Raw genomic sequence first — 60,966 nt, forward strand, 5'->3', positions numbered from 1 at the left:
ATCATTTAAAATTGTTTTGTAGCATAACGTTAACAACGAAAAATGTGTTAAGTCGTCAAATATTAAATAATATGGAAACTATCCTTAAATTCCGGTTTTTTAATTTCCCGTTATAATAAAAGGAGGGTGAATCACTACTACTGTGTTGGCCGCAAACTCGCATATTGATGCGACGGAGCAAATATATGGCGTCTGGTTGTATGGCGGGAAACATAAAAACTTAAAATGAAATTGTCTAGGAAATATCTTATGAAAATGATTTTGTTGTTGCTATTTCTTTACAAACAGCTGATTTTAGCCCGGTTAATGGCGAATCGACCACCATATGGCACATTTGGCTAATGGAAAAGTAACAAAACACGCGGGACTGATGTTATAAGGTCGGCACGCCTCTTTTTCGATGCTTATGATTGGCTTTCAATATTTCAACGACTTCTGACCGGGGAGAACCAACACAGATCAAAAACCGACCTTCCGGTGGGAATTATGACTGCGCGGAAGGTTTTGATTTTGTTCACGCATGCGCAGCGATGAGTTTAAGCCTCCTGTGAGTTCAAGCAGCAATCTGAACATACTGCGCATGCTTACGATGCGCAAAAGTTTATCGCGCAGCTTCAAAATGAGCAAATTTTTAATGCTGACTTATATTTTTGTTGTCATTTCTTTAGCAACAGCTGATTACTTGGGTAATTGCGACGAATCGGCCGTTAGATGGCACATCGAGCTAATGGAAATGTAGGAAAATACGCGGGAATGACATTACTAGGTCGGCACGCCTCTTTTTCGACGCTTCTGATTGGCCGCGGGACTGTCTCCTGATTAGCCTCCATTATTTTGACGCCAAATTTAATTCTGACTGGCGGAAACCAACACAGATCGCAACCTGGCCCCCGGTCCTACCCCCCACCCCTTGTGGCCACGAAGTCGTGAACCGATCACATATTCTAGAAGGGGTGGATTCCTAACGAAAGGATAATTTAAATTTTCATTTGATATATGCCAATACCTTTTCGTACGCCACCATCTAAATCGTTTCAATTGTTGCATCGCATCAACAGGAGCATCATTCCCAGACAAAGTGCAACGATTTAATGACAAAGACTGAAGGTTAGGGCAGAAGCTGAAGATTTCGCCAAATGTCACGTTGCTCTTGAAGTCTATTTCCCTCAGAGTCAACTGCTGAAGTCTCTCTCCGTTTCTTTTCAGGAAACACCTTAAAGGGTGCGCTGATTTAGTACCGAAAAGGGGACCGCAAATGACCTCTGCGGTTACTAGTTTTGGAAGATGCGGAAACTCTTTCATTTGTTCAACAAAATCCGTGTTGGTGTAATCAAACTAAAAAAATTAAATTGAAGTTTTCGTATACTATATCAGTTTAAAGCGAATTTCTTACTTGTATTTCTGTTAGTTTTTCAGCAAACATTTGAGCCACTCTTATATTCGCGACTGAATGTGAATCTAAATGCAGTTTGATGTTTCTTTGTTTTGGGTTTTTTGTTGTTGTGAGAGTATCCATTTTCAAGCGAAACCACCTAGGCGTACAATCGAAACTGCTGATGTGGACGTTCACGAAGTCATCCCTGCTGAAGGTGACACTCGAAATTGTAACGTTAATTTTGACATGATTCGCTTCGATGTGATCCAATTTTTTGCATTGTCGAGTGATGTCCAATATTCCTGACAAAGGGACAACAACGTCCTCTATCTTAAGGAAAGTCAAATCCTTGAGCTGACTTATTGAAGCTAATTCGCGTTTTTCAAGCGAAAGACGATCATTTTTCGAACGAGTGCAGATTGTTAATTTCTGTAGGTTCGGAGTGTTTGACTCCAAGCACCTGATGAACTGAAAAATGCAATTTAAATTTATTAATGGATTGAATTATAAGTATATTTAAAGAATGGTTTCACCTCTTGAAAGCGTGAGTTGGACAAAACATGGGAGTTTTCGCAGTATGTGATGCGCGGTAGATGACTGATGTCAAGTTCTGTTTGGAGTTTGGAGTAGATCAAGCACGGCAAAATGGCCCAAATTTTGTCTGTAAGACGGTTTTCTGGACCGTGATCACACTTTAAAGGATGCTTCGTTGGCTCCTTTGTCATTTGAATCACTTTTTGAAGCATCTTCTCCTTAACAGGCCCTGAAATTAATTAATTCATTGTTTTATTTGATTGTCGTGCCAATTAAAATATATTATTCAATAATAGAAAAGTGTAACATTCTTAAAGAGGAATGATACTGGAAAAGCCTGGAAAATTATTGTTGCCAATGCATAAATTCATCCCTTAGGATTCTGTTAAAGCCTAAATTGACCTAAGGAGCGCTGTAATTTTTTGAGAAAATTGGTTTGAAAGTTACTGTGCTTTTCAAATGGCAATGGCTGTCTCCTTACTTGAAATCCGATTTAATTTCAAAACCAAGAGTTTCCCCAATAAGTGGCATACACCGTTGAACAGATCTCGACGAGAGGAATCGGAATATACCAAGAAAATATGTTCGAGCACATTAAATTTTGGAGAAAATAGGCAAAATTTGAATTTTTATTGTAGGAAGGTCATATTTTACTATCGCAAATTGTTGAACAAATTGTTTATCGGTCAATTGTTTAAGGCATCCAACAATTTAAATAATTTTTAATTGTTGCCCAGTATCATTCCACTTTAAAAAAATAGAGGGTTAATGTCGATCGACTTCAGCAGGGGCCCAGATGTGCGATATATAATTGGTTCGCACTGCGCAGATCCAAGATGGCGTCTAAACGTGGGAAGCAAAAAGCCCTCTTTGGATTGCCGTAAGCATTTCAAGAGTTTGTTTTTACGATTCAAAAGACACAATTAGTACAAGCAATGCAACAAAATTATGCGTCTCAATATTTGACCAAATATTTGTTCTTTTCGCGCATTTTCACTTGACAATTATTTTTCGCGCCATCCCCCACCGGACGCCATATCTGCTCTTAAGCACGAATCTGGTCCCCGCTGCGGTCTCTGAATAACAAATTTTCAAAAAAAGCAACTAAAATTATGAAATTTGCTTAGTCTAATCTTTTGATATTGCTTTTTTGCATACCAATAATGATCTTAGCCAATGCCTTGTCATATTTATCGATGTTGTCAAACACGGTATTCATGGCCATGTCCAATAGGCTGGGTGCTGACACCTGAAAGAAAAAAAACATGATTCGGTTATTTAAGCAAAAGAAGCGCAGCATAGAAGAGGAAAATTTCTCAAGGCAACGAGGATGAAAGACAGATATAAAATAAAACTTTTGCTGACGTTGTTTGATCTCCAATTTCCTCCGCTTTCTTAAAAGTTACTGATGTTGATTATTACAAGAAAATAATAAATATATTAGAGCGCAACCAATTAGATTTTATTCTTATGTTTTAATAGATATAGGTCCATTTTCGCTTGTGAACATTTTACGCACGTTGCGTGAAGAAGAAACCCCGTAAATATATGTTTTAATTTTTCTATGCGCGCAAAAATCTGAAAATTGATTTCCAGACACTGGCGGGGGTTTTTCGCGATCGTTACAGTCAGTAAAAAAGTCCTTCGTGTTTTCATTCGTTTTGAAAAAATCGTGAATTTTCGATTTCCCTTGTCATCTCTTTTTAGAGAAAGCGCGAAAGCGACGTTTTAGAAAGTTTAATTTTTATCCTTTGTAATAATAATTTTGATCGGATCTGCTCGTGTTTTTTGTCTCAAACTGATCCCGCTGATAAGTTTTGGACCAATTTTTCGTCCCTGGGGACTGGAGATACTGCCGGCGGGATATATAATTCAAAAATTGGACCGAAATATTTCGTGAAAATTCGAAGAAGGGTTTGATTTTTAAAATACGTTCACAGGTGGACGCGCCTCATTTAGGGTCCTCTATTAATCGGTCTCGTCCCGCCCATGTAGTGGCCATTACAATATGGTAGCCGGCAGAAGCGCTCTTTTTTGCAAGGAGAGCGTGATGTGTTAACAAAATTTAGCGACCATGTTTGATGAAGTTTCTGAGCACATCAATCGATTCCTGATGGCCGAATTAGGTAAAAAGGATGTTTTCCCGACCGAAAAGTCCAGCGCGGCGTGCGAACTTTTTTCCCGCCAAAACAACATGGATGCGAGAAGTGCCAGAGCTGGTTTGAGCATTTGGAGTGAGACCGCGTCTGTAGGAATGACTTCTTTGTCAGATCCAGCCAGCACTTTATGGTCGGAAAAACGCCCATTCTACTCTACACACTTGATTCGAGCCTCAGGAATCGTTTGGTGTGCTCAGAAACCTCGTCAGATACGGACTTGAACCCCAACCCCACATTATATTACGTGATATTGTCCGATCAATCATTTTGTTGCTGCAACTTCCTCTGCTTTTCCCCAACGTTGTCACATTCATCGAGTGGGGAGAAAAATAAGGTAGTTTTGCTCAATAATTATACACATTTTCTCTTGTGTGTCCTAAAAGCTTATTTCAACGCTGACTATATACAACAAAAAAATTAACCTTTCTGGACATTTTTATAATGAAAGGTAAAAATTAGGAAATAATCGCGCCGGTTTGTTTTATATCTAAACAAAGCGAGGGAACGCTTTCATTTTCGCTTACAAGGGAAATATTATAACATGATTGCATGCATAGTTTCGCTTCAGTAACAATTAATTTCGTAGCGCGACTCCTTGTACAGAAACGGTTGGAGCTCTAAAAATTATTCTTACCATTTTTGTTGCATGTGCAGGGGAGAGAATCACATACGTGTAGAGCGAGAGAGGATGAAAACACGACTGCTGCGAGCAGTCTCGCCTTTAGCTTTTAGGGGAGAATCTTTGGTCCTCTGTTCAGTGCGCCTGACGAGAAAATAAGGATGCCGCAGGTGGTAAGCCAGCGGGGTGGCGGCCTGAAAAGGCTCACTTTTAACAATGAGAGGCAAAATCTTCCCGTTTATTATTCCTGGCGATGCTCACCCTCTATTCATATCCTTCCACGCCGTTTTATCTTCTTGCATTCCAGCGTGTTTTTCGTGATTTTTTCACAAAGCGTGCAGGTAAAGAACAACAATAACCTCTTTCACACAAAACATGTGATTGAATCCTGGTATCCAACAGCGCGGTGGCTCGAATTCTCTCCCCATATATAGTCGCATACTTTGCTTCACGCATAGCCCATCCATAAATGATTTTTTCCGCTTGGAATTTATTTATAAGAAAAAAATCTGAAATGTAAAAAATTGTTCAAAAACTGTTGTTTAATTTCACAGGTGAGAGTATCAATTTTATAATTTTCGGGGGCAAGTGATAATTTATGTTGTATTTAAAACTGTCAGTCGTGCGAAAAATTTGAAAAATGGCTCTGGGACCGATCTCAGGGTGCGGGGTACCCTGAAAAAGGTCGACAGGGTATGTCAGTTGATAGAGCTCACCTATACCTTTAATTTAAAACATCATGACTTGAAATCCGTCAAACCGTCGAATTATTAGAAAATTAAAGCCGTGTTGCACCCTCCGTGTTCTGGTAAAATGCGTTTTTTGCTAAGTTCAGACCCTTATATCTCGGCCATTAAGCGGGCCCTGTGCGCGAAATTTGTTTGTCAGGGTTGCTTAAGTGGTAAAATGTGTAGCTGTAAAACCAAAAGGCCCAAAAGCTTTTGCGCAACCCTGGATTTTACCCTCCGCGTTTGAGTCGAGACGTAAATCGTTTAAAATTTTAAAAAAAAATCGTTTACTTTTCTCTGGCACTCACGGACTTGATACTTGGTTTCTTTTTATTAGATTAAATAATGATAGATCAATCACCATAAGATTCACCTTGCTAAAAGAGACATAACACACAAACTATGTTTATTTTTAATGGTGGATAAATCAGAAAATTTAATTTCATTTTCTGAACTAACCCATTTATTATTGAACAAAGGTTTATTTTGATAAATGGAATGTTTCTCAATTGATATCGAGTAAGGCACAAACATCGGAATTCACTTTTAAAAACATATCACAGGAATTAATTCTTCTTCAAGTTCCAAACAAAAAAATCTCGGTAGGTCGAGCTGATTGCCCGGTTGGACCAGTAGTCTTTGATCAGCTGAGCACCCTTTTCAGCAATCATGATTGTCGCCGCATTGATATTCGCGCCAACAATAGTCGGCATGATAGACGCGTCGATGACGCGCAGTCCTCGTATTCCGTGCACTCTATATTTAAAAATTTTCATTATTTTTCTTCTAAAAAATAATTTCATTCCTTACCTTAATTTGTCATCGACGACTGCTTGCGAGTCTGCAGAAGGCCCCATTTTGCAAGTGCCGCAAGGATGGTAGACGGTGCCTGTCATGTGTCGGACGTAGCACTCCCAGTACTCGAAAGAGGCGAACTCGTGGAGTTTGCACTGAGTCAGAGGAAACGGGTTGAAAGACGCTCCGTTTGATTTAAACGGATCGCTCTCCACCAGCTTCTGAACGAATTGTAATCCTAGAAATTTATATCTTAAATTACCAATAGATGCACAATTTAAATTGTATTTACCTCGGACAATAGTTTCGATATCGTCAGGGTGGTTAAAATAGTTTGGATTTATCACAGGGTGTTCGTAAGGATTGCTGGATTTCAGGCGAATACTGCCTCGGCTCTTGGGTCGAAGTAACACCGCAAAAATACTGGCAACAGATTTTTCCTCAAAAGGCGCAAAGTAGCTTTGCCACACCTGCATAATTCATTTTTTAAATTCGTTTTCAAGTCAAAATCACGTTTTCTTTGCCTCAGTTCTAGTTCCAGTAATATCTTTAAGCACCGTTCCGCCTTCGAAACTGTGTCCCGTGGGAAAGAAGAGCAGCTGGACGTCCGGTGGGCTCGACGATCTGTTTATTTTTTCCGACGAGTACACCATTGCATAAGCTTCACAGCCATTTGAAGACACTGGACCTGTAGCACAAAATTGGATCAGTGAAATAAATTTATATTAACAAAAAAAAAAAATCATTTTTACCTGATTTGGACCAAAAGTACTGCCAGGCAGTAAAAGGAGAGAGCATAGTTGCCAGATTCAATCCCATTGCGGCCGATTTCCCCTCCAAAAGCACATTATTGGCGCCTGTCGTAACGTGATCTTGGAGGTTCAAGCCGACGCCTGGCAAGTCGCGAATGACGTCTATCTTAATAATAAAAAATATCAGCATGGGATTAAATTTCATCTGACGAGACTGACTTTGTGCTGTTTCAAATGATCTGTTGCCCCCACTCCAGAGAGCATCAAAATTTGCGGAGAACCGACGGCACCGGCGCTGAGAATCACATCTTTGGTCGAGTACGCGAATTTTGTTTTGCCTTTGTGAGAAAATTTCACCCCGATTGCTCTCAAGCCGTGAAATAGAACCTAAAAATAAAATTATAATTAATATCAATAAAATACAATTATTTTTGTTTTTTTTAAACCTTTTCGACGTGTGAAAACGTCAGTACTTTCAAGTTGTTCATTTTCTTTTTCAAAAACACCGAGTCGGTGCTCAGTCTTTTTCCGTGAGCAACATTTACTTGAGTAACACTAAACCCTTCCGTCAGGTCTCCATTTAGGTCGCCTACAGCGTATCCCAAAGCCTGTCCTCCTTTTAAAAACAATTCCACAAGCGGCGACGTCCAGGATAAATAATCAACGTGAATTGGTCCATTTCTACCTCGAAAACCTGAAATAATAATTAATTGTTAATTAATAAAATTAAATTAAAGTAAAATTCATACGGCTTTTATGGTTCGGATGCGTCTCGGACTTCTTGAAAAACGGCACGACCTGTTCGTAGCTCCAACCCTGATTTCCGGTGGCGGCCCACGAGTCAAAGTCTCTCGGATCACCCCTGACGTGCATCATGAAATTGAGTCTGCCGCAGCCTCCTAGGATTTTTCCTCGAGGCCACACGCTGGCCTGAAATAATTCATCATAATTAAATTTCAATACAGAACAATAAAAAGGATATTTTACATTATTATTTAGGGCCAAGCACGAATTCTTCTGCGGCTCTGTGACGAACTGCCAGTCGTAGTCGGTTTTCTGCAGCATCGGCGCAACACTGGGGGTGTCGAAGAGGCTGCTCGGACTGCCTCCCGCCTCCAGCAGCAAGACGGAGTGACCTTTGTCCTCGGACAGTCTGGACGCGACCACGGCACCAGCTGAACCCCCTCCAACTGATTGCGAGAGAATTTAATTAAGGATTAATAAAATAAAACAAATAATGGTAAGAATTCTTCAAGCCAAAAAGCGGTTAAAGCGCGAATTCGAAATTCGGAAGGGGGGAATAATTGGTTCCCCTTCATTGTCAGTCATCAGTCATGGGCAGTGGAGGGGGAGAGCGAAAAAGAATTTTCGTGCCCCTCTACTCGCAGCGACAGAATCAAACAACGCATGCGCACTGCACAATCAGCTGACGACGAAGGAATAAATTGGCAGACGCACTTGATTGGCTACCACCAATGAATTTTTAATTTTACGAATTTTACACAGACATCAGCATCAATTTTTTTTCTTACCGACAATGAAGTCGAAAAAGAGGTTGTCATCGCACTCAGGGGACAAAAATCGCTCCGACCAGTTGCAGAAGCGGCAATAAAGTTGAAAGAAACACACGGCAATCGTGTAGATGAAAATCAAAAGTCGAAATGGCAAGAAATTCATTTTAAACAATGATAAATTCAAGAACAACTCGATAACATGTCTCCGGCTGGTCGGTTGAGCGGAGAATTAATGAAATTTGATGCGAGTGAAGTCCTACATGAGAACTAAAGTCGCCCTCGTCTTTCTTTTTCTCGACATTGCTGATTGCAGCCGGCTGGAGGCAGAAGTGTGTTTTGGTTTCGCCGTCACGTGACCCAGTCACATGCTCCACAATAACAAAGCCACGCCCCCCTCGGCGAGAGAGATGATTCTTTAGAAGAAATCGCTCCATCACTCACTCATTTCCCGTGTTAATCGGGCTTGTGCAATTTTGCGTGTGCGATTTCACTGTGATTTTCTTCTAGTTCGTTCGACAAACAGGTTGTGATTTTGCGGAATGGTGAGTTGAACGTTTTTATTACGTTTTCGAGAGGTTATTTGAGAAAACACGTCGGCTTTTTGATAGAATAGCAGCTTTTATTTGTAATTAACGACGGTTACAAATACTTCAAGCACTTTAAATATCCAAAATAGCTTAATTTATTCTTTAAAGTGTTACTTCAATTATTTTTAATATTTACTTAACAAAATTATCTCACAACTCTAATTTAAAAGAAAATAAAATCACTTAAATTTACCAAATTTTCTCTTTCGTTTGATCTCGGGACCTTCAATTTGTATCAAAATTTCGTAACTTTGGGGTCTCGGTGGTAAATTAGTGGTAGGCTAAATGTTTACATTTCCGCCGCTCCAATTGAGTTTGAATTGGCAAGTCTCCACGCTCAATAGGTTGTGCGAATAAAAAAAACAAACTGCTCTGTGTGTGCGAGCGGCGGTTCTAAAAATTGGCCAAGGTTGAGGCCAGGTGTGAGCTCCTCAATTATCCGCCAAATCGCCGAAATGGAGCAGTGGAGCAAGAAAGACGTCACTTGCTGCCAAAAAAATTATTTAATTTTAAAAATTTAGGGCCAGAAAAAATTATTTTACGGTAAAATTGCTTCTAGTGTTTTTTATTATTTTTTTAAATAAAAAATAAACTTGCAGCTTTCTTTGTGCGTTATTTTTTTTTTATAAAATTCACAAAGGAATTAAATTAAAATTTTAAATCGAATTGCAAATCAACTGTCGGCCTTGAAGAGCATTTTTCTTGACCTTGTCTCAATTTCCCACATTTCTACCTGGGGAAAAAGCTTGCAAGGACGTCTTTTGAGCGTCTGGAGGGTCGTGGACGATTTGGCCGCGCGCCACGTGCTGCCTGGCGGCCGTTTCGCCAAAGTGTGTGTGTCGGTCGGTCGGTCGGGCGGCGGGACACGTCCGTCTCATTCGCTCCTCGGCCACTTGTCCTGCAATTATAATTATTGTCGTGCACACACACGCACACGAGCGGCTGTATAAAAGAGTGCGCGTCCGTGGGAGAAATCGAACAATTGCGTTGCGAGGCCCGACCTGCCCCAACGGCTGATTCAGTGCCGAGACTCGATCCTTCGACGACACTTACTGCAAGTATTTAAATCGATTTTTATTTTATTTTTGTTCAATTTTGAATTTTTACTGAAATTATTCCGCGTAATTTTGTGCTAATTTTAAATTTTATTTGAAAAATTTTATTCGCGGTGAATTTTAAAACAGCTTTTCAAGGAAATCAGCGAGAATTAATTACAAAATGTCTTTAAAAATGTAAATTTCATCAGCTTTGCAATTTTTTTAGGATTTTTTTATTTATTTATTGAACAAGAATAAGATTTTTAATCGCTGACAAATTTATTTCGCACTCTTTTTCTTTTTTTAATTTTATTGTGCATCTCATTCCGTGAATTAACGACTTTCCTTGAAACTTAGTGTTTTTCCCAGCTCTATAAATTTAAAAAAACAGCCTGTTATTTCCTCCTTTTGTGTTATTTGCCGTTCTCGTTAATTACTTTTTTAACTTGGTTAATTGGCACGGAACGGCAGCCAGCACGCGGCTGTAGGCGCGAAGCAACCCCCTAATAGGCCTATAAATAACGCATTGCGTGGCCTATTTTCTATTTTCTATTTTTTTTTCGGTGCAGCCGGTAATTCGCGGCGTTGTTCCGCTATATTTAAACTATGCTTCAAAAACCCTTCGAGGAAGAGAAAAAAAATGCATTTGTCGGAATTGGAACGACGCCATGCATGCATGCCGAAAGGTTACTCGGGTTCATTTTGGCCATTTTGCTCGTAAATATGAACAGAGAAATGCATGCCAGAAAAGTAAATGCGAAATTTCTTGAGGGACGTCCAACGATTTTCGTTTTAAAAATTGAGGAAATTTAAAGGATTATGAATGTCAAATAAATTGCAGTTTCAGAGCGAGAAATGACGCAAATTAGAGTTTTCTTGGCTCTTGAAAATGAAGAGGAGCGAGAATTTTATAAGAAATGCACTCTCAGGGAATTCTAAAACGAAATCTATTTAATTTCGAAATATCCTGCTGATTTTTTTGCATTAATTCAAAATTCCAAGCCGTTTATGGCGTCCGACGGATCCGGAAAAACCGCAAAAAAACAGTCCTCAGGTTTCGCGACCTGAGAAAAGTCAGGGACAGGCAATGGTCAAAAATATTTGTCGAATGCCCTCAAAATTAGTGAAAATTCATTAAAATTCGTCCTGGCAACGGATCTCAGGTCGCAGAGTACCCTGAAAAAGGTCGTTAGGGTACCGCAGGTCAAAGCCCCGTGCAAGACCTGTCCGATGAGGGGTCGTGGTCGATGATCGGACGAACGGTCGAATTTTAACAAAAATAAAACCATTTTCATCTCCAAATGGCGAAAAAACGGAAAAAAATCATTTTAATTTTTCTATGGGCGCGAAAAATCTAAAAAATCGGTTTCCAGCCCGGCGATAAACCTGCGCGTGCGATGGAGTTAAAGGGAACCCATTATGAGCCCCTGTTAGCATTGGAATTTTCAATTTTCCAGGAGAAATTGCGAAAATCACGTTTTTCAAAGTTCAAAATGTATCTTCTCCTACAATTTTGATCGTGTCGGCTTGTATTTGGTCTAAAAATTCTCCCAGATGTAATTCGCGTCGATTTACCGTAGAGTTTGTCGATTTAATGCTGGCAGAAATTTTTAATGCACGAACTTTAACATTTTTAGCTTTTCTTGAGGCCTATATACAGGAAAATCGTTATTTATTTTGCTGGTAAAGGGGATTTTTCTCCACAATTCAAATGATCTTAACTAGAAGCATCGGAAATTTCCTAAATGACAAGAAAAAACGTTTAAGTGTTCGAAAATTAGGACAAAATCGTCTAAAAGGGACTAAATTGGTCATAAACCCGTCTAAAAGACTAATATTTCCTGAAAAAAATCGGTCTTTTTTCACAGCCCTGGAAATGAGGATAAAAAATGAGTGCTTATGATTGTTTAACAGTTTTCAACTCTAATTAAAAAAAATCTGTCTAAAAAATAGATGCGGAATACCCAAATTTTCATCATTTTGAATTAAATATGAAGATTTTTCGACAAATATATAAATTCAAAAGTTGTACAGAGTACTTAAAAAATATTTTGGTTCAAACCGCATCGAAAAGACAAAAATATGTCATTTTTTTAAAGCTTCATTTCGTTTATGATATGTAAAAAATTCGAAAGGGTGGTTTTCTTCTAAATTAAAGTTGAAATTTTCGAATTTCAAAAAAAGACCATTAATTTTTCGCAATCGTGTAATCCGTTCGTACGTGCCATTTAATCTCGAGCAAAACAAACAACTCTCTGCGTTGGCCGCGTAGCAGCCAAGACTTGACGCACGCGAGGTTAATTGGGCCGAATTTACGCGTCCGCACGCGCGAAATTATTTGGCGTTGCAGTTTGCAGTGCATACAGCCATGACAATATTCCGCATCACGCGGCCGTCGACGGCTCATCCTTTCGGGGCGCAATCATCATCGGGACTTCCATGATTGGACACGCAGAGCAGGGCGCGCGCGTTTTCGGTCGCTTTTGGCGTTGAAGCAGTGCCAAGAATGAGCTGCAAGACAAGTAAGAAGTGCTCCGCGCGACATTCGATTCGCACACGACTTTCTTCTTCGGCTCGAACGTCGAAAGAGCTTTTTAATCGCGCAGCAGCCAACGCGGAAACGATCATGGTGAGCCTGCTCTCCTCCTTTTTTCATTGCTAATTAGGCGCGACGTGATCTTTTTGCTCGTTGAAAATAAATAAAAGAAATAAAATTTGTTTGTTAAAAATTTTTATAAATAATGTATGATTTAATAATTATTTTTCGCTTCAAAAAGAAAAAAAACATGTTATCTATGATATAGCTGTTATTCTTTATTTATTTAAATTGAATCACGTGCAGAACTACTTGTTTAAAATGTATTTAAATATTTTATTTTCTTGACTTTTTATATTATTGATGTTTTTCCATAAAAATTGTGCAAAAAAAATCAAGATGTGCTATAAAAATTGATGTTGTTCCTACATAATTGTATCATTACTTTATGGATGTGTGCTGATTTGGGGCAGAGTTGCCCTGTCAGCCCATAATAAACTTAAATTTTGAAACTAAAAATTAATCGCACTGCGCAGATCCAAGATGGCGTCTGAATGTGGGAAACAAAAAGCTCTATTTGGATTGCCGTGCGAGTGTCAAGAGTTTGTTTTTACGATCCAAAAGACACAATTAGTTAAGAGTAATGCAAATTAAGTCACAATATTGACCAAAACTTGCTTCTTTTCGCGCATTTTCACGTGACCGTTTTTTCGCGCCGTATTCCACTGGACGCCATATCTGCGTGTCGCACCTATCTGGTCCCCGGTGACATTGTATGTTTAATTTTTTCTTTATTTTTACACTTATTGTTAGAGTTTTGATCAAAATTCTAAGCATTTAAATTAATTAATTAATTAAAAAGATGTTCTTAATTTTAATTAATTTTTTTAACTGATTAAATCTAAATTTCTCCGCTTGTCTATAATAAATGTAACTATACAAATATAAAATAAAATAGATTTCTTGGATAAAGATTCCTACAAATATTTCTCATGTTGATATTTTGAAACCAAACATAAATAAATTTAGATTTATTTGCATCCCCTCGATAGAAGATTCCAGCAATGAAATTTTCACAAAATCTTGGTTACATAATTTTATTTTAAACAAAAAATCATGCCTGGCTCCCTTTGCAGGTCGCGTGACCTGAGGAAAATTGGTTACAGTAGAGGGTAACACATCGTTGCTGGAAATTACTAAAATAAAAGCATTAAAAACCGGCCTGGGAGCGAATCTCAGGTCGGGGTACCCTGAAAAAGGTCGTCAGGGTATCCCAAGTAAAAGCCCAATCAAAGACCTGTCTGATGAGGGGTCGTGGTCGATGATCGGACGAACGGTTGAATTTTAACAAAAATAAAATCATTTACGCCTACAAAGCCGAAAACATTATAAAAATAATTTTTATTTTTCTAACCGACAGGACACTGAATTTTTGGAATTTTTAACATTTCGTCCATCTGATGGAGGATCTACTTTATTGTTTCTGAGCGCACTAATCGATTTTTGAGGGTCGAATTACGTAAAGTGGATGTTTTTTCCGTTAAAAAAGTGCAGCGCGACGTGCGAACTTTTTTCCCGCCAAAACAATTTGAATGCGAGAAGTGCGCACGCGTCACAGCTGGTTTGAGCACCGCCTGTACGAATGACTTCTTTGTCAGATCCAGCCAGCTCTCACGCATGCGCACTTCTCGCATTCATATTGTTTTGGCGGGAAAAAAGTTCGCACGTCGCGCTGCACTTTATTTAACGGAAAAACCGTCAATTTTATCTAATTTTACCCTCAGGAATCGATTGGTGTGCTCAGAAACTGCGTCAGAGACGGTCTTTAAAAATAAATGTAATAATATTCTCCACAGGAAAGAAGAAGGAATTTATTCATTATTCCGTTCGTGATATAAAGTCATAAGCGATAACCAAATATTCCTATTTTCGACATTCGGATCGATGTGTGTCTGCCGCAATACATATTTTAAATTTCTTGGCTCACTCGTCTACTGGAAGCACTCATTTTCTGTCCTGTCCGTCGGCACTCCGTTCCGGACTGTTTTTGAATCATAAACAGCGGTCGCAGTGGCCCAGCTTATTTACTCTTTGCTTCTGGTCCAGCGGCGCGGCGCGTGGTGGGTATTATTTTTAATTCGGATATTCATGCAGTCCGCATTTAGCGAGCCTAGACACCGCTGCTGCTGCTGCTGCTGCTGAGACACTGAGTGCGCGTCTGATTATTTATAAAGTGCAATTAGCCGTCAGCGCGACACGACATACATACGCGACACGCTCATCCATCTTTCGGGAATTGTGTGCTTTCAGGAGAACAGACAGACTGAGGCTCAGCAGGCGGAAGCATCGGAAATGGCCGACTTGGAGAACATCGGTGTCACCGTCGAGCTGCACGTTTACGATTTGACCAAAGGGCTGGCTGCCACTTTGTCACAAATGCTGCTTGGTGAGTGGAGTGCCAATTCTAATTAATAAAAATTTGCTTTGAATTAAATTGTAGCAGTAAATGAATACTTATTAGGCGTTAATTGGATAAAAATTAATATAATTCCACTTAAAAAGAAGTCAAAAACTCCAATAGCAGTTTTTCTTTTTTATAATATTTTTCACTCGAGAATATGGAGCTTCTCATAAGTTTTATTTTTAAATTTGACTAAATGTCACAGTTCAGAGGGTGAAATTGGCATGAGGACAAGAAAACTAAATGAAATTCGCACCAGAAATCAGTCTTATCTTGTAAATTGCGTCATGCTTCGATATAAAATATTCATTTTACGGGTTCTCCGGGACAATTTTGGACCTAAGTATCTCAATTCCCCTTGGTGCAATTTAAAAATTAAGGTGTGCTTTGAATTCCTCTCGCCAAGCCCGGAAGCCCGATTGAACTAACACCAAATTTGATGTCCTCGGTCAAGGCCATGTTTATTTTGGTTTGTAATTAAAATTTTAATTCTGAATATTGGAATTTTGAAAATGTGCTTTTAAGTTATCCCATGACATTTCTGACCATTTGCGGAAATTTCAGTGTGTTCGTTTTAATTTTCGATAAATTCTCTTGAAAAACACGAATTTCTCATTTTTTTTTTTTTTTTGAATTTTTTGGATATTTTTGCAACTCTAAATCTCAGGTTCTAATTATCAGAATTTCAAAAACTGACCGTCATTAGACTCATATTTACCTCCTCTAACCAGCTGAATGGTTTAGGGGGTGCCTATCCTCCGCCCCCGAGCGCTAAAATAATTTAAAAACTGAAGAAAATGCTTTCGAATCCATTTTTACTGATAAAATTTTAGCAGGGGGTTGAAAGGGGTGGACGGTTAGCACCCCCTAATTTCTTCAGCTAGTCAGGGTAGGTTGAGATGTGTCTAATGGTGGGTAGTTTTTGTAATTCTGATGGTTGAAATCCGAGATTTGGAGTTTGCAAATTACTAAAAAGTCGAAAAATTTGAGATTTTTTGTTTTGCCAACATTTCAAACTCCAAATTTCGAGTTCTAACCATCAAAATTGCTAAAAGTACACGTTTTAGACTCTTCTCGACCTCCTTTGACCAGCTTAAGGGTTAAAAGGGGTGCTTACACTCACCCCTTTCAACCCCCCTTATCCAAAAAAATTTATAATAAAATGTTTTCACTTTTTCATTTACATGATTATGTTTTTTACTATTTAATTTTACATTTTTGCTCTTTAGGAAAGCATCTAGATGGCGTTTGGCACACGGGCATCGTAGCTTACGGCAGGGAATACTTTTTTGGATCCGGCGGAGTCCAGAGCGTCCGGCCGGTGAGTCAAATAATTATTCCTCTTTGCCATTCATTGCAAATCAGTAGCGGCGGAAGTGTGGGAAATTATGTTGGAGAAGGTCAGGAATATTTATATCTATAATAATGCTTTTTTCGCTCGCCCCGGTGTCGTGGTCGCAGGAAGGTCGACTGCCGGCGTGACTCGCGTGTTGTGCGCATTGCATAATTCTCAATCGAGTTTCTAGAAAAGCTGAATAATTATTCATAATAAATGAGGTATTTAAATTTGTCTATCTCTTTCTTTGAGCCGAGAGAAATTTAGAGCTTCGTCGCCAGAGAGCTCTTGCTTCACTCCTTGCCAATTTCAATAATGTGTTTGGTCCAGAAATACTCTGCTTGTCGTAAAAAAAATAACTCAACACATTAATCTAAGAGAAAATGACTCCGAGTTCCAAAGGCAAAATTATTCATATTTTTTGTAAATTAATTTAAATAAATGCAATTTTCGATATTTTGGTGTTGATTTATGGCCTTTTTTACTTTCCAAAAGACGAGATTGTTATAAAATTTAAAGATTCACGCTCAATAGATTAATGTATTATTTTAAAAAAATGTGTACAATGTAAGCAAAGTTTTTAATTTAAAAACAAGATTTAATTTTAATACAGCCATTTTCAAATTATTTTAACACCTGAATGATTCAAGAATGACTAAAAAAATCCCAAATTTCACACCAATTTAATTAAATTCGGAAATGAATTAAAATGTGTAATCAGCGCACTGCGAGTGAGTGAGAGTGCGTGTGTTTGCATGGTAGTGTGTTTTGATGATACGAGAAAGTTGGAGAATGATATAAGAAGCGTGGGGCGGATGATGCTCGGGGGGTCGGTCGCTCCTCTCGCAGGTCTAAATTTGACCGGCGTGTCTAAGTTTAGCTTTCGGCGAGAACAAGGCACGGGTCTCTCGCCGGCTCTTCATCGCGCTCGCTGCTCGCCGCGTCCGATCCGAGGTAATCCGCCCTTGCACCCTTCCAGGTCGCTTCTTTTCCGCTAAATCCGGTTGTGTGACGTTGCTAGAGCACAAAACGAACAAAATCACGTTTCAGAGCGGCACCGTGCTCGGCCAGCCGGACCGGATAGTCAATTTGGGCGACACCTTCATCCCTTACGAGGTCTTTCTCGACTACGTCCTTGGCCTGGGCGACAGCACCTTCAGGTATTTCGTTTGAATTTAATTAATTATTGATGGAAATTTGGTTTATATTTAATTTGGCGACAGGGCTGACGACTACGATTTGTTCCGGCATAACTGCAACACATTCTCAAACGAAGTCAGTCAGTTTCTCTGCGGCACCGAGATCCCAAAGTACATCATCGATCTGCCCCAAGAGATTCTAAACACGTGAGTCAAACGCCAACATCTGTTTTTCAAGTGTGTTATTAATATTTTAATTTTAAATAATTTTTCAAATCCCTTAACAACTGAAATTCATAGGATTGCTGACTTCTCTATCCGGAATTTATATTTTGAATTGTCTAAATTGGTTAAAAACCAATTTAAAAAAATTAAAAACACTGCTTTCAGCAGTAAATTTCGATTTATAATTTTAAATTCTTTTGACACGAGATTCCAGCAATGATATTGTCACAAAATCTGGGTTTAATTTAAATTTAAATATAAAGCATGGCTCCCTTCACAGGTCGCGCGACCTGAGGAAGGTCGGTGACAGGCAAGGATGAAAATTTGCCGCTTAGTATCACCAAAATATGCTCGAAATTGCTGAAAAATCATCTCAGGTCGCGGGGTACCCTGAAAAAGGTGATCAGGGTATCCCAGTCAAAAGCCTATTCAAAGACCTGTCCGATGAGGGGTCGTGGTCGATGATCGGGCAAACGGCCGAATTTTAACAAAAATAAAACCATTTTTACGCATAGGAAGCCGAAAACGGTAAAAAAATTAATTTTAATTTTTCTATGGGCGCGAAAAATCTGAAAATCGGTTTCCAGACTCGCGGCGGAGCTACGCGTACGATGAAGTCGGTAGAAACCCATTTTGGGTCCCCTTTCGGAAAAAAATACGAATTTTCAATTTTCCATATTTATGGAGAGTGCGAAAATCACTTTTTTCAAACTTTAAAATTCTACTAGTCCTAGGATTTTGATCGGATCGGCTCGTATTTCGTCTCAAAATATTTCCAGGTGTATTTCGCGTCGATTTACCGTGGGGTTTGTCGATTTTGTTTCCTTAATCGCGAGATATGGCAACCGGACGCTGGAAATTGTCTTAAAAATCGAAATTTTCGACTGTAAAAAATAAAATTAAAGTACAAAGTAAATAAAAATTTCACTTAAGTTACTCCATGTCATGCCTAGCTCAGATGGCTTGGCGTCGTATCTAGGAAACTTCCGGAAATTTTTAATTTTTTTTTAAATTTTGACTAAAAAAATTGAAGTGGTAAAAATGGTTGAATTTTTAAAAAACATTCGCGTACGTGTCCTTATATTTTCCATTTTTTACTAAAAAAATGAATCCCGCGCTTCCTTAATTTATAAAGAACAAAATTCAAACTTATCCGACACGTTCAGATAATTCACTGAATTAAATTTTTTATTTAAAATAAATTATATAAAAGCCATAAATTTTTTGGAGTTGATGCAAGGTGTCATAAAAGGAATTTGAAACAAAAACTATTTCAATGTGCAGTACATTTGATTAAATTTTCTCTTGCACCGCGCAGGAAAATTAAAAATGGCGTCTGAAATGGTCTCTAGCCAGCCAGTAATTCCTAAATCCGAAAAATAGCACTTGAAAATGGATTCGGATTGTTTCCACAGTCCTCTTGGTGCTGCAATCCAGCCGCTGCTTGACAGTTTGGGTGGCAACTCTCGTCGGTCAACCTCCGTGCTCAATCCGAGCGCAGACCTTGGCATCCTCAGCTTCTTGGCACCGCCGGTCCAGCCGAGTTACTTGCAGCAGCAACAACAGGTCGAACCACCTGCCAGGGAATTCGAACTAAACACACAAGAGCTTTGGTAATCATTAATCATAATTTTTATTAATTTAATTAAATTAAAAATAAATAGTCGAACGAACCGGGTTTCGTTCATCGAGCCGAACAACGAGGAGCAGAGCCACAAGAAGGAGAAGAAGAAAAAGCGGAAGAAGGAAGGACACAGGAGCAGGAAGCAGGGCAGCAGCATGGCGGACAGCGAATCGCAGAACGGCTCCGACGAGGTCATCGAGGCGCCCCCAGAGCCCAAAGAAAAGTCCGGCCGCGACGCTGAGAAGTCGGTAGCCGAATTCGAAGAGCAGGAGCGACAGGAGACCGAGGCCAAAAAGAAACAGAGAGAACCACCCATAATCTTCAAAGACCTGGTCGATGTAAGCCTGAATTGATTTAATATATTTTTTATTTTGACCTGAATTTGCGCAGCTCCAAGCCGAATTCGACGGTTTGGTCGATTTGATCGCCGGAGTTCTCACTCCCGAGGAGCAACAGTCGATGGAGGAGCTGCACCAATACATGCTTGAAGACGAAGGTTCCTGGGCGCTTGGAGACAGTTTCCTCAACTTTGTTGGTATGATAAAAATTAAATTTATGATTTTTGGGAAAATCGGCCTCTTGTCAGAGTTTACAAAATTGAGATTATCTCGAGTTCTAATAAAGCTAAAACATCAAACTTTGTGCCAATGTATGCCTAGTTAGACGGAAAATAATTTTTAAATTTGTTAAAATAAATTTTTAATTTTCCAAATTTAAGTATTTTTTGAGTTTATCACTAAATTTTGAAAATCTCAAAAATTGCTGATTAAATTTTTTTCTATATATGGGATAAAATGTTACTCCAAGTATATGTAACACACCTAGAAATTTTTAGGGTGGTGAACCTGTAAAATTTTGAGATACAGAGGTTCAAAGGTCAAAAAGGGTGTTTTTTTAGTTAAGATTAAAATTTAGAAAATCAAAATTGCACAATTGGTTGATTTTTATCCTCTGAAAATTATTGTTAACACCCCTGAGATCAGATAAAACGATTGGAGAAGGTTTAAAATTGAACCCTGGTGTCAGGGTAGCCTCCGAACGATCGATTCTCACTTTGTGGCCACTTTAACGACGCCTGATGGGCTCTGTAATGGTTCGATTTTCAAAATTAGCACACCTTTGAAAAGGCCAAGTCGGGAGCTTTCAGAATATGTGCAATTTGACCCTTTGTAAGCCATCAGGGTGCTCAGGGCACACCCTGACTTACCCTGAAACTTCGATTCAACAAATTTAATATTGTTTAAAACACTTATTTCTACTCATTGACCTTTTAAAAATACCCTGAATAAAATTCAGGTCGTATTCTGCACGACAAGTCATTAAAATCGGAAGCCCGAGTGAAGCTGCTGAACATTCTGGCCGTGGCCGCGCTGAAAGACGACGTCATCCTGATGCTTCACCAGGACAGGCGTGAACACATCCTCATGAACTTCGCTCAGGACATCGACAGGGTTCCCCTTGAGGAGCAGTTGTCTCTGACCCTTTTCGTGAGTTCTCCCTGATTTAGAAATTTCTTTTAAAAAAAAAATCTTTGTAAACGCAGTTTGCCAACTTGTTCGAGAACCTGAGCAGCTCGGAGTGGCTGCTGTACATTTCCGAGTGGCAGTACTGCAACAACACCCTGAGCAACATCAGGGTGACCACCAAGGTGGCGGTCAACTCGCTGCTGTCCGAGAACACGACGCTGCAGGACAGGGGCTCGGCCATCTTGCACAACCTGGCCTGCAAGGAGGTAAAATCAGTGGTCGGTATTCCTCCAGCCCAGCCCCTATCTTTTTGTGACAACCTGTTTGCCGGACTAACACGCCATTGTCAACGGAAAATGGCCGGATGTCCTCTGAATTTGCTTCTGATAAATCTAAAGACTGTATTTGACGAAGTTTTTAAGCTCACCAATCGATTCCTGAGGGTCGAATTAGGTAGATTTGATGTTTTTTTCCGTTAAAAAAGTGCAGCGCGACGTGCGAACTCTCTTTCCCGCCAAAACAATTTGAATGCGAGAAGTGCGCATGCGTGAGAGCTGGCTGGATGTGACAAAAAAGTCATTCGTCTCTCTGCAAGTGCTCAAACCAGCTCTCACGCATGCGCACTTCTCGCATTCATATTGTTATTTTGGCGGGAAAAAAATTCGCACGTCGCACCTGCACTTTTCAGACGGGAAAACATCAATTCTACCTAATTCGACCCTCAGGAATCGATTGGTGTGCTCAGAAACCTCCTCAAAGACGGTCTTCAAGCACCAGAGGAGTTTCGATCATTTTCCGACGACGGCATTTTTGTCCTTTGAGTTTTCCCTGCGCGCTCTCTCTCTCTCACCTCGTAAAAATTAACCGCGGGCAGTGCTGACTAGCTGTTTTTTGTTTGCAGAAAATGAGCAAAAGGCAAAGCCTGCGTAAGATTCTGCCGCCAGGCAGCGTTTCAAAGGTAGCAGGCAGAGTAATTTTAACGTTTCTCGCTGTGTCGTTGGAAGTAATTTAAATATATTCAACCTCACTGATCTCCTTTTTTCGTTGTTGGCTGCCTGTTACTTTCGTTTAAACACTTTACTGCTGGCTCTAATACATTCACACTGTATCAAAGCTAAAAATATGTGCGTTGCGAATAACATTTTTGCCGTAACAATTCTAAAATTTAATTTTAATTCACAAAATGGTGGAAATTTGATTTAAATTTATTTTTATGTGATATTAAAGTGGAATGATGGAAATATTTATTTTAAAATATGATATTACATGAAAAAATTGAATCAAAATCATTTTTTTTTTAGATTTTACCGGTTATGCCCCCTTTTTTAGCAAAGGAAATTAATTAATTGCTTCCGGGGCGAGAAAAAAATTATGAAAATTTAATGGTGAGAAGATAAAAAATAGTCCTTTTGTGTCTTCAAGGCTATTTTTTATTTATTCAGAAATTGCAGATTTTAGAAAGGGATCTGTGTTTGGCCTGATTTAAATTCAGCAGTTTATAGTAGCGTCAAAAACTGCTTAAATTCAGAAAGCTGATTAAATTTCCAGTCTTTTTCCCATTTAGCAATTTTTTCTCAAATTTACCATTTCCGCACAAAATTTGTCCAGATATTTTTTTTCGCTATCATTTCACTTTGAAAAAAATAAAAGGTGTAAAATTACATTGGAAACAATCTTAGAATTTAAAATTTAATAAAAATTTTACTTTCGTTTTGTGAAAAAAGCAACGTTAATTAATATGTAGTTAAAAAACCGCTACAACATAACACAAAATACCAAACTGTGACTCATCAATTGTACAAAATAATTAAAAAAAATCCTCCTCTGACCAAGTTACTGAAAAATGCCGGGTTTGTGCAGGTGTTCGACGACGTGGCCGTGGAGCTGACGATGGCGCTGCTGCAGTACTTCAACAGCAACCCTCCCGAAGAGAATTTGTACCGGTGCATGAAGGCGCTGCACCGCTTCTGCCAGATCTCCGCGCAAGATGTGCCGCAGTTGGTGCAGATGATCGGACCCGAGCCGAGCAAGTTCAAGGGCACCTCCGAACGCCTCGACCTGCTCATCACCGAGATCAACCGCAAGCTCCGTTAACAAGCCCAAAATAAATTAATTGCTGTATTTGCCTGAATTTTTAAGCAAAAAATATCAAGTTTTGATTTTGGTCGGTAAAAATTCTGGTAAATGGCGAAAAATAAAATACCCACGTGAATATTATTACGTCATTCATTACACCGATAATTTATATAATAGACTCGTAATGATTATTGCGCTGTCATAGCTTTATTTTGTAATCTGCATAGGAATTAACACACGAACTTTTTTATAAAAGCAGGGTGCGGGCTTTGTTATTTATTAATAAATAAACAACTGCTGTTTTTAAAATGGGGGTTTCGTTATTCAACACACATCTCGTTTTTCTAAAGCTTTATACGTTGTTATTTGGAGTAAATTTTGTTACGAATGTAAATGAATACAAAAGAGTGAAAATAACCAAAATTCTTAAGAGGTTTTATTTCAAATAAACCTAATAATCCTTTGAGGGCAGCACCAGAATTTAAAAAAATCTAATCCTGATGGTCGAATTAGGGTTAACAGCCATAAGAATGCGATGCAACGCGCCTCAAATTGGTGAAAACGTAAAACTTTAGCGCCTTTTGGTCAGAACCCAGCCAAAAATTCAGCAACCAATCAGGAAAAGGGAGCTATTCTCTGATTGGCTGTTTCCCGTCGCTGGTTTAAGAACAAGACTGCAGCGCCACTGCGAGTCAAGCAACTGAGCTGGCTGTCGCAGTGGCGCTGCTGGAAACAGCCAATCAGAGAACCGCTCCCCTTCTCTGATTGGTCAATTGCGTTCTTGCTTCAATGCTTCAATCAGACCTTAATTGCAGATTTTTGGCAAGACTTTACCCTAATTCGACCATTTAGAATCGATTGGCAAGGTCAAAAATGAAATTCCAGCGCTAATTTTATCGGTTTTATTTAGCCACTAGCTAATTACACATGTAAATAAACGAAGCGAACATAATAATAAATAATAGTTGATTTTGCTACACAGCCAAGTGCGTTTAATATTTTACGGAATATTTTTGGTGGAAGTGCGCGTATTCATAATCTCTTAACTAACCAACAATAATATTTTCAGTCTTAATAATTGAATAACATAATACAATCACACGAATAATGTGATTTTTTAAATTGTGCGTTAATATCGAGATTTTAGCAACATTTGAAAAGCTTTTATGAGTGATTGAGGCAATTAATTGAATGAATTTCAGCACAATTCATTATTTCACAATTCTTAATTTCTTTGTCACGCTGAGACGCGTTTCTTGGTGGAATTCTCGAGGATTCCAACCACTTTGTCCAGCTTTTGGAGCTGGCTTTTGCCGAAATCCGCTCCTTCTTCGGCCTGGTTCAGCAGCTCGGTGATTTCCTCCATCTGTTTTTATGATTTAACACTTAAAATCCAGGACGAAAATATATTTAAATAATTGATTACGTATTTCTCGTAACTCTGGAGGCGGTTGGCCTTCTGGAAGTCCTCGTAGAGCGACTTGCTCTTGAAGACGAGGATGACCAGGAAGAGCAGAAGGACGGCGGCCAGGGTGGAGGTGACGGCGCGAGGACAGCCGCGCAGGAAGATCATCTTGCACTTTTCTGTTCATCATACACTCGGCAAAGTCATCGAATTGTTTGAGTGTCTTCCCTCTTTAAATTGTTTGCCATAGTTTTAACCTGTGAAAAATAAGTTCGAATCGTAAAAATATTGTGGTATAATATGGAGATTTGTAATTAAAAAATTAATTTCAGTCACAAAAAGGTTCAACAGACCCTGGTTAAATGATTAAATGGGAGGTATTGCGTTCTTCCTGTTTGTTTCTCTTCTTACATCTTTTTCTCTTCCAAATCAGCTGTTATTATTAGTCGGTGCTGTGGCGCGCATGAATACTTTTTGTCGCATCAAGTTGGTATGCGCGTTGTAAAGTAGTTCCGGATATTTCATACTTGCTAAATCAATTTAAAAAAATTCTTGCAGCACATCATTAGTTTTAAGATTAAAACAGTAAGGAAATTCTTCGGTGATCCACAATCATATTCATTAAAAGGATTGTTAGGCACTTTTGATTATTAAATCGGATAAAATAGTGCATAATGTGAAGAATTATAAAATATTTGGCGCGAAAAGTTCTACAAGCGAACCCATGAGTCTCATGGGCTGCCAAACTGGTAAAAATTCAGCTTTTAGGGAAAAGAAATGGTGTTGATATTCCATTGTTCGTTTTTGATATTAAAAAAACTGCGACTCTTGTATATAGCAGATATTTTAATTAATTTTTATAGATGGAGATCTGAACACGGTGAATTCAATTTTTCAAAAAAAGTTTCAAATTTGATAGAAGAGCAGACTTCAAGTTGAGATTATTGCAATTTGAAAAACATGTAAACTTTCCGGACTTTATTGCATAGCCATATATTAATGAAAAATCACTAAACACAAGGAAAAGATTTAGTGCACATTGTACACTTTTTAGCACCAGTCTCATTATCCTTTTTCGACGGACCATCTCCAGAAGAAATGTGTTGTTGCGACTCCTCCGACCGTGGCCTGTGCTGTTGCTTTTTTACCCGGGCGCGATCTTTTCTTTACGTTTCTTCATTCAGGGCATTCTGTGAATTCCTCGATTTCAAACACGCTAAAGTCATTAAAAATTAAAACTGTGGCCAAAATTTCTGCGAGAGAAGCAAAATCATGTACTTTTCATCTACAGATTTTGAGTCAATTTTGACGGTTTTAAGTTCAAATTGCGTGATTCGTTCTTATTGGATGATCCCGCAACGATTGGAAAAGCTCAGACATAACAAACGATCGTCTAAAATGTCCAGCCCTAATAATTTCCTAGCGTTTTTTTTTATTTTTTAATTTGTCTTGAAGCTGCAAATTAAAACCTAAATCGAGTTGATAAATTTATAAAGTCAAGATCATTTATTTCTTTCATAATATTTTGACAGATTGTTGCAGCTTTATTTAAAAATATTTTTTATTGTTTGTTTCCTAATTTAAATATTTTTAATCGTAGTAAGCGAATATTAGAAAAGAATAAGGTTCTCATTTTTAAATTAAAACAATTTTCTTTTAGAAATGCAATAGAAGGGCTTTTTAATCTTAAAATAAATCAGTCACATCTGAATCAACATGTGCATAGATATCTTCTAAATTCTACAACATTAAAAAAACAGATTGCAAAGTCACTAAAAAAATTTCCCGAGTTCAGCATAAAACATTATACATAAGAACAAAATTGATGATCCTTTTCTTCGCATCTCTCCTCCGTACAATGATCCAATTTCCAAGAAGCAGCAACACCTCACAAACCAGCAGCACAGTTATTCCGCTAACATTCAAGCCTCAAGCACTATTTTTTCAAAAACAAAATGTGTGTAAAAATTAATTTGTTTCATATTGAATAAATGGCTAAACAGCTTTTTACCTCTCAGAGCCGCAAATGCTTTTTGTAGCATGCTTTCCTCTCGTGCCTCTTTCTCGCTTGTGCAGATGGGAATGATCTGCGGCACCTGGAGCATCGGTCAGCATCCCATTGCTGACATTTTGGCCGGTTCGCAGGAGAATCAGTGCCGCGCTCCGATTTTGACTGACGGCGACGCTCTTTCTTTTTATTCCTGGCCAGATCATTGCTGTCAAAATTCTCCTGAAATTCTTCATTTTGGTCGAGGGATGAGCCTGACAAGGAAAAATTCCAAATTTAATTAAATACTAACTCTTACTAACAATAAAACACGTGGCTTTCTTAATAATAAAAAAAAATTAAAAAAAAATAGAGAAAAAATTGGTCTGCGTACCGCACTATCACGAATTGCTCTCAAACTTTTGGCTTTTAAAATTTTTTCATTCGCGACAGCTGCCTACAAAAATTATTGCCACTTCAATGTTGGGCAAGACCGCAAGTTTACAAGCAACAATCAGGCATGGAAGGTCTTATTTTTTTAAGTAAAATTAATATTATCTCGTACTTTGCAACGGCTGATTCGTTCCCGCAGACTTTTAAAAAAAACTTAATCGCATCTCCTCCACCTGCATTCTTTTCAGGGTTCAAACGAGACTGACAACGCGGCCCATAACTCGAAATCTGCCTTTGATAGAAATTCCTCTTGAGCCAAAAAATGTCCTTTCTTATCCGAGTTATTTTTAAAGAGTGATTATATAATTTTACAAAATGTAATTCCAGCCCGTGAACTTTTTTCGGCTAAAATATTTCCGATTTTCTTGCCTAAAAAAATTATCATAAATAGTGTAATATTCTTGATGCGCAGAGATGCTTTAAAAGCACGAAAAATAAGTATAAACTCATGATTTGAAATTGACATTGTTGAGTTAAATTATTAAACCTTTAGTAGGAAGTAGGACGGACTGCTCAAGTCAAAAATTATCCAATTGTTCCACCAATCAACCCTATCATTAAAAATTTAAAAATATAGATGTGCAGATGATTAAGGGAAAAAATGAAAATTTCATGGGAGTAGGGAATATTTCAAAATTAAATTTTTTTCATTTAAAATTGGGAACTCTGTTGAAGGGGTGGTTAGGGGAGGGTGGAAGGGACGTCTGAATTAAACCCAGTGAAAATGGTGACAAAGAAAGCATCAATTTTATTATTTTTGCGTGTAAAAATCCTTAAAAAATTAAAGCTGTTGCAAAAATTGCTACTATTAGCAAAGCAAAATGATGACACTTTTTCATCTACAGATTTCGAGTCAATTTTGACAGTTTTAAGTTCAAATTGCGTGATTCGTTCTCATTGGATGTTCCCGCAACGATTGGTAAAGCTCTGAAAAAAATTCTTTCCTTGCGATATTTTACCTTTTTAATTTGTTTTGTAACAGGAAAACAAAACTTAAATCGAGTTGATTAATTCATAAAGTCATGATCATTTATTTTCTTCATAATATTTTGAGAGATTGTTGCAGCTTTATTAAAAATATATTATTTTTATCTTGATTTAAATATTTTTAATCGTTATCAATCAATATCAGAAAAAGTAAAAGGTTCTTATTATCAAATTAAAACAAATAATTTTCTTTTAGAAATGCAATAGAAGGGCTTTTTAATTTTTAAATAAATCAGGCTAGTCTGCATTAACTTTTGCTATTATAGATAACTTTAATTATAACACATAACAAAGCAGATTGCAAGGTCAATACAAAAATTTCCTTAGTTCAGCATCAACAAAACATTAAACATCTCTCCTCCACACAATGATCCAATTTCCAAGAAGCAGCAACGCCTCACAAACAGTCGGAAAAGCAGCACAACATTCAAGCCTCGAGCACTATTTCAAAAACAAAAACAAAAAATAAAAGTCAAAATTAATTTACGTGCAATTGAAATGGCTAAACAAAATTTTTACCTCTCACAGTTTCAACTTTGTTTTATAGCATGCCTTGCGCTCGTGCTTCTTTTTGGCGTTGCGAGAAGGAAATGTTTTGCGGCACATTGAACACTTCGACGGATTTTCTCCAGAAGAAATGCGTTGTTGCGGCTCCTCCGACCGTGGCCTGTGCTGTTGCTTTTTAAGCCAGGCGCGATCTTTCCTTTCCCGTTCTTCCTCGAGGAATTCTGGGCATTCTGTCAATTCCTCGATTTCGTCCACAGATGAGTCTGATAAAACAAATACAAAATTTCAAAATAATTCCAAATAAACTGTGTATTTTAAAATGCGGCAGATTTTCAGGTTTAAAAGGGAAATAAAAAAAGTGCCAGAGAGAAAAATTGCTCTCTTCGCTTCAAAATTGACCGCCGCGTGAGTATTGAACAGCTCAGACTTTCTTAAACGCAACTAAAAATTAAATCGATATACTGATTTCACAAGCAACAATCAGGCATGAAACCCAAAATTGTTTAAATTAACAAAATTAATATGAGACGCTCTCATACTTTGCAACAGATGCAGTTTCGTTGCCGCAAAATTATGTCGTGCAACTGGAAAACGTGCACCTGCACTCCTCTTAAAGTGCGAACGAAAAACTAAATCGACAACCCCCGCCCGGGTGCCACTCGAAATCTCCCTGCGATATAGAGATATTCTTCTCCAGCCAAATAGTACCCTTTCTTATCTGACAATGAGTAAATTTTCAAGAGGTGAAGAATGCTTCTACTTTTACGAAAAAAAATTAAAGAAGGAAAATCCCAAATTGTGTGTTACCTGCTTGTGGATCTTCATACTCATACTCCTCATCCTCACCCATTGATACATAATCGCTAGTGCTGTTCATGTTTTTCAATTTTTTCAAATATTCCTGATTGCGTTAAAACGAAATTCAGTAAAGCTATGGATTGCGGTGGATCTCGTACGAACAGCGTGCTGCGTCTGTTAGGAAGCAATGCGTTGTTTGAAGCGATGTTCTTTCAACAAGCTTCTAAATCGGACTTTGGACTCAGGTCTCATTCAACAAAACGTTATGATTTTGTTTAATAACAAATATAATTCTCGGTTGCTGCTCTGCCCTTTGATTCCCTCTACTTTTTGTGTTTACAAATATTGACTAACTGTAAGTAACAAACAAAATTGTAAAAATTATCATGGTTTTACTTTGATGTGAAAAGTCCCCTTAATACTCAATCTGCCCCTCCCCCAGAAAAAAGTGCGAAAAATAAACATCAATACCGGAAATATTTTAATTGAAGCAAAAGATATCATTTTTTTTTAATAACAATAAATTCTAGGGTAGGTTATATAAAAAATAGAAAAACTGATTTTTATTCCCCACGGCAAAGAAGCAGGTCATCAATTTCAGGGCAGTGGTATTTTTAGTTTTGGAGATTTTCTACATTTTTTATTTTTTGCACCTTCTAATCTCGGGTTTTAATTATTTAAATCGTAAAAACTTTCCACCGTTAAACTCGTCTTAACCTCCCTTGACCAGCTAAAGGGTTTAGGAGGTGCCTATTCTCCACCCCCAAGCGCTAAAATATTTTAAAAACCGAGGAAAATTCATTTTTTCTATTCAAATTTTAGCAGGGGGTTAAAAGGGGTGGACGATTAGCACCCCCTAAACTCTTCAGCTGGTTAGGGTAGGTTCAGAAGTGTCTAACGGTGCTTAGTTTTGTAAATTCTGACGGTTCAAATTCGAGATCTGAAGTTTGAAAAAAACGAAAAAAATCGTCATTTTTGTGTTTTGCCAACATTTTTGCAACTCCAAATCTCGGGTTCTAAGCGTCAGAATTGCAAAAATTAACCACCATTATACTCATTTTGACTTTCCCTGACCAGCTGAATGGTTTAATGGGTGCTTATCATCCACCCCTAATCGCTAAAATATTTTAAAAATCGAAGAAAATGCTTTTGACTACATTTTTGCTGATAAAATTTCAGCAGGGGGTTGAAAATGGTGGATAGTTAGCACCCCTAAACTCTTCAGCTAGTCAGGATAGGTCGAAACGTGTCTAAGGATGCTTAGTTTAGGAAATTCTGATGGTTGGAACCCGAGATTTAGAGTTTGCAAAATACAAACAGGTCGAAAAATTCGTGATTTTCGTGTTTTGCCAACATTTTAAAACTCCAAATCTCGGGTTCTAATTATCAGAGTTGCAAAAATTAACCACTTTTAGACTCGTCTTGACCTCCACTAACCAGCTAAAGTATTTAAGGGATGCTTACTCCCATCCCCTTTCAACCCCATTGCTACAATTCTGATAAAAATGCTTCCTCTTGGCATAAAAAAAATGCTATAATTGTGGAATAGGCTTGAAAGCAGTTTTATTTGCGATTCTGTCTGGAATTCTGCGATTTCTGAAAAAAAATCCACTGCATCGCTTGAAAAACTGATTTTTTTTCCATTTTTTCCGTAATTTTACCAAAGTATGAAATTTTTTTGGATAATTAAGTTCAAAAATTAAATTATGTGTTTTTGAATCCGATTTATAAATTGAGAAAATGTGTTAAAAAGATGTCTCGTAATGACGGGAAATATTCCTTTTTGTTTCCAAGACTCGCAAAAAAATTGAACATTTTTTCAACAACTCGTGTGATTTTTGAAACTCCAAATCTCGGGTTTCAGCCATCAGAATTTTAAAAATTAACCACCGTTGGACTCGTCGTGGCTTCCCTTGACCAGTTAAAAGGTTTATGGGTACATAAACGCTCTCAGCCTCCACCACTTATAAATTACTATTCTTCAACCCCCTTAAAAAAGTGTGAAACATTTTATAGCTCTGCGCCGGGATTTATGCATCAATTTAAAATGTATTTTTCAGTTTTAGTTTTGTATACCGCCAAAATTAAGAATTAAGAATGCCCAGGGGATTTTTTTTCGATACCAGTCCGGCCCTGGATGAGACAACAAACTTCTTTATTTTTACTAATCAAACAAGTTTCTTGACTTGCTCAGTCTGTACTTTGGACTTCAAACTATATCTGACGAGATGATTTAACCAGATCCAAATTTTCTTTATGAAAATATTAAAATTTGAAATTTAAAGTTATTTTCGTTTACAGAATTAAAAAAAAATGAAATTTTAAAATGCATCTGACTGAATTTCCTGGCAAAAGAATAGTTTTAACATCGAGCAAAATTAACACCACATAATATTTGTTTATATTAATTTATATTTAATCTATTAATAATCAGTTTCTCATTTGTTTCATAATTATAAAATTTTTAATTGTAATAAGTGAATATTGGGAACATATTAAAAGGTTATTTTCACATAAAAACACAAAAATATTTTATATATAAAATAGAGGATAGTCTTTATTCTTTAAAAAGATCAAGTCTCATCAGTCTAAATAAACAGTAGCTTTTAACAAAAAAATAACAACTAAGTAATACATTTCCTCTGCCTCTCGCCTTCCACACTGAAATCCATTTTCCGAAATTCCATTCTGCCGCAATCACACAAACGCAGTCAACCACCCTCTCGTCGTTCGCACTTCAACCCCTATTACGAAAACAATTATGTAAAAATTAATTTTTGTGTGCAATTGAGATGGCTGAACAGGTTTTTACCTTTCAAAGCTTTAAATGCTTTTTGAAGCACGATTTTCTTTCGTGCTTCTTCCTCGAGTGTGCAGATGGAAAATATTTGCAGCACATTGTACATTTCTCGGCCTCTCGGGGTTGCTTTTCCATTTCACTTCACCTGCCGGCGAATCTTCTTGGCATAACCGGGCATAACAAAAATGCTATGATGCGGGATAGCGCCATAAACGTTTTATATGCTATTCTGTTGGTTAATCTGGAAAAGTGCGGGTTTTTTATTGCAATCTCTAAGAAAAAAACGTACTACATCGCAAAAAAAACTGTACTTTTTCGTTCTTTTCGTAATTTTACGTATTTTTAATGCTTTTTCCAAACTATTAACATTTTTTTATAACTATTATACTATGTTAAAAAATGCATTTTTTTAAAAAAGATTTATAAATTTAAAAAATAAGTTAAAAATGAAAAGAAAAAATATTTTTTTCGTTTGCACTTGAAGGCTCGTAAAAATTGGAATATTTCAAATTTCATGCTTTTTCAAGCTCTAAATCTCGGGTTGTAGCCATCAGAATTGTAAAAATTATCCACCGTTGGACTCATCGTGACTTCCCTTCACCATTCAAAAGGGTTTGGGGTACTTTCGCTCACCCTCCACCGCTAATAAATTGCTACTCTTCAACCCACTTAAAGAAGTAAAATATCTTATTGCTCTTGTGGGATTTTTGTTTTAATTAAAATTTATTTTTCTATTTTAGTTTTGTAGAAAAGCATGGGGTGATAATTTAGAAAATGTATTGGTCCATTGAAAATATATTTAAGCCCGCTTTGGGGGTGCAAGAAACCAAATAAATAGAAAATTTCATATATTTTTTTTTAATTTTGCGAAAACCGCTGAAATTTTCTGCTTGATATTTTGCGAACTTGATTCGATCAGCTTGCCCACTAGCATTTGGGGCGGGAGGGGGAGGGGGCGCCAAAATTAAGAATGCCCCGGTGAATTTTTTTCGATGGCAGTCCGGCCCTGGATAAGACATCAATCTTATTGATTTTTGTTCAATAAACAAGTTTGTTGGCTTGCTCGGTCTGTACTTTGGACTTTCAACTATATCCGACGAAATGATTTGAAAAGATCCAAATTTCCTTTATCAAAATATTAAAATTTTGAATTTCGAATTGATTTTCCTCTGTATCTTTTTACCTTTAATGAAAAATCACTAAAAACAAATGAAAATTTGAAATCCATCTGAGGAACTTTACTGAATTTCCATGATTCTGATTCCTATTAAAGTCTTGGGCTCTATAATAATTTGAGTTTTAACAACAAATATATTTTTTATCTAAAACAAAAAATTTAAATTCATATTTACTCCCGAAATATTTTTTCTCTTTTGTTTCTTATTTTTAGTATATATTAAATTTAGTTACAATAAATAATTATGGGAAAAGTTATAAGCTTCGTAAAATTTTCAGATTAAAAATTTTTAATTTAAAAATGAAATGAGGGGCTAAAGATTATTTAAATTAAAACAAACACTGCGATTTTACTTTTAAACAATATTTTTATTTTAACAAAAACTCTAGATTAACATTTATTGAAAAATGTACACGAGATCAGTCAGCATCATGATTGTAGGACAAATATGAGCGCCTCTTCTCTGCCTTTCGCCTCCACACTTTCATCCATTTTCAACAATTACTCCAGCCGCAATTACACATCTTCACTCTTATTCTGCTCAAAGGCAACGTCATTCACATTCGCGCGCATCTCATTCGCTATTTAAGAAAACAAAATTATGTCAAAATTAATTATATTGAGATGGCTGAACAGGTTTTTACCTCTCATAGTTTCAGTTTGGTTTTGTAGCACGCTTTCCTCTCGTGCCTTTTGTCTCGCGTTGGCAGACGGAAACGATCTGCGGCACATGGAGCATCGGCGGTCAGCATCATTGCTCACATTTTGGCCGGTTCGCAGGAGAATCAGTGCCGCGCTCCGATTTTGATTCACGTCTGCGCTGATTCTTCTTATTCCAAGCGCAATTTTTGTTCTCAAACGTTTCCTCCATGAACTCAGAACTCTCCTGAAATTCTTCATTTTGATCGAGGGATGGGCCTGACAAAGAAAAATTCCAAATTTAATTAAATATTAACAAATATGAATGGCTTAACTTTTTAGTGACAATAAAACACGTGGCTTTCTTAATAAAAAAAATAAAAAATTGGTCTGCGCACCGCACTATCACGAATCGCTATCAAACTTTTGGCTTTTAAAATGTTTTCAGTCGCGACAGCTGCCTACAAAAATTATTGCCACTTCAATGTTGGGCAAGACCGCAAGTTTACAAGCAACAATCAGGCATGGAAGGTCTATTTTTTTTTTAAATAAAATTAATATTATCTCGTACTTTTTGCAACGGCTGATTCGTTCCCGCAGACTTTAAAAAAAAAAACACTCAATCGCATCGCCTCCACCTGCATTCTTTTCAGGGTTCAAAAGAGACTGACAACGCGGCCCACAACTCGAAATCTGCCTTTGATAGAAATTCCTCTTGAGCCAAATAATGTCCTTTCTTATCCGAGTTATTTTTAAAGAGTGAAAAATGCTTCCTAATTTTACAAAATATATAATTCAAGCCCGTGAACCTTTTTTTTGGCTAAAATAATTCCGACATTCTTGCCTAAAACATCAATGTAATTTTCTTGACGCGCAGAGATGCTTTAAAAGCAAGAAAAAATAAGAATAAAAATCATGATTTGAAATTGACATTGTTGAGTTAAATTATTAAACCTTTAGTAGGAAGTAGGAGGGACTGCTCAGGTCAAAAATTATCCAATTGTTCCCCAATCAACCCTATCATTAAAAAGTTAAAAATATACAAGTGCAGATGATTAAGGGGGAGAAATGAAAATTTCATGATTGATTTCAAAATTCAATTTTTAACATTTTTCATTTAAAGTTGGAATTTTGTTGAAGAGGTGGTTAGGGGAGGGTTGAAGGGATGTCTGAATTAAACCCAGTAAAAACGGTGACAAAGAAAGCTTCAATTTTATTCTTTTTGCGTGTAAAAATCCTTCAAAATTAAAACTGTTGCAAAAATTGCTACTATTAGCAAAGCAAAATGATGACACTTTTTCATCTACAGATTTTGAGTCAATTTAGACGTTTTTAAGTTCAAATTGCGGGATTCGTTCTCATTGGATGGTCCCGCAACGATTGGAAAAGCTCAGATATCTTCCTAGCGATTTTTTTATTTGTCTTGAAGCTGGAAATTAAAACCTAATTCGAGTTGATGAATTTATAAATAAGTCATGATCATTTATTTCCTTCATTTATTAAAAATATATTATTTTTTTCCTAATTTAAATATTTTTAATCGTAATTAATGAATATCAGAAAAACTAAAAGCAGGTTCTCATTTTCAAATTAAAACAGACAATTTTCTTTTAGAAATATTATAGAAGGGCGTTTTAATCTTCAAATAAATCAGTCTGGTCTGCATTAACTAGTACAAAAGATAACTTTTAAATTCTTAATTATTACAAAGCTGATTGCATATTTCCCGAGTTCAGCATCAACAATATACATATAAAACGTAATAGTGCTCTTCTTCGCGTCTCTTCTCCACACAATGATCCAATTTCCAAGAAGCAGCAACGTCACGCAAACAGTCGGACCGCACCAGCACACTTACTCCGCCAACATGCAAGCCTCAAGCACTATTTAAAAAACGAAAAGTCAAAATTAATTTACGTGCAATTGAAACGGCTTAACAGGATTGTTACCTTTCTCATCACAGCTTCAACTTTGTTTTGAAGCACGCCTTGCGCTCGTGCTTCTTTTTGGCGTGGCGAGAAGGAAATGTTTTGCGGCACATTGAACACTTCGACGGATTTCCTCCAGAAGATATGTGTTTTTGCGGCTCCTCCGACCGTGGCCTGTGCTGTTGCTTTTTAAGCCAATCGCGACGTTTCCTTTCCCGTTCTTCCTCGAGGAATTCTGGGCATTCAGTGAATTCCTCGATTTCGTCCACAGATGAGTCTAATAAAACAAATACAAAATTTCAAAATAAGCCAAATAAACTGTGTATTTTAAAATGCGGCAGATTGTCAGTTTTAAAATGGAAATAAAAAAGTGCCAGAGAAAAAAATTGCTTTCTTCGCTTCAAAATTTACCGCCGCCTGAGTATTGAACAGCTCAGACTTTCTTAAACGCAACTAAAAATTAAATCGATATACTGATTTCACAAGCAACAATCAGGCATGAAACCCAAAATTGTTTAAATTAATGAAATTAATACGAGACGCTCTCATACTTCGCAACGGCTGCAGTTTCGTTGCCGCAGGCCTTTAAAAAAAATTCAGTCGTGCAACTGGAAAACGTGCCGCCCCTGCACTCCTCTTAAAGTGCCAACGAAAACTAAATCGACAAGACCGGGTGCCACTCGAAATCTCCCTTCTCCAGCCAAATAATTCCACCCTTTCTTATCTGACAATGAGTATAAATTTTCAAGAGGTGAAGAATGCTTCTACTTTTACGAAAAAAAAAAATTCAAGAAGGAAAATCCCAAATTTTGTGTTACCTGCTTGTGGTTCATCATACTCATACTGCTCATCCTCGCTCATTGATACATAATCGCTAGTGCTGTTCATGTTTTTCAACTTTTTCAAACAGTCGTGATTGAATCAAAACGAAATTCAGTAAAGCTGTGATTGCGGTGGATCTCATGCAAACAACGAGCTGCGTCTCTTAGGAAGCAATGCGTTGTTTGAAGCAAATTTCTTTCAACAAGCTTCTAAATCGGACTTTGGACTCAGGTCTCATTCAACAAAACGTTGGATTTTTGTTTAATAACAAATATAATTCTCGGTTGCTGCTTTGCCCTTTGATTCCCTCTACCTTTTGTGTTTACAAATATTGACTAAGTAACAAACAAAATTGTAAATATTATCATGGTTTTACTTTGATGTGAATTCTAGTACATTTTAATTTAATTTAAACGGAGTAAAGTCCCCTCAATACTCAATCTGCCCCTCCCCCAGAATGAAAGTGCGAAAAATAAACATTAATACCGGAAGTATTTTAATTGAAGCAAAAGATATGATTTTTTTATTAATAACAATATATTCTAACATTTTATATAAAAAAAAAAGAAAAATAAATTTTTATTCCCTACGGCAAAGAAGCAGGCCATCAATTTCAGGGCAGTGTTATTTCTAGTTTTGGAGATTTTCCACTTGCAAAAATTAAAATTTTCGATTTTTTAGTTTTTTGCACCTTCTAATCTCGGGTTTTAATTATTAAAATTGTATAAAATTTCCACCGTTAGATTCGTCTCAACCTCCCTTGACCAGCTAAAGGGTTTAGGACGTGCCTATTCTCCACCCAAAAGCGTTATAATATTTTAAAAACCGAGGAAAATGCATTTTTTCTATTGAAAATTTAGCAGGGGGTTGAAAGGGGTGGACGGTTGGCACTCCCTAAACTCTTCAGCTAGTCAGGGTAGGTTGAGACGTGTCTAATGGTGGTTAGTTTCGGAAATTCTGACGGTTCAAATTCGAGATTTGAAGTTTGCAAAATACGAAAAAAATCGTCATTTTCGTGTTTTAAATTATGCGTTTTTGAATCCGATTTATTAATTGAGAAAATGTGTTAAGAAGATGTCCCATAATGACGGGAAATATTCCTTTTTGTTTCCAAGACTCGCAAAAATTGAAACATTTTGTCAACCCCCTTGAAAAAAGTAAAACATTTTATAGCTCTGCGCCGGGAATTATGCATTAATTTAAAATGTATTTTTCAGTTTTAGTTTTGTATACCGCCAAAATTAAGAATTAAGAATGCCTAGGTGAATTTTTTTTCGATACCAGTCCGGCCCTGAATGAGACAGCAATCTTATTGATTTTTACTAATCAAACAAGCAAGTTTCTTGACTTGCTCAGTCTGTACTTTGGACTTCAAACTATATCTGACGAGATGATTTAACCAGATCCAAATTCCCTTTATGAAAATATTAAAATTTGAAATTTAAAGTTATTTTCGTTTACAGAACTAAAAAAATGAAATTTTAAAATGCATCCGGGGAACTTAAACTGACTGAATTTCCTGGCAAAAGAATAGTTTTAACATCGAGCAAAATTAACACCACATAATATTTGTCGAAAACTAAAAAGCTCAATTTATATATTTAATTTATTAAAAATCAGTTTCTCATTTGTTTCATAATTTTACAATTTTTAATTGTAATAAGTGAATATTGGGAACATATTTAAAGGTTCTTTTCAAATAAAAACACAAAAATTCTTTTATATATGAAATAGAGGAGTCTTTATTCTTTAAAAAGATTAAGTCTCATCAGTTTATAAATATTTTAGCTCTTAACAAAAAATAACGACAAATTAATACATTTTCTCTGCCTCTTGCCTTCTACACTGTAATCCATTTTCCGAAATTCCATTCTGCCTCAATCACACAAACGCAGTCAACCTCCCTCTCGTCGTTCGCAGTCGCTCACTTCAACCGCTATTACGAAAACAATTATGTAAAAATTAATTTTTGTGTGCAATTGAGATGGCTGAACAAGTTTTTACCTTTCAAAGCATTAAATGCTTTTTGAAGAACGATTTCCTTTCGTGCTTCTTCCTCGAGTGTGCAGATGGAAAATATTTGCAGCACATTGTACATTTCTCGGCCTTGGGGTTGCTTTTCCATGTCACTTCCCCTGCCGGCGAATCTGCAGGGAAATCGCGCTGCTTCGATTGTGCATTCCGACTGCGCTGTTGCTTTCGAATCCAGGCTCGTTTTGGACTTTCCAGCTCTTCCTCCACAACATCGCAACTCTCCGTAAATTTGTCATTTTCGTCCTGGGATGAGTCTGACGCGAAACAAAATTTTACAATTTGAAACAATACCATAATTGAATTCTACAGTACATTGAAATTTGGTTTAATTGAAGAAGCATCCCTTCAGTTTCACCCCTAGAATAAAAGTGATGAATACCGGATATTAATTAATTGGACTTTTCAATAAATAACAAAAGATTTTTCACATTTTTAATTTTTCAAATTAAATAGTAATTGTTTGGCCCAACAGCAAAAAAATCAGGTTGAAAATTTTAGACAAGTGTTATTTTTAATTTTTTCGATTTTTTTCATTTTTTCAATTTTTTCATTTTTTCGATTTTTTTTGTTTTTTGCACCTCCAAATCTCGGGATCTAATTATCAGAATTGCAAAAACTTTCCACCATTGGACTCATCTAAAGCTCCCCTGAACAGCTGAAGGGTTTAGGGGATGCTTACCCTTTACCCCCATTAGCTAAAATATTTTAAAAATCGAGGAAAATGCTTTCGAATACATTTTTACTAGTAAAATTTGAGAAGGGGTTGAAAGGGGTGGATAATTAGCACCCCCTAACCACTTTAGCTGGTTAGGGTAGGTTGAGACGAGTCTAAAAGTGCTTAGCTTTGGCAATTCGGATGGTTGGAACACGAGATTTAGAGTTTGCAAAATACGAAAAAATCGATAAATTTCGTGATTTTCGTGTTTTGCCAACATTTTAAAACTCCAAATCTCGGGTTCTAATAATCAGAATTGCAAAAACTACCCATCGTTTGACTCGTCTCAACCTCCACTAACCAGCTAAAGTATTTAAGGGGTGCCTAATCCCATCCCCTTTCAACCCCATTGCTACAATTTTGATAAAAATGCTTCTTCTTGGCATTACAAAAATGCCATAATATAAAAATGCGGGATATTGATTGATTGATTGATTGAAATTCAGAATAATTAAGAGAAAACGCGCGTTGTGTTTATACAGAAGAGAGAACGCACCACGATTCAGATTTGTGTTCACGCTTTAGATATTGGCGACACTCTTGCACCGCTTATTTTTTTTCCTTTTTGACGAGTGAGAAGTAAACTAATTGAATTTTAGCAAAATTAAATAACGCCCCTCACTTGGCATAATTAAGCGATTGCGGTGGAAATGGAAAGCACACAACGCTGTTATCAAAAAACGCGAGCAGAGGCGAGAGTGCGGATGCGGAGCGGCAATCGCCGACGCCGACGAGCGCGACAAGTGCCGCACATCCGTCTCGTCTGAATAAAAAGCGGTGAGCAGAACATTTGTTTGCCTAATCGAGTTACTTTGTGCGTCTCGCTCGTCGCTCCGTTCACAATTTTCTCGAAATGGCAATTGCGCTTTTTGCTCTCGGCTATTTTTGAACAGTTGAAAAAGTTGCAAGCATGAATTTGTTCTCGTGCGCCATTTTGTTGCTCGGCCTTTCGTCCCTGGCCGCCGCCGCCAACTTCACTCAAGTCTTCGAGTGGCCGAATGAATTGGACCACGAGTGGCCCTCCGTGGAAAGAAGGGCACAGGCCTTGAAAGATGCAACTTTCAATCCAAAGTATTTTTATCCTCGTTTCATGGCTGTCTACGGATCGAGGATCTTCCTCAGCCTTGAGAAATTTAATGGCGTTCCGGTGACTCTGGTGACTATGCCGACGAGCAGCGCGTCCTCCGCACCCCCGAAGCTCACTCCGTTCCCCTCGTGGGACGTGAATGTAAGTAACAAAAATAAATGCTATATTCGTTGCATATTTTAAACTGGAATGATAGTGATTTTTTTATTTAAAAAAATGAAATTTCATGTAAAGTTAACCCTAACCGACCTATTTTTTCCATGTACATCTGACCAAAAGTGCCCCAAAATCCAATTTTTCGAATTTTACCGGTTACGCCCTCTTTTTTTAGCATAGGAAATTAATTGCTTCCGGGGTGAGAAAAATTATGAAAATTTAATAGTGAGAAGATAAAAAATAGTGCTTTTAAGTCTTCAAGGAAATTTTTTATTTTTTTTAAAAATTGCAGATTTTCAAAAGGGGTCTGCGTTTGGCTTCATTAAAATTCACCAGTTGATAGTAGCGTTAAATAATGCCTAAATTCAGAGAGCTGATTAAATTTCCAGTTTTCCTCCCCACTCAGCAAAATTTTCTCAAATTTTTAATTTTCGAAAAAACTCGTCTGAAAATTTCAGATGTCCGTTAAAGAACGTTTAAAATTTTTTTGGGAAAAATCAAAATACCCAAAATTAAGTTAATTTATTCAAGAATCATCTCAGAAAAAATGTTTCTTTCATTTTAATAATTTCAATGATTTTCAGAGGCAAACTCTGACCCTTATGGCTATCAGAGACTGCGTATAGTACAAATAAATTTTTTATTGATTTTCAAGGACAGATTCAATTGCTACCATGTGCGAAAATTTCAAATTTTTCTGATAATCAAAACGTAATTAAAATGATAATTGAGTTGCGCGCCGGCCACCTTCTGTAATGCAACCAGAAGCGACGGCGTGAAACGCCCCCCTCTCTTGGCCAGCAGCGCTGGGCGCTGACCAATCAGATTGTTTTTGCCAATTTTCTCCGAAATTTACAGCGCTGCACTATGTTTTCTCGCATGATTTGGAATCCTCTCATCGAGATCTATCGGACAGCCAGAGTCTTTTTTGGGGAAATGCGGAATTTCAGAGAAAATCGCGATTACACAATTCCGTTGAAAATTCTCCATTTAAAACAATGCTAAGTTTGAGGCCGATTTTCTCGAAAATTTACAGTTTTTTTAACTGTACATGCTTTTTAGGAACCAATCTGTATGTATGTTAAAGGATTTTGCGGGGAAATTCACTATCATTCCTCTTTAATTTGAGGAAAGTTTGTGCTCGTGCAAATCACTAATTTTCAGCAGGAAGATGTTAAAAAATGCAAATCGCTTTTCTCGGCAATTATTTTCCACACGGGGCGATTGCTTTAGGAACGCGGATTGTGTGCAGCCCCTTCATTTATAAAAGATTGTCCTTTTTTAAACTGTTATGGAATGGCTAAGGCACTGTTGGTTGTTCTCAGCCGTGTTAAAATTGGCGGCCTGTCCAGCTTTTGGTTATAGCAAAAAGGTCAAAATTTCAGTGCCTCTAGTTTCTTATCATCACGCGCCAGGGCTCGCAAAACCCACATTTATCCGGAAAAACCCAATGCAATGAAAAACCTTTTCGCGGTGCATTTTTATTGAAGATAAAAAATTCTCACGATGGATGACCAAAAAATTGGGACTTTAAAAAATCAGCATGAATGGCATTTTCCTAAACGTTTGTCTTTTTTGGCGCTAAATATGATTTTTTTAATAAATTCGGAAAATAAAATGGTGGGTTTTTCTAGCTGATTTTTTGCTCAAAAAAGTGGTGCATTTTTTCGCGTTGCAAAATTGGTGAACCCTGATCACGCGTGCTTTTCCCCTCTGCCTGTTTTTGCAATATATTTTGTCGTTGCAGCAAAATAATTCGGCAATAGAAAGCCGATTTGCCTTTGAATTCATTTTCTGTTGTATTTCTGAAACGCCGTCAGAAGCTGTGACCCTTCGTTACACGCTTCGCTTTTAACCGCATAAATTAAAATAAACGACTCGGAATATTGGCTTCTAAAGATCGCTCTTGTAAAGGTAAAAAAAAAACTGAAAAGAGATCTGAATTGCATTTGAATGAGTGTCGCGCAGGAGTTTTGATTCATTTTCACGTTTTTGCCCTGCGAAATTTTCTGCAAATTTGAAGAGTTTGATTGTGTTTACGTGATTTTGCGTTTAGAAAAAATAAATGCGTAGAGAGTGAAGCAACAAATTAATTTTTAATTCCTTTTTGCTGCCAGAGAGGCCAATCCGCCACACGCAAGTTTCACTCGTGATTGCGCGCTTCATTAATAATCCATAACTTTGCGTTGGTTCCAAATTTTCAGTTAAAAATAAAATAAAATTTTATGAAGGGATTAGTTAGGAGCAAGCGAGGCCGATTTTCTTTTCGCCGCACGAGCGTGGCCCGTATTTTGACCCAATTTCACCTGATAAAAGTCCCTTTTTTGTCTTCGATTTAAAATGACGCTAAAAAAATGCTCAAATTTATTTATAATTTTGCTGAGATTTTCGCTAATTTAATCAGAAAACTGAACGCTGGTCTGCAAATTACCGCGAGCACTTTTAAATTGTTGTGAATGCGAAGCGCGTTTCATTTATAGTTACGTCTTTGGCCGCTGCACCAAATTTAAACATTTTGTGGAACTCTTCTAGTTTAGAAGGAATGTTGAAAAATAATGCGTTTTTCTTCGACATAAATTCTCTTTTCTGTTGATAATCTTATTTTAAAATTGGATAGAACGCAATCGAATGTCGAAGGAAACCCTTTTTTGTTGAGTTGCAGTCGAAAGAATATAAATTTTAGCTGCAGAAAGTAGAAAATGGTTAGCGCGTCGCGAAATAAAAAAATTTACCGTTTGACTCGACTTTAAAAGAGCCAATCAATTTCTCTTTTTGCAGGGAAAAGAAGGAGACTGCGACAAAATTGAAGCAGCAAGAGGGATGGAAATAGACTCGGTTGGAAGGCTGTGGGTGCTGGACAGCGGTAGCTACAATTGCAATGCCAAATTATGGACGATTGACTTGGTCAAAAAGGATCACATCAAACTAATTCACCGGTTTTCTTTCCACTATTTTATGCACGATTTGGTGATTGATGAAACTGCCAACGAAACCTTTGCCTACATCTCGCGGTGGAATTATCAAAACATTGTCGTGTTTAGTTTGGAGCAAAATAGATCTTGGATCGTGGACACGCCACAAAAACGTGTTCTTTCCATTGCGCTGTCTCCTAAGGAGCGGGAACCGAGACCGAGACAGCTCTACCTCAGCGAATTGAACTCGAATGAACTGTATTCAATTCCTGTCGCCGCACTAAACAACGGAACTCGAACTGCAAATGCGAAAGCAATCGGAAAGTGGACTGCAACTGATTCGTGTAGAATGCTGATGGACAACCACGGCACCTTGTATGCCGCCTTTTGGAGGACACACTACATATCTTCTAAGAACACTTCCCAGCCGTTTCAGGGGCAACGTTTTTACGAGGTAGGTCACAAATTTAAAGAGGAATGATAGTGGATTTCCCCGCAAAATCCTTTAACACACATACAGATTGGGTCCTAAAAAGCATGTACAGTTAAAAAAATAGATACATTTTCGAGAAAATCGGCCTCAAACTTAGCATTGTTTTAAATGGAGAATTTTCAACGGAATTGTGTAATCACGATTTTCTCTGAAATCCCGCATTTCTTTAAAAAAAGACTCTGGCTGTCAGATATAGATCTCGATGAGAGGATTCCAAATCATGCGAGAAAACATAGCGCAGCACTGTAAATTTCGGAGAAAATTGGCAAAAACAATCTGATTGGTCAGCGCCCAGCGCTGCTGGCCAAGAGAGGGGGGCGTTTCACGCCGTCGCTTCTGGTTGCATTACAGAAGGTGGCCGGCGCGCAACTCAATTATCATTTTAATTACGTTTTCATTATCTGACAAATTTGAAATTTTCGCACATGGTAGCCAATGAATCTGTCCTTGAAAATCAATAAAAAATTTATTAATATTATACGCAGTCTCTGATAGCCATAAGGGTCCGAGTTTGCCTCTGAAAATCATTGAAATTATTAAAACGAAAGAAACACTTTTTCTGAGATGATTCTTCAATAAATTAACTTAATTTTGGGTATTTTGATTTTTCCCAAAAAAATTTAAACGTTCTTTAACGGACATCTGAAATTTTCAGACGAATATTTTTCGAAAATTTTAAATTTGAGAAAATTTTGCTGAGCGAGGGAAGAGGGAAAACTGGAAATTTAATCAGCTCTCTGAATTTAGGCAGTATTCAACGCTACTATGAACTGGTGAATTTTAATGAAGCCAAACACAGACCCCTTTTGAAAATCTGCAATTTTTGAAAAAATAAAAAATTTCTTTGAAGACTTAAAAGCACTATTTTTTATCTTCTCACTATTAAATTTTCATAATTTTTCTCGCCCCGGAAGCAATTAATTTCCTATGCTAAAAAAAGAGGGCGTAACCGGTAAAATTCGAAAAATTGGATTTTGAGGCACTTTTGGTCAGATGTACATGGAAAAAATAGGTCGGTTACGGTTAGCTTTACATGAAATTTCATTTTTTTTAATAAAAAAATCACTATCATTCCACTTTAAATTACTTTGAAAAGAGCATAATTTTGAAGCTCGAATTTTTTGTGAAGGCGGGTGTTTGGATCCTCGTTAAATTTTTATCCCTCGCAAATTATTTAGCGCTCTGACAGTTCAAATGAGAAAAATTGAAGTGATTCAAAATTATATGTATCTATTTTTCTGCACAAACCCTAGAATTAAATATATTAATCCATAGGTGAACATGTTCATTTTTTTTAAATTTTTTAAATTTTCTTGATTCAAAATTATTTGTAGATATTTGATATGCTTCAAAATAACTTTCTTCAATTAGCCAATTGAATATAATAGCTAAGAATTAACTAATTTTTTAATTCAAAACAGGAAAAAAAGGAAAATTCTATAGTCTATGGCGGAAATTTTTTGCTTTAAGAGTGTGCGAGTAAAAATTAAAAATCGCGCGAGGAGGAGAAAGAATTTTTGGCAGAGGAAATAGAAATTTCGTTCGTTTTGAATAAATAAACTTTTTCTCGCTCTCGGGAAATTTTCAAAAACGATCAAAAATTTAACCCTGCGCTGCATTTTAATTAAAATTTTATCAATTTCACTAAATCATCGAGTCGGTGCATTGCTTGGTTTTAGGTCGCTGGACTGGATTCTATCTGGCCCTTTACTTTTGCCTTGGACCAAAGTGGCAATTTTTGGTTGACGGTGTATGATAACGAAAAGAAGCCAAAATACAGGCTTTTGAAGGCTCAAGTTGGTGTTAAATCCTACATCTCCGAGGCATCGCCAGGTAAGTTTGCTCTGAACACACACTACTTTTCAATTCCTTCCAAAATGAAGGAAAAAATCTCACTTTTCTTCGCGAGTATTTAAAGGCATGCAGCCAAAGAGCACTTTGCAACGAGTGTGTTGCTAAAAGCGACGAATCAAAATGTTCTTTCAAATTTTTATTTCTAGTTGCCAATTTCCATTTTCACCTTTTCAAATTTCACGCAGTTGGTATAATGTCAGATAAATTTAAGAATAATAATGGCGCTTACATCCTAAGGGATTTTATTAAGAAATTACACATTTATTATAAAATCGTTTGTTTTATTTTCAAAATTTGAACTCGACCGGTTTTTTTTTATTTTTCTATAATTCAAGGAGGAAAAACAAAAAATATTAAGGCACGTCCGCTGCGATTGCAGACTCAATCCAGCCTCTGTGCATTCTTCACTTAATACGTTTTTTTATTTGCTGAAAACCAAACTCGATTAAGCCAATCTAAAAAAAAGGTTTTATGAATAAATAATTTCCGACACGTCTATAGTAAATACAATTTTTTAGCACGTCAAAAGAAAAAATTGTAAAAGCAGCAGGATATTTAGTTAGTTGTAATTATTATTGTTTCAGTTACGCCCACCATTCCAAGCACCACTTCAATTTCCCCAAAGACCAAAACAACGCACAGAACGAACCAGCTTGTCCATTCCGACCACATAACTACTAAAACACCTGAGTCAACGCCCACTACTGCTCAACCTCGTCCCGAAATCGAACAACGACCGAAATAATTCAAAAAAGCGACGCCCCCAGCACGTTACTCCCAGAACTGGATCACTCTACGCATGATAACTTGTCCACTCCGACCACAGAAAAACCTTCAACGCCTGATGAGGAAAAATTGGAAAATTTCAAATTTGATGATATTTGAAGCTCCAAATCTCGGGTTGTAGCCATCAGAATTGTTAAAATTAGCCACCGTTGGACTCGTCGTGACTTCCCTTGACCAGCTAAAAGGTTTGGGGGTTCTTAAGCTTACCCTCCACCGCTAATAAATTGCTACTCTTCAACCCACTTAAAGAAGTAAAATATCTTATTGCTCTGAGGAAGTTTTGCATTATTTAAAATTTATTTTTCTGTTTTAGTTTTGTAGAAAGGCATGGGGGGATAATTTAGAAAATGTATTGGTCCATTGAAAATATATTTAAGCCCGCTTTTGGGGTGCAAGAAACCAAATAAATAGAAAATTTCATGCATTTTTTTTTTAATTTTGCGAAAACCACTGAAATTTCCTGCTTGATATTTTGCGAACTTGATTCGATCAGCTTGCCCACCAGTATTTGGGGCGGGAGGGGGCGCCAAAATTAAGAATGCCCCGGTGAATTTTTTTCGATACCAGTCCGGCCCTGGATGAGACAACAATCTTACTGATTTTTGTTCAACAAACAGGTTTGTTGGCTTGCTCGGTCTGTACTTTGCACTTTCAACTACATATATCCGACGAGCGGTGATTGGAAAAGATCCAAATTCCCTTTATAAAAAATATTAAAATTTGAAATTAGAAGTTATTTTGCTCTAATGAAAAATCACCGAAAAGAAATGAATATTTAAAATACATCAGGGAAACTTTTTACCACTGAATTTCCTGGCGAAAGTTTTTTATGGATGAGCAAAATAACATCATATATATAATTTTTGCCATTTAAATTAAAAAGCTCCATTAAAAATTATTTTTTCTTTTATTTGATAATATTGATATTTTTAATTGTAATTAATGAACATTGAAAAATTAAAAGGTTCTCCTTTCCAATTAAAAACAATTTTCTTTTGTAAATGAACTGATGGTCTTTTCATTCTTTATATTAAATCAGTCCAACCAGTCTCTACATAATTTCTAACAGTAATTTAATATAAAAAAACACCGATTGAAAGGTCAATTATACATAAATTTCCGTATCAGCAATAAAAATAAATACATTGCAGGGCAAGTGAGTATCAGAACTATAAAAATTACCCACCGTCAGACTCGTTTCAACCTCCCCTGACTAGATGAAATGTTTAGGGGTGCCTATAATCCACCCCCAATCTATAAAATATTTTAAAAACTGAGGAAAATTCATTTTTTCTATTCAAGTTTTAGCAGGGGGTTAAAAGGGGTGGACGATTAGCACCCCCTAAACTCTTCAGCTGGTTAGGGTAGGTTGAGACGTTTCTAAATGTGCTTAGTTTTGGAAATTCTGATTATTAGAACCCGAGATTTTAAATTAACAAAATACAAAAAAATTGAAAAATTCGTGATTATCGTGTTTCCCAACATTTTTGAAACTCCAAATCTCGGGTTCTAATAATCAGAGTTGCAAAAATTAACCAGTTTTAGACTCAATTTGATCTTCCCTGATCAGTTAAAGGGTTTAGGGGGTGCCTACCCTCCACCCCCAATCGCTAAAATATTTTAAAAATCGAGAAAAATGCATTCGAATACATTTTTTGTATTAAAATTTTAGAAGGGGGTTGAAAGGGGTGGATAACTAGCACCCCCTCACTACTATAGCTGGTTAGGGTAGGTCTAAAGGTGTCTAAAGGTGCTTAGTTTTGGCTATTCTGACAGTTAGAACCCGAGATTAAGAGTTCGTAAAATACGAAAAAGCCGAAAAAGTCGTGATTTTCGTGTTTTGCCAACATTTTAAAACTCCGAATCTCGGGTTTTAATAATCAGAATGTCAAAAACTACCTATCATTTGACTCGTCTAAATCTCCACTAACTAACTAAAGCATGTAAGGGGTGCTCACCACCATCCCCTTTCAACCCCATTGCTACAATTTTGATAAAAAAGTATCACGGTTTAAATAATTTAAATTATCCAAAACTCCTTCTAAATTACTTTTCTGTCCCTTTATTTCAACCAAAAACAGGCAAATAGTTTTAAAATTAGATGCGAATTGATTAAATAAAATATTCACGGAACTTGAAACATTTTAACCGGAATCTTCTCCTAGTAGCTGAAACAAGTACTGGAAAGAACTGAAACTGTGCACGGATGGGAATAGAAATCAAATCACAAATCATTTTCTTACCATTTATTATTTTTTTAAATTTGTTTTGCAACCGGAAAGTAACCTAATTAAAGTTGATGAGTAAATAAATTAATTAATTCCTGTGCAAACGGGCTAATGTGGTTCAAAGGGAACCAAAACTCATAAGTCGTTTCTGCTTAATCGGGATCTCGCGGGTATTTTATGGAATTCAATGAAAAGTAAAACTTTTGGTTGCATTCTCATTTATTTTGGCAATTGACATGGAAGTTGTAAGAGCAACAAGTTTAGCAGTGCAAACGTGCCAGCCTCTTTTTTTCCTTCTCGGCTAACCTCTTCTTGAAGTCTGTTAATTTTTGCCCTAACTTTTTAAGAAATTTTTCATAATCTTTTCTCTCTTGTTTCAATATTTTCCTCCTGTGCGCAGTTAACTCATGCAGCCTCTCTACTTCTTCGTCGATTTTTTTCCTTTTGGCCTTCGCGAGCTCCACTTCAATACGGAGTTCTTCGAACTCCTTCTTAAGATCGTTTATGCTGTCTCTTTTGTCAGCGGAAATTCCTGCAGCCGTTGATGATGATGATGGACCGGCTGAGCCGTTATTCCCGCCGTGCTCTTCATCATCCTGTAACAATAAATATATATTTATTTTACAACCGCGATCAAATGAGTAATGCAATAATTATCTGAAGGAAACCAAGTTTAAATTCAATGATACAAATTAAACCAGAATGAAGGATAGATAACAGGAATTTTTAGTTTTATTGTAATCATGAAAATAAAGGAATATTTTCACCCCGAGCGCGGTGGTAGTCTGCTGTTCACATTTTTCACGCACCTGTCAATTCAGCAAACAAAAGCGATCGCCTGCGAAGGAAAAATATCTGACCAGCGGACGAATATTTTAACTCCACGCAGCCGAAATATGTGCACGGGATAAATATTTATCTAGCACAAATATTAAAAGTTTGGCAAGAGATCTGAAATTGCTGCTAAATTTGTTTCAAAAAACTACAAGCTGGACCTGCGAAAAACCAATTTATTCCAATTCCCAACCCTGAGCAAATTAAAGTATTTTATGTATTAAAAAAAGGTTACTCACTTTCTGCTGAGCTGCTCCGCTTTCATTGTCAGAGACATCCATGGCTGCCAATCGTAATACAGTTCACTGCTGGTTTTCAAAGAGAAATGAGTAAAACGAGACAAATTTATTGCTGCAATTACCACCCTGAAATTTACCACCACCACAGGAAAACAACCTCAAACTTACTTCCCACCAATTTCGTTCCTTCCAGAAGCACCCTGTTTAGGGGAGGGTTGCTGCTTCTGAATGAGCTTTCGACTCGGGTCTCATTCAATAGAACTTTGGAATTTTGTTTAATAACAAATAAATGTCGGTTCCTGCTCTTCCCTCCACTCTTTGATGTGTTTACACATTTTATTTACTACAAGTAACAAACAAAATTATTAAAATTATCAAGGTTTTACTTTGCTACTTTTATTTTTGTGAATTCTGTAATACATTGAAATTTGATTTAATCGAACAATCATCCCTCAGTAATATCTTTCCTAGAATAAAAGTGCGAATATTTTAATTGGATTTTTCAATAAATAACAAAAGATTTTTTCTGATTTTTCAAATTAAATAGTAATTATTTGGCCCAACAGCAAAAAAATCAGGTTGAAAATTTTAGACAAGTGTTATTTTTAATTTTGGAGATTTTTTCATTTTTTCGATTTTTTTGTGTTTTTTGCACCTCCAAATCTCGGGTTGTAATTATCAGAATTGCAAAAAACTTTCCACCATTGGACTCATCTAAAGCTCCCCTGAACAGCTGAAGGGTTTAGGGGGTGCCTACTCTCTCCCCCCATTAGCTAAAATATTTTAAAAATCCAGGAAAATGCTTTCGAATACATTTTTACTAGTAAAATTTGAGAAGGGGGTTGAAAGGGGTGGATAATTAGCACCCCCTAACCACTTTAGCTGGTTAGGGTAGGTTGAGACGAGTCTAAAAGTGCTTAGCTTTGGCAATTCTGATGGTTGGAACCCGAGATTTAGAGTTTGCAAAATACGAAAAAATCGATAAATTTCGTGATTTTCGTCTATTGCCAACATTTTAAAACTCCAAATCTCAGGTTTTAATAATCAGAATTGCAAAAACGACCCACTTTTAGACTCGTCTCAACCTCCACTAACCAGCTAAAGTATTTAAGGGGTGCCTAATTCCATCCCCTTTCAACCCCATTGCTACAATTTTGATAAAAATGCTTCATCTTGGCATAACAAAAATGCTATAATGCGGGATAGCGCTATAAAACAGTTTTATTTGCGATACTGTTGGTTTCTCTGGAAAAGCGGGGTTTTTTATTGAAATATCCCTGAGAAAAACCCACTACATCGCAAGAAAAATATTTTTTCGTATGTTCACGCATTTAAAAATCACGAAATTAATGCCAATGAAAATTTGATATCCATCTGAGGAACTTAACTGAATTTCCATGATTCTGATTCCTCATCAAGTTGTGGGCTTAAGAATAATTTGAGTTTTAACCATAAATATTTTTTATCTAAAACAAAAAATTTAAATTTTTACTCCCGAATAATTTTTTCTCTTTTGTTTCTTATTTTTAGTATATATTAAATTTAGTTACAATAAATAATTATAGGAAAGGTTATAAGCTTCGTATAATTTTCAGATTAAAAATTTTTAATTTAAAAATGAAATGAAGGGCTGAAGATTATTTAAATTAAAACAAACATTGACTTTAGTTTTAATCATTAATTTTATTTTAACAAATATTTTAACAACCAATCAGTCTCATATTTGCATATTAAGAAAAATCTAGATAAACATATTGAACACGAGATCAGTCAGCACCAAGATTGTAGGACAAATATGAGCGCGCCTCTTCTCTGCCTTTCGCCTCCACACTATCATCCATTTTCAACAATTACTCCAGCCGCAATTACACATCTTCACTCTTATTCTGCTAAAAGGCTCACATTCGCACACATCTCATTCACTATTGAGAAAACAAAATTATGTCAAAATTAATTATATTGAGATGGCTGAACAGGTTTTTACCTCTGTCACAGTTTCAGTTTGGTTTTGTAGCATGCTTTCCTCTCGTGCCTCTTTCTTGCATGTGCCGACGGAAACGATCTGCAGCACATGGAACATCGGTGAGCATCCCATTGCTGACATTTCGACCGGTTCGCAGGAGAACCTTTGCAACGCTTCGATTTTGACTGACGGCGACGCTCTTTCTTTTTGTTCCATGCCAGATCATTGCTGTCAACATTCTCCTCCGTGTCAGAAATCTCCTTTAATTCTTCATTTTGATCGAGGGATGAGCCTGACAAGGAAAAATTCCAAATTGAATTAAAAACTAACAAATATGAAAAAGGCTTAACTTTTTATTGTCAAAATTTTGATATATTGCAATAAAACGTGGCTTTTTTAATAATAAATTATTTTGTGTACCTTCTTGGGTTTCTTCGTACTCCTCTTCCTCGCTCAGCGCATAGAATTCTGTATTTTCGGTGTTCATGTCTGTAAATCGGAAGGTCGGATTGCGATATGTGCCGTGCGACAAACGTCCTGCTTCTGATACGATTCAAGCAATTTTCTTTCAACAAAAGCTTCTAAATGAACTTTGCACTCATCTGTCTTATACAACAAAACCTTGGAATTTTGTTTATTATATATAACAAATATTTATCGGTTCCTGCTCTACAATTTTCTGTTTACAAATTTTATTTACGACTAATTAACAAACAAAATTGTCATGGTTTTAATTTGCTACTTAAATTTATTTGAATTAATATATATAAATGAATTCTAGTATATTTAAATTTGTTTCAATTGAAGACACATCCCCTAGTAGAAATTAAGTGCGAAAAAAACCGGTTATATTGTAATTGGAACAAGACGTGAATATTTTCAATAAATAACAAAATATTTTTCCTTTTTTAAATACTAATTATGCCCTGCACCAAAATATCAGGCTGAAAATTTTTAAATAGTTTTTTATTTTTCCACATTTTCGATTTTTGGGTTCTTTGCACCTCCAAATCTCAGGTTCTAAGCATCAGGACTGCAAAAATTACCCACCGTCAGACTCGTCTCAACTTTCCCTGATCAGCTGAAAAGTTTAGGAGTGCCTATACTCCACCCCCAATCGCAAAAATATTTGAAAAACCGAGGAAAATTCATTTTTTCTATTGAAAATTTGGCAGGGGTTAAAAGGGGTGGACGATTAGCACCCCCTAAACTCTTCAGCTGGTTAGGGTAGGTTGAGACGTTTCTAAATGTGCTTAGTTTTGGAAATTCTGATAGTTAGAACCCGATATTTGGAGTTAACAAAATACAAAAAAAAAAATCGTGATTTTCGTGTTTTCCCAACATTTTTCAAACTCCAAATCTCGGGTTCTAATAATCAGAGTTGCAAAAATTAACCAGTTTTAGACTCAAATCAATCTTCCCTGATCATTTAAAGGGTTTAGGGGGTGCCTACCCTCCACCCCCAATCGCTAAAATATTTTAAAAATCGAGGAAATTACTTTCGAATACATTTTTACTAGTAAAATTTGAGAAGGGAGTTTAAAGGGGTGGATAATTAGCACCCCCTCACCACTTAAGCTGGTTAGGGTAGGTCTAGAGGTGTCTAAAGGTGCTTAGTTCTTAGGAGTTCGTAAAATACGAAAAAGCCGAAAAAGTCGTGATTTTCGTGTTTTGCCAACATTTTAAAACTCCGAATCTCGGGTTCTAATGATCAGAATTTCAAAAACTACCCATCGTTTGACTCGTCTAAATCTCCACTAACTAGCTAAAGCATGTAAGGGGTGCTAACCACCATCCCCTTTCAACCCCATTGCTAAAATTTTGATAAAAAAGTATCACGGCTTAAATAATTTAAATTATCCAAAACTCCTTCTAAATTACTATTCCGTCCCTTTCTTTCAACCTAAATCGAGTTGATATGATAAATCATTTTCATTAAAATCTTCTGAGCGTTGTTACGGCTCTAATTAAAATGCGAAAACTTGATTTTTTCGCTCGAGAAAAACGGTCATGAAGCTTAGGAGGTGGAGGCGGCCTAGAAATCAAATCACAAATCATTTTCTTACCATTTATTATTTTTTTAAATTTGTTTTGCAACCGGAAAGTAACCTAATTCAAGTTGATGAGTAAATAAATTAATTTCCTGTGCAACTGTGACAGTTAGGCATTTTTATTTATTTTACCGATAAAATTTTTGAAATTATTTTTAAGATATTTCGATAAAATTGACTATAAGTGATTTTTAGGGGATCAGATTCACAGACTAAATTTGTGCACGGGCTAATGTGGTTTAATGGGAACCAAAATTCATAAGTCGTCTCTGCTTAATCGGGATCTCGGGTTTTTATGGAATTCAATGAAAAGTAAAACTTTTGGTTGCATTCTCATTTATTTTGGCGATTGACATGGAAGTTGTAAGAGTAACAAAAGTTTAGTAGTCCAAACCTGCGTGCCTCTTTTTGTCAATCAAGCAAACGTTCCTGTTCGGCTACCTTCATGTCAAAGTCGTTTAATTTTTGTTCCAACATTTCAATTATTTTTCCACACTCTTCTCTCTCTTTTTTCAAAATTTTCCTCCTGCATGCATTGAACTCATGCAGCCCACTTTCTCTTTTATCCATTTTTTTCCCCTTGGATATCACGTGATGCACTTCTTTACGGAGTATCACGATCTCCTTCTCAAGATCTGCTATGCCGTTTGTTTTGTCTGCAGGTGTTGATGATGATGATGGACCGGCTGAGCCGTTGTTCACGCCGTGCTCTTCATCCTCCTGTAACAATAAATATATTTATTTTACAACCGCGATCAAATGAGTAATGCAATAATTATCTGAAGGAAACCAAGTTTAAATTCAATGATACAAATTAAACCAGAATGAAGGATAGATAACAGGAATTTTTAGTTTTATTGTATTCATGAAAATAAAGGAATATTTCCACCCCGAGCGCGGTGGTTGTCTGCTGTTCACATTTTTCACGCACCTGTCAGTTCAGCAAACAAAAGCGATCGCCTGCGAAGGAAAAATATCTGACCAGCGGACGAATATTTTAACTTCACGCAGCCTAAATATGTGCACGGGATAAATATTAAAAGTTTGGCAAGAGATCTAAAATTGCTGCTAAATTTGTTTCAAAAAAATACAAGCCGGACCTGCGAAAAACCAATTTATTCCAATTCCCAATCCTGAGCAAATTTTTAAGTATTTTATGTATTAAAAAAAGGTTACTCACTTTCTGCTGAGCTGCTCCGCTTTCATTGTCAGAGACATCCATGGCTGCCAGTTCACTGCTGGTTTTCAAAGAGAAATGAGTAAAACGACACAGACACAAATTGAATGCTCCCTCTACCCTGAAATTTACCACCACCACAGGAAAACAACCTCAAACTTGCTCCCCACCAATTTCGTTCCTTCCAAAAGCACCCTGTTTAGGGGAGGGTTGCTGCTTCTGAATGAGCTTTCGACTCAGGTCTCATTCAATAGAACTTTGGAATTTTGTTTAATAACAAATAAATGTCGGTTCCTGCTCTTCCTTTTGATTCCCTCTACTCTTTGATGTGTTTACACATTTTATTTACTACAAGTAACAAACAAAATTATTAAAATTATCATCGTTTTGCTTTGCTACTTTTATTTTTGTGAATTCTGTAATACATTGAAATTCGATTTAATCGAAGAATCATCCCTCAATAATATCACCCCTAGAATAAAAGTGCGAATATTTTAATTGGATTTTTCAATAAATAACAAAAGATTTTTCTGATTTTTCATTTTTCAAATTAAATAGTAATTATTTGGCCCAACAGCAAAAAAATCAGGTTGAAAATTTTAGACAAGTGTTATTTTTAATTTTGGAGATTTTTTTCATTTTTTCGATTTTTTTTTGTGTTTTTTGCACCTCCAAATCTCGGGTTCTAATTATCAGAATTGCAAAAACTTTCCACCATTGTACTCATCTAAACCTTCTCTGAACAGCTGAAGGGTTTAGGGGGTGCCTACTCTCTCCCCCCATTAGCTAAAATATTTTAAAAATCCAGGAAAATGCTTTCGAATACATTTTTACTAGTAAAATTTGAGAAGGGGGTTGAAAGGGGTGGATAATTAGCACCCCCTCACCACTTTAGCTGGCTAGTGGAGGTTGAGACGAGTCTAAAAGTGCTTAGCTTTGGCAATTCGGATGGTTGGAACCCGAGATTTAGAGTTTGCAAAATACGAAAAAGTCGATAAATTTCGTGATTTTCGTCTATTGCCAACATTTTAAAACTCCAAATCTCGGGTTCCAATTATCAGATTTACAAAAACTACCCTCTTTTAGACTCGTCTTGACCTCCACTAACCAGCTAAAGTATTTAAGGGGTGCTTACTCCCATCCCCTTTCAACCCCATTGCTACAATTTTGATAAAAATACTTCATCTTGGCATAACAAAAATGCTTTAATGCGGGATAGCGCTATAAAACAGTTTTATTTGCGATACTGTTGGTTTCTCTGGAAAAGCGGGGTTTTTATTGAAATATCCCTGAGAAAAACCCACTACATCGCAAGAAAAATATTTTTTCGTATGTTCACGCATTTAAAAATCACGAAATTAATACCAATGAAAATTTGATATCCATCTGGGGAACTTTACTGAATTTCCATGATTCTGATTCCTCATCAAGTTGTGGGCTTAAGAATAATTTGAGTTTTAACCATAAATATTTTTTATCTAAAACAAAAAATTTAAATTTTTACTCCCGAATAATTTTTTCTCTTTTGTTTCTTATTTTTAGTATATATTAAATTTAGTTACAATAAATAATTATAGGAAAGGTTATAAGCTTCGTATAATTTTCAGATTAAAAATTTTTAATTTAAAAATGAAATGAAGGGCTGAAGATTATTTAAATTAAAACAAACATTGACTTTAGTTTTAATCATTAATTTTATTTTAACAAATATTTTAACAACCAATCAGTCTCATATTTGCATATTAAGAAAAATCTAGATGAACATATTGAACACGAGATCAGTCAGCACCAAGATTGTAGGACAAATATGAGCGCGCCTCTTCTCTGCCTTTCGCCTCCACACTATCATCCATTTTCAACAATTACTCCAGCCGCAATTACACATCTTCACTCTTATTCTGCTAAAAGGCTCACATTCGCACACATCTCATTCACTATTGAGAAAACAAAATTATGTCAAAATTAATTATATTGAGATGGCTGAACAGGTTTTTACCTCTGTCACAGTTTCAGTTTGGTTTTGTAGCATGCTTTCCTCTCGTGCCTCTTTCTTGCATGTGCCGACGGAAACGATCTGCAGCACATGGAACATCGGTGAGCATCCCATTGCTGACATTTCGACCGGTTCGCAGGAGAACCTTTGCAACGCTTCGATTTTGACTGACGGCGACGCTCTTTCTTTTTGTTCCATGCCAGATCATTGCTGTCAACATTCTCCTCCGTGTCAGAAATCTCCTTTAATTCTTCATTTTGATCGAGGGATGAGCCTGACAAGGAAAAATTCCAAATTGAATTAAAAACTAACAAATATGAAAAAGGCTTAACTTTTTACTGTCAAAATTTTGATATATTGCAATAAAACGTGGCTTTTTTAATAATAAATTATTTTGTGTACCTTCTTGGGTTTCTTCGTACTCCTCTTCCTCGCTCAGCGCATAGAATTCTGTATTTTCGGTGTTCATGTCTGTAAATCGGAAGGTCGGATTGCGATATGTGCCGTGCGACAAACGTCCTGCTTCTGATACGATTCAAGCAATTTTCTTTCAACAAAAGCTTCTAAATGAACTTTGCACTCATCTGTCTTATACAACAAAACCTTGGAATTTTGTTTATTATATATAACAAATATTTATCGGTTCCTGCTCTACAATTTTCTGTTTACAAATTTTATTTACGACGAAATAACAAACAAAATTGTCATGGTTTTAATTTGCTAACTTAAATTGATTTGAATTAATTTATAAACGAAATCTAGTGTATTTAAATTTGTTTCAATTGAAGACACATCCCCTAATAGAATTCAAGTGCGAAAAAACCCGGTTATATTGTAATTGGAACAAGACATTAATATTTTTAATAAATAATAAAATATTTTTCCTTTTTAAATACTAATTATGCCCTGCACCAAAATATCAGGCTGAAAATTTTTAAATAGTTTTTTATTTTTCCACATTTTCGATTTTTGGGTTCTTTGCACCTCCAAATCTCAGGTTCTAAGCATCAGAACTGCAAAAATTACCCACCGTCAGACTCGTCTCAACCTCCCCTGACCAGCTGAAAAGTTTAGGAGGTGTTTATACTCCACCCCCAAATATTTTAAAAACCGAGGAAAATTCATTTTTTCTATTCAAATTTTAGCAGGGGGTTAAAAGGGGTGGACGATTAGCACCCCCTAAACTCTTCAGCTGGTTAGGGTAGGTTGAGACGTTTCTAAATGTGCTTAGTTTTGGAAATTCTGATAGTTAGAACCCGAGATTTTGAATTAACAAAATACAAAACAAATGAAAAATTCGTGATTTTCGTGTTTTCTAACATTTTTTAAACTCCAAATCTCGGGTTCTAATAATCAGAGTTGCAAAAATTAAATACTCTTAGACTCAAATCAATCTTCCCTGATCAGTTAAAGGGTTTAGGGGGTGCCTACCCTCCACCCCCAATCGCTAAAATATCTTAAAAATCGAGAAAAATGCATTCGAATACATTTTTTGTATTAAAATTTTAGAAGGGGGTTGAAAGGGGTGGATAATTAGCACCCCCTCACCACTTTAGCTGGTTAGGGTAGGTCTAGAGGTGTCTAAAGGTGCTTAGTTTTGGCTATTGTGACTGATAGAACCCGAGATTAAGAGTTCGTAAAATACGAAAAAGCCGAAAAAGTCGTGATTTTCGTGTTTTGCCAACATTTTAAAACTCCGAATCTCGGGTTCTAATGATCAGAATTTCAAAAACTACCCATCGTTTGACTCGTCTAAATCTCCACTAAGTAGCTAAAGCATGTAAGGGGTGCTCACCACCATCCCCTTTTAACCCCATTGCTACAATTTTGATAAAAAAGTATCACGGCTTAAATAATTGAAATTATCTAAAACTCCTTCTAAATTAATATTCTGTCCCTTTCTTTCTATCTAAAACAGGCAAAAAGTTTTAAAATTAGATGCGAATTGATTAAATAAAATTTTCACACTGAACTGGAAACATTTTAACCGGAATCTTCTCCTTTTTCTTACCATTTATTACTTTTTTAAATTTGTTTTGGAACCGGAAAGTATCTTAATTCAAGTTGATGAATAAATGAATTAATTCCTGTGAAAACGGACTAATGTTGTTTAAAGGGAACGAAAATTCATGAGTCATCTCTGCTTAATCGGAATCTCGGGTATTTTATGGAATTCAATGAAAAGTAAAACTTTTGGTTGCATTCTCATTTATTTTGGCAATTGACATGGAAGTTGCAAGAGTAACAAAAGTTTAGTAGTCCAAACGTGCGTGCCTCTTTTTTTCAATCAAGCATACGTTCCTGTTCGGCGGCTACCTTCATGTCAAAGTCATTTAATTTTTGTTCCAACATTTCAATTATTTTTCCACACTCTTCTCTCTCTTTTTTCAAAATTTTCCTCCTGCATGCATTTGACTCATGCAGCCCACTTTCTCTTTTATCCATTTTTTTCCCCTTGGATATCACGTGCTGCACTTCTTTACGGAGTATTACGATCTCCTTCTCAAGATCTGCTATGCCGTTTGTTTTGTCAGCGCAAATTTCTGCAGCCGTTGATGATGATGATGATGGTGATGGACCGGCTGAGCCGTTATTCCCGCCTTGCTCTTCATCCTCCTGTAACAATAAATATATTTTTTTTACAACCGCGATCAAATGAGTAATGCAATAATTATGTGAAGGAAACCAAGTTTAAATTCAATGATACAAATTAAACCAGAATGAAGGATAGATAACAGGAATTTTTAGTTTTATTGTATTCATGAAAATAAAGGAATATTTCCACCCCGAGCGCGGTGGTAGTCTGCTGTTCACATTTTTCACGCACCTGTCAGTTCAGCAAACAAAAGCGATCGCCTGCGAAGGAAAAATATCTGACCAGCGGGCGAATATTTTAACTTCACGCAGCCTAAATATGTGCACGGGATAAATATTAAAAGTTTGGCAAGAGATCTAAAATTGCTGCTAAATTTGTTTCAAAAAATACAAGCCGGACCTGCGAAAAACCAATTTATTCCAATTCCCAACCCTGAGCGAATTTAAGTATTTTATGTATTAAAAAAAGTTACTCACTTTCTGCTGAGCTGCTCCGCTTTCATTGTCAGAGACATCCATGGCTGGCACTCGTACAGTTCACTGCTGGTTTTCAAAGAGAAATGAGTAAAACGACACAGACACAAATTTATTGCTCCCACTACTACCCTGAAATTTACCACCACCACAGGAAAACAACCTCAAACTTACTCCCCACCAATTTCGTTCCTTCCAGAAGCACCCTTTTTAGGGGAGGGTTTTTTCTCTTTGCTGGCAGTGCACGCATATGAGCCGATTTAGAGCCGCAAAAGACGTACACGAAACGCACACCCTCTCATGCCGTACGTGCTTTTGTGTTCAGACCGGCCGTCGGCGAGACCAACAATGCATTTTTCTTCTTTATTTATTTCAATTTGTTGCGCGACTCATTGTCAGTGCACAGAATTGAATGTAAAGCTAAAAAAACCAGAGAAATTACAGGTCAGAATATTTATTGAAATAAAATATTGATGACGCAAAGGCACAGGGTATAAAGCACTTCAAAATCTAGTTTTTTTTTGTAGTATGACATGATTATGATAGAAGATAGGGTTGATATTGCGAAAGACTGGAAGATCCTTGTTATGCCTTAACTAAAAATTGCTTTAAGTTCATTCCTTTCACTATAAAAACGCCAAATTAAAAAGAAACAACAAATACCTCTTAAGCTTAGATATTAATTAATTAATTTTCCGTGTTAAAATTTAAATTATTTTTAGCTAGAGCGTTTTAGCATTTATTTAAGTTATTTTCTAAACTAAAATTATTCCTGAGCTGACAATGATAGTCCCACAATGATCTAAAACATAGAAAAAAACGGTGAATCGTCTAAAAAATTTAAAAACCGCGAGTCGTGAAGCTTAGCAGGAATTTGCTCGTGGCTTTTGCGGTGTTGGATTTTTTCGC

At 36.6% G+C, this 60,966-nt stretch overlaps 3 protein-coding genes across 7 annotated transcripts; 2 read left to right on the top strand and 1 right to left on the bottom strand.

Moving 5' to 3' along the window:
• Positions 1-5,820: 5,820 nt before the first annotated feature.
• Positions 5,821-8,799, bottom strand: LOC135945510 (glucose dehydrogenase [FAD, quinone]-like). The gene is made up of 10 exons (XM_065493249.1): positions 8,495-8,799; positions 7,950-8,152; positions 7,712-7,892; positions 7,409-7,656; positions 7,182-7,349; positions 6,963-7,128; positions 6,735-6,898; positions 6,503-6,680; positions 6,226-6,448; positions 5,821-6,171 (listed from the first exon to the last, which is right to left on the bottom strand). The coding sequence occupies exons 1-10, from the start codon at positions 8,637-8,639 to the stop codon at positions 5,982-5,984; spliced, it is 1,866 nt and encodes a 621-aa protein (XP_065349321.1). The 5' UTR covers positions 8,640-8,799; the 3' UTR covers positions 5,821-5,981.
• A 64-nt stretch (positions 8,800-8,863) lies between these two features.
• Positions 8,864-23,386, top strand: LOC135945509 (uncharacterized). 5 transcript variants are annotated; one of them, XM_065493247.1, is made up of 12 exons: positions 8,864-9,018; positions 14,947-15,082; positions 16,327-16,418; positions 17,484-17,593; positions 17,657-17,779; positions 19,213-19,410; positions 19,462-19,759; positions 19,812-19,956; positions 20,718-20,908; positions 20,965-21,153; positions 21,789-21,845; positions 22,748-23,386. In XM_065493247.1, the coding sequence occupies exons 1-12, from the start codon at positions 9,016-9,018 to the stop codon at positions 22,979-22,981; spliced, it is 1,776 nt and encodes a 591-aa protein (XP_065349319.1). In that variant the 5' UTR covers positions 8,864-9,015; the 3' UTR covers positions 22,982-23,386. The 5 variants fall into 5 exon arrangements, with proteins under 5 accessions (XP_065349319.1, XP_065349315.1, XP_065349317.1 ...); XM_065493243.1 differs by lacking the exon at positions 8,864-9,018 and adding an exon at positions 12,592-12,729; XM_065493248.1 differs by lacking the exon at positions 8,864-9,018 and adding an exon at positions 14,699-14,756.
• Positions 23,387-39,997: 16,611 nt separating this feature from the next.
• LOC135946155 (protein yellow-like) lies at positions 39,998-47,625 on the top strand. Its single transcript, XM_065494230.1, has 4 exons — positions 39,998-40,443; positions 43,237-43,824; positions 45,543-45,696; positions 46,302-47,625. The coding sequence occupies exons 1-4, from the start codon at positions 40,126-40,128 to the stop codon at positions 46,460-46,462; spliced, it is 1,221 nt and encodes a 406-aa protein (XP_065350302.1). The 5' UTR covers positions 39,998-40,125; the 3' UTR covers positions 46,463-47,625.
• Positions 47,626-60,966: the final 13,341 nt, after the last annotated feature.

Source organism: Cloeon dipterum, chromosome X (genome assembly GCF_949628265.1).
Source record: "Cloeon dipterum chromosome X, ieCloDipt1.1, whole genome shotgun sequence".
In the NCBI taxonomy this organism is placed as follows: Eukaryota; Metazoa; Arthropoda; class Insecta; order Ephemeroptera; family Baetidae; genus Cloeon; species Cloeon dipterum.

Coding starts and splice junctions, on each gene's coding strand:
- LOC135945510 (XM_065493249.1), bottom strand. CDS start 8,639: ATGAATTTCTTGCCATTTCGACTTTTGATTTTCATCTACACGATTGCC. Junction 7,893..7,949: donor GCTTGGCCCTAAATAATAAT/GTAAAATATCCT, acceptor GAATTATTTCAG/GCCAGCGTGTGGCCTCGAGG. Junction 6,899..6,962: donor GTACTTTTGGTCCAAATCAG/GTAAAAATGATT, acceptor TTTGTGCTACAG/GTCCAGTGTCTTCAAATGGC.
- LOC135945509 (XM_065493243.1), top strand. CDS start 12,607: ATGAGCTGCAAGACAAGTAAGAAGTGCTCCGCGCGACATTCGATTCGC. Junction 19,760..19,811: donor TCTTCAAAGACCTGGTCGAT/GTAAGCCTGAAT, acceptor GAATTTGCGCAG/CTCCAAGCCGAATTCGACGG. Junction 21,154..21,788: donor ACAACCTGGCCTGCAAGGAG/GTAAAATCAGTG, acceptor TTTTGTTTGCAG/AAAATGAGCAAAAGGCAAAG.
- LOC135946155 (XM_065494230.1), top strand. CDS start 40,126: ATGAATTTGTTCTCGTGCGCCATTTTGTTGCTCGGCCTTTCGTCCCTG. Junction 40,444..43,236: donor TCCCCTCGTGGGACGTGAAT/GTAAGTAACAAA, acceptor CTCTTTTTGCAG/GGAAAAGAAGGAGACTGCGA. Junction 45,697..46,301: donor CATCTCCGAGGCATCGCCAG/GTAAGTTTGCTC, acceptor TTATTGTTTCAG/TTACGCCCACCATTCCAAGC.